At 35.9% G+C, this 62,547-nt stretch overlaps 7 protein-coding genes and 1 non-coding gene across 10 annotated transcripts in view; 5 read left to right on the top strand and 3 right to left on the bottom strand.

Annotated features, from left to right (window-relative positions):
- Positions 1-2,525: 2,525 nt before the first annotated feature.
- On the top strand, positions 2,526-4,581 carry LOC116131611 (NAC domain-containing protein 2-like). Its single transcript, XM_031417272.1, has 3 exons — positions 2,526-2,839; positions 2,932-3,206; positions 3,760-4,581. The coding sequence occupies exons 1-3, from the start codon at positions 2,680-2,682 to the stop codon at positions 4,210-4,212; spliced, it is 888 nt and encodes a 295-aa protein (XP_031273132.1). The 5' UTR covers positions 2,526-2,679; the 3' UTR covers positions 4,213-4,581.
- Positions 4,582-9,127: 4,546 nt separating this feature from the next.
- Positions 9,128-18,727, top strand: LOC116131599 (protein CELLULOSE SYNTHASE INTERACTIVE 3). Of its 2 annotated transcripts, XM_031417254.1 has the most exons (8): positions 9,128-9,236; positions 9,535-9,719; positions 10,339-10,437; positions 10,754-13,823; positions 13,978-16,522; positions 16,889-17,343; positions 17,658-17,774; positions 18,052-18,727. In XM_031417254.1, exons 3-8 carry the CDS (start codon positions 10,376-10,378, stop codon positions 18,211-18,213), a joined length of 6,411 nt encoding a protein of 2,136 aa, XP_031273114.1. In that variant the 5' UTR covers positions 9,128-9,236; positions 9,535-9,719; positions 10,339-10,375; the 3' UTR covers positions 18,214-18,727. The 2 variants fall into 2 exon arrangements, with proteins under 2 accessions (XP_031273114.1, XP_031273113.1); XM_031417253.1 differs by having other exon boundaries at positions 9,131-9,719.
- Positions 18,728-20,024: 1,297 nt separating this feature from the next.
- On the bottom strand, positions 20,025-24,075 carry LOC116131615 (replication factor C subunit 3). Its single transcript, XM_031417276.1, has 9 exons — positions 23,766-24,075; positions 23,408-23,624; positions 22,711-22,790; positions 22,450-22,609; positions 21,666-21,747; positions 20,943-21,072; positions 20,772-20,835; positions 20,624-20,692; positions 20,025-20,407 (listed from the first exon to the last, which is right to left on the bottom strand). Exons 1-9 carry the CDS (start codon positions 23,962-23,964, stop codon positions 20,308-20,310), a joined length of 1,101 nt encoding a protein of 366 aa, XP_031273136.1. The 5' UTR covers positions 23,965-24,075; the 3' UTR covers positions 20,025-20,307.
- A 2,725-nt stretch (positions 24,076-26,800) lies between these two features.
- LOC116131608 (kinesin-like protein KIN-7C, mitochondrial) lies at positions 26,801-39,785 on the top strand. The gene is made up of 26 exons (XM_031417267.1): positions 26,801-27,089; positions 27,173-27,270; positions 27,835-27,924; positions 28,137-28,189; positions 29,051-29,116; positions 29,222-29,275; positions 29,996-30,055; positions 30,593-30,671; positions 30,978-31,045; positions 31,830-31,892; positions 32,051-32,155; positions 32,452-32,556; positions 32,789-32,896; positions 32,988-33,134; positions 33,440-33,622; positions 33,815-33,985; positions 34,745-34,981; positions 35,439-35,579; positions 35,676-35,801; positions 36,116-36,166; positions 36,272-36,319; positions 36,402-36,707; positions 36,869-37,612; positions 37,859-37,948; positions 38,948-39,021; positions 39,506-39,785. Exons 1-25 carry the CDS (start codon positions 26,821-26,823, stop codon positions 38,966-38,968), a joined length of 3,483 nt encoding a protein of 1,160 aa, XP_031273127.1. The 5' UTR covers positions 26,801-26,820; the 3' UTR covers positions 38,969-39,021; positions 39,506-39,785.
- Positions 29,463-29,564, top strand: LOC116131646. The gene has a single exon (XR_004128275.1). It is a non-coding gene; the product is annotated as a U6 spliceosomal RNA (small nuclear RNA).
- Positions 39,700-43,104, bottom strand: LOC116131609 (aspartic proteinase Asp1). Of its 2 annotated transcripts, XM_031417268.1 has the most exons (9): positions 42,725-43,104; positions 41,822-41,939; positions 41,504-41,730; positions 41,001-41,234; positions 40,753-40,891; positions 40,482-40,676; positions 40,322-40,394; positions 40,124-40,211; positions 39,700-40,006 (listed from the first exon to the last, which is right to left on the bottom strand). In XM_031417268.1, exons 1-9 carry the CDS (start codon positions 42,913-42,915, stop codon positions 39,883-39,885), a joined length of 1,389 nt encoding a protein of 462 aa, XP_031273128.1. In that variant the 5' UTR covers positions 42,916-43,104; the 3' UTR covers positions 39,700-39,882. The 2 variants fall into 2 exon arrangements, with proteins under 2 accessions (XP_031273128.1, XP_031273129.1); XM_031417269.1 differs by lacking the exon at positions 39,700-40,006 and having other exon boundaries at positions 40,086-40,211; positions 42,725-43,103.
- A 3,721-nt stretch (positions 43,105-46,825) lies between these two features.
- On the bottom strand, positions 46,826-48,576 carry LOC116131637 (secreted RxLR effector protein 161-like). Its single transcript, XM_031417301.1, has 2 exons — positions 48,436-48,576; positions 46,826-47,347 (listed from the first exon to the last, which is right to left on the bottom strand). Exons 1-2 carry the CDS (start codon positions 48,574-48,576, stop codon positions 46,826-46,828), a joined length of 663 nt encoding a protein of 220 aa, XP_031273161.1.
- Positions 48,577-61,819: 13,243 nt separating this feature from the next.
- Positions 61,820-62,547, top strand: part of LOC116131636 (dnaJ homolog subfamily B member 4-like) — a 1,560-nt gene continuing 832 nt past the window's right edge. The window contains exons 1-2 of the mRNA XM_031417300.1: positions 61,820-62,101; positions 62,246-62,547. The exon at positions 62,246-62,547 is cut by the window's right edge and continues 141 nt beyond it. Of these exons, the coding sequence (XP_031273160.1) occupies positions 61,820-62,101; positions 62,246-62,547 (584 nt within the window). The remainder of the gene's footprint in view (positions 62,102-62,245) is intronic.

Below are 62,547 nucleotides of genomic sequence, written 5' to 3'. Positions count from 1 at the left end.
CCAAAAATTTTCAAAATATCACTTTTCTACACAAAGTTAATATTTCGTTATTATTCAAAGCGGATTCTGACAGCGAAAATTCTCTGCATCACCATCATTTAAACCTCTGTTATCCTCTCTACAAAATCTCTCTCTCTCTGCTACTTGATTTCTTGTTGATTGTCGATCACTACAAAGTTAGGGTTTCTTATTCTTATTTGATTCCGACAACGAATATTCAATCGGTTACCACCATTCGATCAATTGGCCTCCACTCTACAAAACCCCCCTTATTCTGACTCCTAGTAACTCATTAAACTTTGTTGATTTACTATGTGATGATTTTATTGAAAAAGATTGTCGGCCCAGAAAGTGAAATATGTTTTGGGTAATAACGGAATATAAACTTTGACTGAAAAAAGTGGTATTTTAAAACGTTTTGGGTGGAAAAGGTTATTAAGGCAAACCTTGGGTGGGAAAACGTTATTTACTCTCATGGATGACAACATCTTTTATGTAGCGCCACCAAAATCAATCCATTCAACTAGTAAGTATCATTTAATTATGTAAAAAAAAAATTTTTTAAAATTAAAAAAAATATATATATATTTTTAATGTTGAAATTTCTCAAATGCTGGAATTATTATCATTTCTCTATCATCTCTTATCTGTAATACATTTGGTCAATAATTTCTTTCGTCTACTCTAATGCTATGCTGCCTTTCACAAATATGTAGATGCTGACTGATCTCAAATTAATATTTATTGCCCAATTATGTTCAACTTTCGCACTTTTTTTTTTCTTCGATTTAATATAATTATATGAAATTTCAAAGCTGACATGCATATTCAACATGCCTCACCTAAATTATACCAATCAAAATAACGTCCCAACCAAATGAAAATTCAGTGCATTATATATGTATCTCTCACCCATACAGTCTCATTACTCAAATCATCCCCACCGCCCATGCATTGACCATTTTTATAATTAAGACCACATGGTACATTAGTTTTTCTTCTCAGAAATCCCGCAGGTCGTTGGGAACTAGGAATTTGAACGATACGAGCGATTATGAGCATTAAATAAAAATATTAAAAAATTTATAAAAAAACACTATTATTTTTCACTAATTTATAAAATTAATTAAATGCAATATTTCTTATTGAAAGTGGATCCATTTATACAAGGGAAATGGAAATTATGTGGAACACGAATTCAACGTTTGAAAGTTTACCCACATGCTAAGCGATAAGGACGACGCTTTCAGTGTACATCAATCTACTATTACCTAAACCAGCCAATCATCACACGCCATGTCATAAAAATAAAACAAAAATTCCATTCCTTAAATCGAGACTTGACTGAGTCACACTACCCTAAAATTGAAGGTCACCCCCTCCCTAATTTTCGCACGTGGGCTAAACCAAGACATGTATCCATCAAGTCAAGGCTGACGTAGATCAAGATTAACATTATGCGGTTAGAGATGGGCAGCCGACAATGACCCAACAGTAGTCTATACTACGTGGCGATATAACATTGGCGAAATTACAAATTTACTTTGACGGTAGCGGAGACATGTGTCTGGTCAGGCACCGAAAGTAAGCATTTATAATTCCACGTAAGGATGTTGTAAGTCCACGCTGAAAATGTCTTATCATGATTCATGAGTAATAATGAGATAAAAGGTGCGATGTGGATTCAGAAGAAAAGTGGGGGTGGCAATAGTGAAAATGAGTTAAGTGGCGGCTTTCGCCGAGGTTCTTCGTTGCTTCCTTTCCTTCATCTTTATCTTAATCCACGTAGAGCCATTATATGATTTGTCAAAATTTCAAACTTCAACTATAAAATTTGCATTTAAGTCACTCTCACTCTTAGCGGTTTTTTTCTATTTTAATTTAATTCCACAAAATAACAAAAAAAAGGGTGTAATTTTTGAATTTTTTTAACTCAGATGACAAATTGTAAATAAATAATAATTTAATATTAATTATAATATAAATGGAAGGACGATATGTACCGAATCCAAATCTTTATCTGCCAGATTTAATTTCTAATTACAACTCTCGAGAAACACAGCACAAGATTCCTTCTACGCTCGCTCACAGTCACAATCACAATCCATCCTACTACTGCCAAATCACACCAAGCTGACCCTCTCAACCGCACGTGTAGGATGACGTGTTCTCCTCATCCACCGTTGAACTATCGGTTCACTGACTTAAAAACAATTAAATAAAGCCGATAAAAATATATTTCAGAAAAGCCTAAAACAAACCACGCCGACCCCACACGAATCCCGAGGCTAGTTTTTCTACGAACCGACAAAGTCGTACGCACCCGTCCAAAATAATTTGCGTAAGCAATGACAAAATCACTTCCATGTGGCTCTCGACACGCACCAACACTACTTCACCTGTTGACACGTGTCCGGCTGCTTTCTTATACCTTCCTCACTAAAGCCCCAAGTAACACTATCGTCCACATTGATTCTAGAACTAACTTTCTTCCTTTCCCGCCACGTGTCCCCTTTCTTCATCTATAAATTCAGTACTCTCCCTTGCGTTCTAAGTTTCAAGCGCCGTCATAGTATTTGGAGAGTCTTAAGAGTTTCGGAGTTTATTCTACTGCTACGTAGAGATAAGGAAATAGTGGTGAACTACCACAAAAAGAGGGGTAAAATAGTCAAAATCAAAATGTCGACTGAGTTACAGCTGCCTCCTGGTTTCAGATTTCATCCGACGGATGAGGAGCTCGTGACGCACTATTTATGCCGGAAATGTTTGTCGCAGCCAATAGCCGTCCCGATTATCGCGGAAATCGATCTTTACAAATTTGATCCTTGGGACCTCCCAGGTATTATTAATTTTGTTAATTTCACAATATCATGGATCTTGTTTTAGTTATGTACTTGGATTTTAATAATTTTCGTGGTTTTTAATTTGCAGATTTGGCTTTATACGGAGAAAAGGAGTGGTACTTTTTTTCGCCGAGGGATAGGAAGTACCCGAACGGTTCAAGGCCGAACCGAGCAGCGGGAAGCGGGTACTGGAAGGCGACTGGTGCCGATAAGCCGATTGGACAGCCAAAACCCTTGGGAATTAAGAAGGCTTTGGTGTTTTACGCCGGGAAAGCTCCTAAAGGGGAGAAAACCAACTGGATTATGCATGAGTATCGGTTAGCCGACGTCGATCGCTCGGCTCGTAAGAAGAACAGCTTAAGGGTATAGCGCCGTACCATTATTTTTCTGCTACCGTCGAGAATAAAATGGAGATTTTGCAGTATGATTTTTCTGACCTTAACGTGGAGGTTGAAATGACCCTTTTGACCTTTACCTGTCAATTTTCATAATTGGCGGCTGCCAGAACGGCATGAATATCGTGAGGCTAGGTTCTATGATCTGAATCTAAAATGTTTAATCTGTTAAATCAGAAGGTAACAAATTAAACAGTAAACCGGCCCACAAAACATGACCCCACGCGCAAAATTTAAACGGTCGTGATGCAGTGGGGTCTACCAGATAGGTACATTTGAGAATTGAGAAATATCTAAGCAGACGTTAAACGTCATTCACTTGGTCACGATGACCACTTGTCGCTGTAGCCAATTGTCTCAATTATTACTTTCCACTTAAGGAAATATTCCTTCTTATCACTTCATGTGAGCTCAGGAGATAGAGATAGATAAGAGACTGATTATTATTTGGTCATGACATAACAATCAACAATCATGTGATGGATAAATCCAACGGTTCTGATTTTTTTTTTTTTTGGCAGCTGGATGACTGGGTCTTATGTCGCATATACAACAAGAAAGGAAGCGTCGAGAGGCAGCAAAATCAAGCCGCTAACCGGAAAATGAATTCACCGGTAATGGAGGAGGATAGGAAACCTGATATATTTTCAAAGGGCGTGAACAAATCAGCACTTCCTCCGAATCCGGCGGCGGCTGCGACTGGAACGGTTAATGATTACGTGTACTTCGACACGTCGGATTCGGTGCCGAAGTTGCACACGGACTCGAGCTGCTCGGAGCAAGTGGTGTCACCGGAATTCACCTCCGAGGTGCAGAGCGAGCCAAAAATACAACCTTGGGATAACAATAACCTCGGGTTTCCGTATAATTACTTAGATGCCAATATGGACTTGAGCTTCAGTTCTCAGTTTCAAAGCAGTAATCAGCTGTCGCCGTTGCAGGATATGTTCATGTACCTTCAGAAGCCATTTTAAAGTGGGACCGTATAAGTTGGGCGATGTGGGGCCAAGATTTGATAGAATTGGTATTTGGTATTGTAGAAAGCCTTGAACGGTAACACGAGACGAAAGTCCATGAGTGTGCCTGTGCAGGGTCGACTAGCTGATCGGAGGGGTAGTTATTGGAGATACAGTTGTAGTTTTTGGCCGTTGGATCGTGCTGATCGGAAAATCTGCATTATAACAATTAGCATGTGTACACTGTTCTGTACAGCATGTGTATGTAGATAAGCAAAATGTTGTTGGGTTTCTAAAAAATTCTTAATATTTTGTAATGGGTTAGGCTTTCTCTATTCTATTATATGGAAAAAGGCGTATTGCCCTTTCCTTTTTTATTCTATTTTACTCTCTTGTTAATATAGTCCCGATGATTCATTGAATATTTTTTATGAAACTTTCAGTAGAATAATACTTTGCATATGAGGGTAAAACGTTATATTAATAATACGTGATATCAATAATAATATATCAAAATCATATATTAATTATAAGATAAATGAGTGCATATCGGCAACTGGCCTATTGCAGTGTTTCATAGTACTATTACAGTTGTCATGTGAATCACATCGAATATGTGCATTTCACCAACACAAAGCATATCTTCTATTGTTGATAATATTGAACTGATGGAATGGACCGGTATTGTTGGGCTCCCAACAATACGGGCCGAGAATGTGAGATGTGAACTGATAGCAAAGGAGCAAGATAAGACATGAATGGACTCTTAATGGGCCCATCATAGCCCACAAATAATGGCAGTTCGATTGGTATTTCAAAAATCTCATTGTGTCTGTACTTAGATACTGACTATACAAAGATCAAGTAATGAATGAGAAGAATGCCTAAACTTTGATGTATATAAAGGTCATAAAAAATTATTTTAACTTTGATTCTTAACTCAGACCCTAGCAACATGTCGTCTTCCTTCACCCCATGTGCTTATAATAACAAATTCATGTAACTTATCAATATCCCAATTGATTTTTTAGGTAGCAACGTATAATTCAATTGCATTTTGACCTATACAAGCATAAGTTAACGTTAAATATTACAAATTTCATGTTATATAATATAAAATTCCTATGTTTTATTAACACATTATGTCATTTATGTGCCTAATCAATACAATTGGGTCATGATTTTAAAATTTATCAATCATACGATTGAAAAAAAGAGAAAATAATTTATATACTATATGTGTTCATTGGTTTGATGCATAGATGAAACAAATATTCTTAAGTTTCTCTCTATTGAAGAGGCAAAACTCCAATTTGCCTAGCCATGACATGTTTTCTTGGTCAAAAAAACATTGGGGTATTCATCAGTTTGAGAGGTTTTAACTTCAGTATTGTGTTTTGATTAAACCCCATTTCAATCCCTAATTATTTCACATTTCCGATTAATTAAAGATTATGTTCATGTCTCCCTTTCACTAAAAAGTGGTGTAACTTCCACTTGACAAATCAAAGGAGCGTTTGGTTGTTGGTTGTTAAACTTGCAATCGTATGATATTTCATTCATCATTTCTGCCTTTTTTTTTTTTTTTTTTTTTTTGGACTAGTTTTGGTAAAAATTGTTGGAAAATTTAAACCCTTTCTCTGTCAGTTGTTGAACAACCAACACCATTCACAAAAGCATCACATGGTTAAAGTATTATTTGCATGATTGTTTTGCTAACATTACTTTAAACGTGTTGACATTAAATTATCAAGGGATTTTGTTCATTTAATCTTAAATATTTGTAAAATGATTATGCGGAAAACCTTATTTCATAATAACAAACTTGATTTATATAATCAAGTTTTTTTTTTTTTAATTATTCGAGCTAATAATGTGATTATATAATCATAATCTCATTATTATTCAAACAAAATTCAGTTTAAGAGACGATCCAAATTCAAGCCAAGAATTTTGGTCGGTGGCCCACGACCTCTTGCAAACATTTATAAAATTTAAACATAAAATATTATTTGATCCCCTATAATTCAATTTTTTCTTTGGATTCCCTTATTTGTTAGTTTATATTATAATTCTCTATTTAAAAACCATATTAAGACAAATTACTATAGAAATTTGGAAACAACTTTTAATCATTTTCTAACTTTAAAATAGTTTTTAAGATTGTATTGAAAAATTATTTTAAAAAACAATACAACTCATTTCTACCAAACGTAATTTAATAAGATTTATTATATCATTGTTTTATTAAAATATCAAATTTAATTTTGGTATTCCTCTTCTCATTCGTTGAACATTACACTTTTACCCAAGAAATGTCATTTCTTGATTCCAACGCTAAATCAAAGTGTCAACAATTTATGAGAAAATGAGAATAAAGTGACGTGCTAAACATAACATCAACAAATTGTGGGTAAGAAAGCGTTGATAATAGTATAAAAAGTTAAAAAGGATTGTTTAAAAGTATAAAGAAGGTGGGTGTGGTACGAAGCACATGGGAGAATATAGAGATCCAAGAAACATTTTGTGGGGGTAACTGATAATGGCAGAATTTATATAATATAATCCTCACTATTTCATGCTTCCCCAAGCATCTTTCATGTTCTTCCAAATCCAACTTATTTACTGTCTACACCCAGATCTTTCCTTAATATTTCTCTATCTTCTGTTTTATCTCTCAATTTTCCGATATGCTAAGTTGTGGGAGTGATTGGTTATTCATGAAAGATTAACCTTATATCACTAAGATTCGCACCAACGAAAAGTATGTAAATTCCTTTGTGAAATCTACGCAAGGGATTGTATGGAATTCGTGATGTGATGTGAGATCAATGAATGAATTAATAAAAACACAAACAAACAATTTTTAGAGTGGTTTAGATGCTTAGGCGTAAATCCTACACCCACTATTTTTGTATTATTTTATGTATTTTTTATACGCACCAGTACGACTTACAAAAATATGAATGAATCATCCTCCAATTAGGGAAAAAAATAAGTTTATATATTGTTACAATAATAAATTTATAAATAAAATTAACCTAAAAAAGGAATGACATATGATGTGAATCCGCGTTCTGGAGGTTGACTGCACAACAAGCCTAATGGTCAAGTTCGTGATTTACTCTCATCAGATTTGATCATTGGTGGTCGTTTCAAAATTGGGTATACAAAACAATTTACAGTTTATTAATGAAATCCAACTATTTTGACTGGTCTATAACTCTAATAAGCTTACTATTTCTTTATTACCTACTTTACTTTCAAAGGCTGCAAATGGGGTTACAAAATGGTACATATATTATGCTTTCTAACCCACATTCCCATGTTTTACTTGTAAAAGTGACCATCAATTTCAGCTTTTCTTGTTTACCTTTCATTTATTTTATGTAAATCAATTTTTCCATGATTATTATAGTTTAATAATGAGGCTATACTTTGACTAAAAAACAAATCCATTAAAAGGTAGGTTGGATGTAAAATCAGTCTCAATGTCTTACTATGCATGCATACATGTGGCATGATTAATTTATTGAATTGATTTTTTTAATTATAACACTGTTGTCTTGATATTTGACCAAATTTGTGGCTAGATCTCATTTATATAATTTTTTTTTTTTTTATAATATTAAAGATTAAATCTCATACAAATCTTAGGCATAAAGAGACCATTGTCATCAAACATACTGCAGACACAATTCGTAAATCCAGGACTTTTATAACCACAATATGCTTTAAAACAATAATAAATTATAAGAGATGTGACAGTCATTTAATTTCAAATATTTATTTACTTATTATTTCTCTGATTTTTATACTATTAAAACACTGCCCATTTAATTGCATGCAACCAAATTCATCTTCCAGGTGGTACCCACATATTCAAATCCGATGGCTACCATCCAGATCTGATCATCACATCACACATATCTGGAGCATGTGTCGTGTTATGTTTTATTATCCATTCTTAAATTCAAGGATATTTTTTTTGCCTTTATTAATAGATTTTTGAAACGTTTTCACTGAATTCTGATTCCTTTACATATGCTTAAACTAAACACTAATCAGCACCTTACTTGATTTAGAGAAAACATCAAAACGTGTGATATTTGTTATAAATAACATGAAGGCTTCGTTTGGTTGGATTTTGGGAATACTACTTTTAGTATTCCCAAAAAAGTTAAACAATAAAATACCAAAAAACTCATAATATTATTCAACTTTATTCAATATTTTTTAAACCCCCTAAATTTGTTAATTCAATTAAATACCCCTAAATATTTTTAATGTTTTTGTTACGGCGACTCCGGCCACCCTCCGGCGGTGGTGGCCGGCTGTCCGTATTTGAGGGTGGATTGGGGGTGTTTTTGTTAACTTTTAATGTTTTATTATAAAGGGTGTTTTGTAAAAAAACAAACATAGGGGGTATTTTCTCAATTTGTAAATCCTACATCGTAATACCCGCCCAATTCAACTTTTTTTTAACTTTTTTCAAAAAACTTTTCTCAAAAACACAAAATTGTGAACCAAACGGAGCCGAAATCTTATCTTAAATTTATAAAATATATGAAAACTGGGCAGAATGGTAAATTTTAGGGAAAAATCTTTTATTCACACTACTTGGAAGTTAACCTGTCACTGTTGCTCAGCTGTATCTCTCTGCACTGACAGTTAAAAACAAGAAATCTGCATCAGAAAAGGAAAACAAATCGATTTCAAAATATAAAATTGGAAAAAACAAATCCCAAAAATAAACAACCAATTGGTATCAATTTCTTCACTAGGCGCATCCGTTTTAACCTCATCCAATAGTAAAATTCCACGTAAAATTACAAAAATAATAAAACCCTAAAATGGAAAAAAGTGAAAATTAGAAAACGATAAAAATAATGAACAGGAAAACAAAAAACGAAACAAAACATAAAGAAAAGAAACGAAAAGACTGAGACTCTCTCACTGTCTGTCGCTGCCTTCATTGACGACGTAGAGCTCTTCTTTGGGTTTTATTTGTTGAAGCTCACTGAATTTTCAGTTATTTGAAGGTGTTTTTGATTAAGATTTTTAATTTTGTTTATAGTTAAAGAAAAGTACATGTGTTTTGAATTGGATTCGGTGATCTGATCTCCGTACGCCTCTCTCCCATTCTCTCTAAATTTGTTTTCATGTTGACAAATAGTCACATTTTCATTATTATTTAAATTGATAGTGCAATTCAATTCTACACTGTTATTATTTTTATTGTTATTTTAATCATGATATAAGTGTATGAAGATCTAATCGTTCCGGGACAAGTTCGGTTTTTGATCTTTATTCGATTAGTTGATGGTGTTGTAATTACAGAGACGGAGTTGGATTTGTTTGATTGAGGGTTGAAAGTGAAGCGTAGATTGAGTGAGCTGGCAGTGGTGAGTGCAATTGCTTGGGATTGGCATGGTGGACGATGATTGGACGGTGATGTTTTTCGGGCCGAGAAACCGGGTTTCGGGATAGCCGGAAGGGGGGAGTTCTTGGCATTTGCATTGTCGGTAGGCTTTTTCTTTCTTTATTTTTCTCATTTATAACCCATGAGGTGTTTGATCTTCACAAGAAAATCTATCTTTCTGGTTATATATTGTTGTTTGTTTTATCTTATGAAAGAATCGTTATTTTGGTTGGTACTCCTTTGATTTTTCTTTTTTCTTTTTTTATTCTGGGCTACCTGTAGAGGTGGACTAACATATTGAAATTTTGAAGAGTAAAATTATGTTTGTTGGAGATTTGGTTTTGTAAGTGTTGCATTATAAATATTCTTGTGAACTGGTTCGTGTAATTGATTTGTATTTTTGAGTGCATAATACCTTTTTACAGATCGTGTGTGTCATTTATTTATTTTTCATCTCCTTGTAGCTGGTATGTGAGGCCAGTTTACAGGAGTGGTTATGTAATTGTGTTGTATTTTTAAGAAATTAAGTTTTTTAATTGATATGTGGTTGATGAAAGTATTGTAGTATGGAAATAGGAAAGGTTGGTTAGCTTGGTTTTTGGTTTTGTTGTACAATTGCCTGATAACATTCATTTGTGCTCTTGTGTACAAGATTATATTGTTACTTTTATCTGTCAATTGGGGTTGATTTAATAATATTGATTAGTAACTTTGGTTTTCAGGCAGCCAAGGAGACGGTGAAGTTGTGTATTGGTGCAAATGTCAAAGTCTCCCTCCCCTGAACCACGAGAGCATAGATTTCCATTTGCTTCTCAGCCTAGGTTAGTTTTTTTGTTGTTTTCTTTATTTTATTTTTATAAAATCTGGCAATGAGACCTTTTTTTTTTTTAATATTTCTACAATGAAGTGTCATAAATATATAGGAACTATTAACATATTTCAAATGAGTAAATAAAAAGCCATCTGAAAAGAAATTATCAACTACTGATTTAGAGAATTATCATCATCTTCTCTGTTGAACCAGTAACCAGAATTAATTTGTATGTTTCTTTGTTAAATTCTGATTGATGTTAGATTATCATTCATTTTGGTGCCTCAGATGCTAATTAGTACAATTAATTTGCTGGTTACATCCAGGGCGTCAAATGGAACAGAAGGAATGGATGATCCAGACAGTACGATGTCTATGGTTGCTCAATTTATTGAGCAACTACATGCCAACATGTCTTCACCGCAAGAGAAAGAACTTATTACAGCACGTGTACTTGGTATTGCAAGATCAAGGAAGGAGGCCAGAACGCTCATTGGATCTCATGCCCAAGCAATGCCATTGTTCATATCCATTCTCAGGAGTGGCACCCCTGTGGCAAAAGTGAATGTTGCTGCAACTCTTAGTGTTCTATGCAAAGATGAAGAGTTACGATTAAAGGTGCTTCTTGGTGGGTGCATTCCACCATTGCTCTCCCTTTTGAAGTCAGAATCAACTGAAGCAAGGAAGGCAGCAGCAGAGGCAATATATGAGGTCTCCTCTGGTGGACTTTCAGATGATCATATTGGTATGAAAATATTTATTACAGAGGATGTGGTTCCCTCCTTATGGGATCAGCTTGATCCAAAGAACCAGCAGGATAAAGTGGTACAGGGGTTTGTTACTGGGGCCTTGAGGAATCTTTGTGGTGACATGAATGGGTATTGGAGGGCCACACTTGAGGCTGGAGGAGTAGATATTATAGTGGGTCTTCTATCTTCTGATAGTGCTGCTGCTCAGTCCAATGCAGCTTCTCTATTGGCCCGTCTGATGTTGGCTTTCAGTGATAGTACCCCCAAAGTAATAGACTCTGGAGCTGTCAAAGCTTTGCTACGGCTTGTGGGTCAGAATAATGATACTTCTGTTCGCGCTAGTGCTGCTGATGCTTTGGAGGCACTTTCGTCAAAGTCAACCAAAGCTAAGAAAGCTGTTGTGGATGCTGCAGGTGTTCCCGTTTTGATTGGGGCTATTGTTGCTCCTTCTAAAGAGTGTATGCAAGGGGAGTGTGGCCAGGCGCTGCAGGGACATGCAACACGAGCTTTAGCTAATATCTGTGGAGGGATGTCTGCTTTTATAATGTATCTTGGAGAACTATCTCAATCTCCTCGCCTAGCTGCTCCAGTTGCTGATATAATAGGAGCACTTGCCTATGCTCTGATGGTCTTCTGTCAAAGTTCTACAGTTGATGAGGAACCTTTTGATGCAACACTGATAGAAAATATATTAGTGATGCTACTGAAGCCTCGTGATAATAAACTAGTTCAAGAGCGTGTTCTTGAGGCTATGGCCAGCTTATATGGCAACATCTACCTCTCAAGATGCCTCAGTCATGCAGAAGCGAAGAAGGTGCTTGTAGGACTCATAACAATGGCTGCGGCTGATGTGCAGGAATATCTGGTAGTTTCTTTAACCAGGTTATGCCGTGATGGAATTGGCATCTGGGAGGCTGTTGGCAAGAGAGAAGGAGTTCAGTTGCTGATGTCATTGCTGGGCTTATCAAGTGAGCAGCATCAAGAGTATGCTGTTCAGTTGTTAGCAATCTTGACTGATCAGGTTGATGACAGCAAGTGGGCTATCACTGCTGCTGGTGGGATTCCTCCACTGGTGCAGTTATTAGAGACTGGATCTCAGAAGGCGAGGGAGGTTGCGGCTTATGTTCTATGGAATTTGTGCTGTCACAGTGAAGATATCCGTGCCTGTGTTGAAAGTGCTGGAGCTGTTCCAGCATTCTTATGGCTCCTAAGAAGTGGTGGAATGAAAGGGCAAGCAGCCTCAGCTATGGCACTTACAAAGCTTGTCCGGACAGCTGATTCTGCCACCATTAATCAGTTGCTAGCTTTGCTCCTAGGAGACTCACCAAATTCGAAGGCCCATATTATTGAAGTTTTGGGTCATGTACTTACAGTGGCATCACAAAAGGATCTTTTGCAGAAGGGATCTGCAGCTAATAGAGGGCTGAGATCTCTTGTCCAGGTGCTCAATTCCTCCAATGAAGAAACCCAAGAAAATGCTGCTTCTGTACTAGCTGATTTATTCAGCACGAGACAAGATATCTGTGATAGTCTTGCAATTGATGAGATTGTGAAGCCATGTATGAAGCTTTTAACCAGCAATAGTCAAGTCATTGCCACACAGTCAGCTCGAGCATTGGCTGCTCTTTCCCGTCCAACCAAAACTAAAACGACAAACAAGATGTCTTACATTACAGAAGGGGATGTCAATCCTCTGATTAAGTTGGCTAAAACTTCTTCTATAGATGCTGCTGAAACTGCTGTTGCTGCTTTGGCCAATCTTCTCTCTGATCCCCAGGTTGCTGCAGAAGCCCTGGTCGAAGATGTTGTTTCTGCTTTGACAAGAGTACTGGCAGAAGGAACTTCAGAAGGTAAGAAGAACGCATCACGGGCTTTACATCAGTTACTCAAGCATTTTCCAGTTGGTGATGTGCTCAAAGGAAATGCACAGTGTCGTTTTGCTGTTAACACAGTTGTTGATTCTGTGAATGCAATGAATATGGATGGCACTGATGCTGCAGATGCTTTAGAAGTAATTTCACTTTTGGCCAGGACAAAGCAGGATTCAAACCTCTCATACCCGCCATGGGCTGCCCTTGTCGAAGTTCCTTCAAGCTTAGAACCTCTTGTGCGCTGTCTGGCAGAGGGGCCACCTTCATTGCAAGATAAGGCTATAGAAATTCTGTCTAGGTTTTGCGGCGATCAACCATTTGTACTAAGTGATCTGTTGGTTGCAAGATCAACATCCACTGTTGCTTTAGCTAATAGAATAATGCACTCATCCAGCCTAGAAGTTAGAGTTGGGGGGACAGCATTACTCATTTGTGCTGCAAAGGAGCACAAAGAACAGTCAATGGATGCAATTGATCTGTCAGGATATTTGAAATCCCTTATATATACTTTAGTGGATATGATGAAGCAGAATTCTAGCTGTTCCTCTTTAGAAATTGAATTCATTACTCCAAGACGTTACGTGGAAAGAGCTCCATTTCAGAAAGGTGATTATTTTGATATTCCTGATCCAGCCATTGTCTTGGGGGCTACTGTTGCCTTATGGTTGCTATCAATAATTTCTTCCTATCATACAAAAAATAAACTCACTGTAGTGGAAGCTGGTGGACTTGAGGTTCTATCTGACAAACTTGCAACTTGTGCTTCCAATCCACAGGTATAGCCTGATCTATCCTTTTAAATTGTTTGGGTTTTAACCCTTTATCTTTTTGGTTGGGCTTCTATTGTATTTATGGTATTATGCATTTTTTTGGTCTAAATTTTGTCCAATTTTGATTGGTGGCTAAAATTAAACTCCTGTTGCTTTGCAGGCTGAATTTGAAGATACAGACGGTGTATGGATAAGTGCCATGCTCCTGGCCATTTTGTTTCAAGATGCTAATGTTGCTCTATCTCCTGCAACAATGAGCATCATACCCTCACTTGCTCTTCTGCTGAGATCTGATCAAGTGATTGATAGATACTTTGCTGCCCAGGCAATGGCTAGTCTTATTTCTAGTGGAAGCAAGGGCATAAATCTTGCTATTGCAAATTCAGGTGCTGTTGCTGGCTTGATAGCTCTAATTGGCTACATAGAATCAGATATGCCAAACCTTGTAGCATTATCCGAAGAATTTTTATTGGTAAGAACTCCTGATCAAGTTGTTTTGGAACAACTTTTTGAAATTGAGGATGTAAGAGTTGGCTCTATTGCACGGAAATCGATTCCTCTGTTAGTGGATCTCTTGAGACCCATTCCCGATAGGCCAGGTGCCCCTCCAATTGCTGTTCAACTCTTGACTCGCATTGCAGATGGAAGTAATACAAATAAATTAATCATGGCTGAAGCTGGAGCTCTTGATGCTCTAACAAAATACCTATCATTGAGCCCTCAAGACTCAACAGAGGCTGCCATATGTGAATTATTGAGAATATTGTATAGCAATCCTGATCTTATCCGATATGAAGCATCCCTTAGTTCCCTGAATCAACTCATTGCCGTTCTGCGTTTGGGCTCAAGAGGTGCTAGACTTAGTGCTGCAAGGGCCCTCTGTGAACTTTTTGATGCAGAGAATGTTAGAGACTCTGAATTGGCTTGGCAGGCTGTTCAGCCATTGGTTGACATGCTTAATGCTGCATCAGAGTGTGAGCAAGAGGTTGCTCTTGTTTCTTTGATCAAGTTGACATCGGGAAATCCCTCAAAAGCAGGTTTATTGACTGATGTAGAAGGAAACCCACTTGAGAGTCTATACAAAATATTATCAACTGCTTCATCCTTGGAATTGAAGAGAAATTCTGCCGAACTTTGTTTCATTATGTTTGGTAATACAAAAATGAGAACATCTCCAATTGCTTCTGAATGCATACAGTGCCTTGTATCACTTATGCAGTCTGACACAAGTACAGCCGTGGAATCTGCTGTTTGTGCTTTTGAGAGATTATTGGACGATGAGCAACAAGTCGAGTTTGCAGCAGTTTATGATGTTGTGGATCTACTTGTTAGCTTGGTTTCTGGGGAAAACCATCGACTCATTGAGGCTAGCATATGTGCCCTCATAAAATTAGGGAAAGACCGGACTCCATGCAAATTGGAAATGGTAAAAGCTGGCGTTATTGATAACTGTCTTGAGCTACTCCCAGTTGCACGTAGTTCTTTGTGCTCCTCCATTGCGCAACTGTTCCGCATTTTAACAAATAGCAGTGCAATTGCTAGGAGTTCTGATGCTGCAAAAATAGTAGAACCCCTTTTCATGGTCTTGCTTCGTCCAGATTTCAATCTGTGGGGACAGCATAGTGCCTTGCAGGCACTTGTGAACATTTTGGAAAAACCACAAAGCCTCGCAACTTTGAAGCTGACTCCAAGCCAAGTCATTGAGCCTTTGATTTCATTTTTGGAGTCTCCTTCTCAAGCCATCCAGCAGCTCGGCACAGAACTGTTAAGTCATCTACTTGCGCAGGAACATTTCCAGCAGGACATCACCACAAAAAATGCTGTTGTTCCACTTGTGCAGCTTGCTGGAATTGGAATACTGAACCTGCAGCAAACAGCAGTAAAAGCATTAGAAAAAATCTCCACAAGCTGGCCAAAAGCAGTTGCTGATGCTGGAGGTATTTTTGAGCTTGCAAAGGTTATTATCCAAGATGATCCTCAACCTCCTCATTCATTGTGGGAATCAGCTGCTTTGGTACTCTCAAATGTTTTGCATTGCAATGCAAAGTACTATTTTAAAGTTCCGGTGGTAGTTCTGGTCAGAATGTTGCACTCAACACTGGAGAGCACCATCACTGTGGCTCTTAATGCCTTGCTTGTCCATGAAAAGACTGATGCTTCAAGCGCTGAACAGATGGCTCAAGCTGGTGCCATATATGCTTTGGTGGATTTACTTAGATCTCATCAGTGTGAAGAAGAATCAGGAAGGTTACTAGAAGCCTTGTTTAACAATGTGAGGATACGAGAGATGAAGGTTTCCAAGTATGCAATTGCACCATTATCACAGTATTTGTTAGACCCCCAAACCAGATCAGAGTCAGGCAGGCTTCTTGCAGCTTTAGCCCTTGGAGACCTCTCTCAGCATGAAGGGCTTGCTAGAGCCAGTGATTCTGTGTCTGCATGTCGTGCACTGATAAGCTTGCTTGAGGATCAAACAACAGAAGAAATGAAAATGGTGGCAATTTGTGCATTGCAGAACTTTGTAATGAACAGTAGAACTAATAGGAGAGCTGTTGCAGAAGCAGGTGGGATATTAGTTGTTCAAGAGCTACTATTGTCTCCAAATGCAGAAGTTGCTGGGCAGGCAGCATTGCTAATCAAATTTTTATTTTCCAATCACACACTCCAAGAATATGTATCGAATGAGCTTATCAGATCTTTGACAGGTAAATTAGATCATGATGGGTCACCTTGTGTCACATGTTTTGATAATTTTTACTAAAATATTGGCATCAAGTTTCTTTTGTTGTGATTTCATTCATACTATAAAGTTTCTGCAAAAAATAAAATAAAATAATGGAAAAGAACAAAATAAATTATATTTTGTATTTAAGGAAACTTCAAGGAGCAATATACAGCAAAACCGCATTGAGATAGCTTGCTGTCGGAACATGTAGTCACCTACCAATATTTTGCTGCCTTTTTGTTTTCATTTAGTATGAATATTTTCTCTCTGGCTGTGGTGATTATCAATTGTTTCTTAGCTTGTTTTTCCACTTAAACAGTGAAAGTTTTCAATGCTTCTTGTACAGCTGCACTGGAGAGAGAGTTGTGGTCTACAGCAACTATTAATGAAGAGGTGTTAAGGACATTACATGTGATATTTATGAACTTCCCTAAGCTTCATATTTCTGAAGCAGCCACCCTGTGCATCCCTCATTTGGTTGGAGCACTTAAGTCTGGAAGTGAGGCCGCTCAGGAGTCTGTATTGGACACCCTATGCTTGTTAAAACATTCTTGGTCAACCATGCCGATAGATATTGCAAAGTCTCAAGCCATGATTGCTGCTGAAGCCATTCCTATTCTGCAAATGCTGATGAAAACCTGCCCACCAAGTTTCCATGATAGAGCAGACAGCCTCCTACACTGCTTACCAGGGTGTTTGACTGTTACAATTAAGCGTGGTAACAATCTAAAGCAGACCATGGGAACCACTAATGCTTTTTGTCGATTGACAATAGGCAATGGTCCTCCACGGCAAACCAAGGTAATTTTTCTATTAAGGAATTTAATAGAATGGACAGTTCTAGACAGATCTGCCACATTATATATAATGTTCATATCATTGCATTCTAAGTTTCCAACCTTTTGGATGTCTTTGAGGCTCCATTATCTTTTTCTGCTTTTATCTGTTGACAGAAAGAACTCTACATCCGTAATTCATAATTTGCAAAATTTCATGTTCTACCATGATTTTAAAAGAGGGGACTCAGATCGAAAAAGTTTGAGGATTGTTTGCTACAGAAGTTCTGATTGTATCATCCTCCTTGTACTGACTTGTTTGTGTTTTATTATTATTAGGTGGTCAACCACAGTATTTCTCCTGAATGGAAAGAAGGGTTCACATGGGCCTTTGATGTACCTCCGAAGGGACAAAAACTCCACATCTTATGCAAAAGCAAAAATACTTTTGGGAAGGTAATTAGATATCCAAATTATGCTTTAAGCACTTTCACTGCGGTGGATAAAGCTTTTCATTTAGTGGTTGCAATCATCAATCTGGTGCTGGTTTATTTACAGCTGAGAAATTCACTCATACTGGAAATGCATAAATTGATGGTTACAGAAAAACATTTGCATATGCTTGTCTTGATATGCTATATCGTAGTCAGTCAATTGCTAGAATGATACAGTTTAAATTGCACATAAAACATATTGATTTTGGTTACTAATTTGGAAAGGTGGGCTTTTTCAGACAACTCTTGGAAAAGTGACTATCCAAATTGACAAAGTTGTGACGGAAGGAGTTTACAGCGGTTTGTTCAGTCTAAATCATGACAGCAACAAAGATGGCTCTTCCAGAACGCTTGAAATTGAGATAATCTGGTCCAACAGGTTGTCAAATGATGACATATAAGAGGGTTACTTCTGTCCATGCACAGACAGTAAAATCAAACAGGTGCAGCAAGTTACTGATGAAGCTGAACAGAGAAGAGTTGACAGTCGTTTGACTCAGATGGGTGCCCGTGATTGGTTTGCTTGTAAGTATTTATATCTTGCAGAGGTTCAGTTTTGTAGTAAGCAGGATTAAGCTGCTTAACATGTAAAGTATAAAATGTTCATTGATTTATGGAGACAAAAGGAGTCGAAAGCGTTTCCCACGTTAGTGATTATAAAAAAAAGAATGTTTAGTAGTTTGTTGTACAGATGAGTCTTTAGGAGCTAGCAACTTAAAAAAGTTACTAGAAAAAATATCGCATTAAGTTTAAGAATGATCAAATGGGCTTTTGGCACAAAGTGCTGCCTCTTTAGTGATGGAAATAGGATGTATGTGTGCTTTTATTCTGCTACCCTGACAAGGTATTTATGCAAAGAAGTTGCATATAATCAAAGATGCCGTTTGCAGATTTTGTTGCCTTAATTTGTTTTATTTCTTCAAAATTATTTGATTTCCATGACAATTTTGTAGCCAGACGTCAAAAAGAAGCCACTGCTGTTAGCCTTTTATTGTATGCATAAGAAGTTGGTGGGTGTTTAGTATTGTTTTAAAAATCGGACTGTTTCTTCACCCGGTTAAGGGGTCGGTTCCTGGGTTGACCGATCAGTCTGACTGATATAACAACAGACAGATCTATGAATAATTTTTAGTCCTTATAAGTTTAATAACCCACAAATTTACTCATAAAACTTACACATGAATCCCTAATTTCCAGTCCTTATAAGTTTAATAACCCACAAATTTACTCTTAAAACTTACACATGAATCCCTGTATATTTGAAATAACTTGCACATTAATAACTATATATTTGAAATAACACTTTTATTATTAATTATTTTTTTCTCTCTTCCCATCACTTTCATCTTTCTTTTCTTTTCTCTCTTCTCATCACTTTCATCTTTCTCATTTCTCATTTTTTCTCCTTCTCCCGGTCAATTTCTTCTTTCTTCTATCCCTTTTCCCTTTTTTCCAATAACTTTTTTCTCTTTCTTCTTCCTTCCTCTTTCTCTTCGTCTCCTCTTCTCTTTCTTCTAATCTTTCTTCCTTCCTCTATTCTTCTTCGTCTCCTCCTCTTTCTTCTAATCTTCTTCCTTCGTCTATTCTTCTTCGTCTCCTCTTCTCTTTCTTTTTCCTCTCCTCTTCTCTTTCTTCTTCTTCTTTACATGGCAGATTTTAGAGTAAGAAAATGAATGAATGAATGAATGTTTGCTGGCTCAATGAAATAAAGAATAAAACGATGCTGCAAATCTGGTTTAGAAATTAGGGATTACATTAACCCCAAACCAGTGAACCATTTTAAGCTCCAAACCGGTCGGACCGACGGTTTTTACTCTTCTGATGGTCTATTAGCGATCCAAAACGGGTTTATGTTATTTCTGGTTTTATGCTAACTTGGATCGGAGTTCAGGCCGACTCCCAGTCAGACCGACCAGTTCCGGTTTTAAAACGGAGGTTTTTAGGGGCCCAATCAGTCTCGATCAAGAAAAGTTTCATTTGCAGGATAATTATGCAATAAGGAAATATGCATTAGCAATTTAGCATCCATGCACTCTAATTTTCAAAAACAACCAATTAAAGAAACATTAAAGATTTTACACATATTAATATTCCAGATCATGCACCCTTGGGAGTAATTTAGCAGGATGAAAAAGAGTGACATGAAAATAAAAAGTAGAACATAGCTTTTCGAGCACAAATTTTTGCTAAGGGACAGTTGGGCAGAACATGCAGACAGAAAAGAGGAACTCCTAAAAATGTATTTGGACATGCACATAAATGTACAATCTGGGATCCCCTCGTGAATATGTATGGTTAGATCCAACATTTGTTAACTCTACATTCTTTTAAGTGTTCATAGCATATGTACTACGTTAGAGAACAATATGATATTTGCTAGTTGTACTCAGAAATTGACCAAAATAACGACATTGGAGCTTGTCTGCTATTGTCACCATAAGAAACCATTTTAACTCACAAGTGAAATGGAACATGTCCAAACTTGACAAAAATATCTACTTTGCAGCAGCAACAAGGGCAGATCTAGCTTTTGTAAAAGTAGAAATCAGTGATCCAAGCTGTAGCTTGTCATTGCATCCAAAACTCAATCTGTACCTGCAAATTGTATGGATCACATAATTAATGAAAAAGCCATTACATGTTCCAACTACCGTCAGATTTGAATTTAATACAAGTAGGGCATCCTATAATGTGAAATCTAACCATCTACAGAATATACTAAAGTGAAACAATGGCTACTTTCAGACTCTACTTGTGTTATTAAAAACAAGGAAGAAGGAACATCAAAAAATTGCAAGGCATAGAACTTACTCTATGTCGGCCAAATCATTAATCAGCCGAACTCGGACATCTGATGGCATCTTAATCTTAAAAACAAACCTGTCAGAATAAATGCTGTGGAGATGAGATCATTGAATCAATCCATGAATGTATATTTAAATTTACCCAGAGCGCTTACATTGACACTTCTCTTACAATATCTACCAACGCCAACCCTTTCTTTGTTTTCATTTCTGATATTCCTGAAATGTGAAAATTAAAAAATTAAAAAATTAAGAATGTAATAATTACAGCAACAGAACAGTAAACCACATCAATTGCATAGTAAATGAAAGAAGGTGATGAGTACGCTTTAAACTATCTGCAAATGATTCATTCAGAAGCCAGTAAGATATCTGCTCAATGTCATTAGGCAAAGGATTTCCAGTGCACAGGTATACAGCTTCTTCTGTAATTTGCTGAGAAGCCATATGAGTTGACTGCATACATCAAAAAACAGATTAACAAACTCAATCTTCAACCAATAATGAAGACATGAATAAACATGAGAATACCAAAAGGTTTCCACCCTATTTAAAAGTAAAGGATCTAGAAAAAACAGCATCATCTTTAGCAGTACAAGTCTTTGTTCTAAAGAGATGGTTAATTTTTGCCATGATGACAACATATACAAGAATAAGCATTTCCTCCAAATTATACTTTAATGCAATTCTAATGTTTTACTGTTTGCATGTACAGGTACAAACAAAACCAATTAAAACATAATTTTCAGCATTTTGTGCATTCTAGATCAACAATCACCATAGATCATCAAGAGAAGGTATTTCAAGTTCTTGCTATAACAATACATCACAGTTAAGATACCAAAAATATTGAGGGGTGATCTATTTCTTTCTTCTTTGTTATTTCAAAATTTGATTTTGCTAAATCAGAATCACAAAGATCCTCCTCTCCCCTCCCCAAGAATAAAAGGAAATGAAAAGCACTTGATCTTAACGTACTGGTCACTACCCTAATTCACATCTCTAGAACACTGAAGTGTGACCACACAACTCAAGTGAGAGAATTATACCTGCAAAATGTTCAAGGCCTTTCTCATATCACCATTGCATAGCCGTACAAGTGCTGCTAAGCCGCTCTCAGTGACGTCAAGCCTAGTGCGATGAAGAAAGAACGCATTAAATTATATTATTGCATAATTTTCTACTACACAGCTGAAATGACAACAGCTACAACCATATAACAATAACTGTAGAATAAGCATTTTTCTAAATAATCATAGTGCTAAAGCAAAGACAATATAAAAAACACCACCATCTAGGTGAGCTGATATGCTTCAACTTCATTGATATGATAAAGCACCTCATGAATGCTCTTTCCAAATTTACATGAAGTGGGCCCCCAAAAAAACTCTTAGTTCCCCCTCATCAAGTAATTCTTTTAAAATTTAAACCCAATTAAACATTTGATTTGTGCACCAGAAATGGCCAGCAAACTTTTGGAAGAAAAAAACCTTTCAAGCATTCTAGGAGACCAGTATTGACTTACCAACAAGCAATTCTACAATAAGACTTGCCTTTTATCCTCCCATGAAAATAAATCACAGAAACAAGGAGGATTTCCACACTTAATTACCATCAGAATTTTGCCTCTACAAAAAGCAACCAAAATGTAACACTATAAAAACAAGGCTGCTCATAAGTGGTTGATAATGCTGTGCATATTATGATTCAGATTTAGGAAATGATGAACTGTAGATGACTCCAGGATGAACAATGATGTAACAGTGATGCCTACATATGTAGCAACTTTTTTCTTAAATAACACAGTAAATGAAAAAGGCGTAGAAAAATTACCCTTCAGCCTTTACAACATGTTTGAGTCGCTCAGTGACATGACTTGGTTCAAGAGGAGCAAACCGGAATCTAGTACATCTAGACTGAAGAGCTGGAATAATCTTGTTGACATGATTACAGATAAGTGTGAACCTAGTGTTCTTTGTGTATTTCTCAATCACTACACCAAAATCATTCACAAATGAAAGAAAAGAAGGTATGAAAAACTTAACTAGGTGAAAGAAATATCAATAAATAAAGTGGATTAGAAGCAGTTCATACCTCTACGCAGGGCAAACTGAGCATCCTTTGTCATGGCATCTGCCTCATCAAGCAAGACCAACTTCACTGATGCCTTTGCACTACAAAGACAAGACTTAGTAATCAATAACTTTGTTAAAGTACTATCTGTCTAGGATCCTGTCAAGCTCAAAGCCATTTAACATGACTACTACAAAGACAACATAAATGTATTGCTTTGCAATATATCATTATCAAAATCAAAATCACTGAGAGACACAAAGCAATATCAACTTCATTAAAGTGATTCTCAGATGTACGAAAACATGACACTTGTAGAAAGAAAGAAACCTATAGCTCATTGAAATGCCAAAATAGATGAGGAGAAAAGATTTTTAAAATGTGATCTAAATCACCAATTACAGGGAGATAAATTTCCTATAACATCTCGATCATTTACTGGAAGTTAATCACTTTACCACATTTAGATAACACCAAGTTCCTATAACAGTACAATTAGGTATACGAAGAGCCCTTAAAAAATTCCACAAGACGAACAGAGACTTTCATTGTTATCTTGCTCGAGTCTAACATTACATTCAAAACATGCATAAGCAAACTGACTACACTTTCCATAAATACTTGAATCGTTAAATTTCAAACAACTAGAATCACAGCAGTCACACCTAGATATCCTAATAACATACATAGAATCTCAAGCAAATAAGTGTTACTTTACCCAAAGGAGAAGCTTTGAGTGCTGGCAAAATCTTGGATCTGTTGCCTTACGACATCAATTCCTCTATCGTCAGACGCATTGAGCTCCAGAATCATATTATGGTACTGCGCTCCGTAAAGCTTCCGTGCAACAGCGAGAATAGTAGACGTTTTGCCCGTACCAGGAGGGCCGTACAATAAGAGATGTGGCAGTCTGTTCTCGCTAGTCAATCTATCAACTATTCGACCACAACAACAGCGAATAAAAATTTTATGAACTTTCTCGAGAAACAAACGAGAAATTAGAGAAAAACAAATTAAGCAATGTAAACCCTAGAAATTAAAAAAAAAAAAAAGTAAATAAGAGAGAAAGAGAATACTGGTGTCGACAATGTCGCGATGAGCAGCCACGTCAGCGAGGGACTGAGGGCGGTACTTCTCGACCCAAGGAGTGGCTTTGGTATCAGGTGGTGCGGTTGTAACGACGACATTTTTTCCCTTGTTGTTCGATTTCAGAGTGTTGTTTAGGTTTTGGTTCTCGTCTTCGTCGATGTCCATGAGTGAAACGGTGTCCGCCATCTTGTTAGTCGGGGCACCAGTGCGGCGGTGCCTTAGGTTACTGAGTCTACGCTACTGTCAGAGCGTGTTTGGGAGAAGACGTTTTTTGTGTGAGTAGCGGAATGGCGCCAATCATGTTCAGAGGCGGGATCTGATTCGGGTATTAGGGCGGGTCAAAACAATCCGGGTATGAACTTTTTTGGCGTCCCGCTCTGTACTGTATTGAATTATTCAAATACTTATTAAATATTGTCTTTTAAAAAAGAAAAAGGAAACTACTATCTTATATTAGCCCAATTATGTTTTTTTTTTTCCTTAATTTGTGTAATTTCCAATCAGATGCAGCCATTTATATTCATCTGCCTAATTTTAAGCATCTTTTGCTACGGTGAATTCAACTCATTGACTCGTAGTTATTTACAATGTTGATTAAATAAGTACCATATGCCCCAAGTCTATGGCACCTTGCTCATTTTGACTATCATGGGTTAGTTTATAGTAATAGACCTCGAATTGTACATATGTAATACCTATATAAGCATGTTTGATTAGGTAATCTGATAATTTTATAATTTTTTGTGTGTTGTTTAGGCTGTGACACATGTTTGGAGGTGACTACATTTTAATTTTTATTAATATCTCCAAAATACTTTGTAATTCATCCATATTTATCAACATTACATATAATATGTGTATGCGAAACCACTACTGGATGATATAGCAGTCAACTAAAACTCTTTAGTGTATTACTCAATAGATCTTGAATTCGATCTATCTGGGTTATTAATAAGGGTGGTCATTGAAGAGATTTACCTGATTATCAACTTCACGTCCTGAGGGATTAGTTGAAGTACGTGTAAACTAGTCCGGATACCCCGATCACCCAAAAAAAATATGTGTACTAAAAGACATTTAATAATTTCTGTAAGATTATAACATATTAATTATCAAAAAAACTTACCCAAAGCAGCATTATAGATAAAATCTGATTTTTGAACCATCACTTTCACAAATACTATACACATATAAAATAACAATGTAAACGATATGTTTTGACAATATAATATATTTGTGTTAATGGTTTACAATAAAGAAAAACTAGGTCCCAAATTCAAAGGAATTAGATCTGGAACTGTTGGTTCTAATTCCTAAAAACTTGAAATCGGAACCTGTAACACAGGTTCTGGTTCGGTTCCGGGTACCCAAAAAAATATCAATTACACCCTATTTAAAAAAAAATGACAAATAAACCCTTATAAAATTACAATTACACCTCAAAAAATTAAGTGCAAAACATTAAATAATATATTTGTTTATATTTACTTGATGTTTGATGCTTGGTTATAAGTATTTAATTATTTGTTTTCACCGATAATAAACATTTAAAAGTTATTACTTAACGTAAATGTCTTAATGTGTATTAATCAAGTAATAAGTGAAACTTAAATATTAATAAAAATATTTTGAAAAACTCAGGCCGTGTTTGGTTCAGTATTCTATTAATTTTTTTAGTCAGATTTTTAAAATACACGTTTGGCATATTATTCAGGGAATCAAATTTTGAATTCCTGACTAATCTGATTTAGGTGGCACTACAGTTTCCTTTTTTTTTTTTTTTCCCGTCTTTTCTTCGTTTCTCTCATTCTTCTTTTATCTTTGGCTTTCACTTTTATATACCACAGCTTTTACCTTCTTCTTCAAAGATCAGAACCAGCGACCGCACACCTCTTCCACATTTCTTCTTCAAAAATTACATCAGAAACTGCCACTCTCTCCACGTTACAACCACCACACACCCTTTCACCTCATTAAAAACAGCACCAAAAACACTTCCGCGCTTAAGACTCAAGAAACACCACCATCTTTCGGTTTCCTCTGACAAACCGAGGCCTGCAGGTACGAGAACCCCCCCCCCCCCCCCCCCCCCCAAAAAAAAAAAGAATTCTATTTATAAATCATTTATAATAAAATATGCAAACAATTTTTCTACATTTATTCAACTCTAATACACTATCCTAAATATTTTATCAAAACAAATCATCTTCTTGTGAATAATAACCCAACTAAATATTCTACCAAACAATTTTTTTTCAAATATTTTTCGAAATGATAATTCAACTCAATTTTACAATAATATTTCAAAAATACATTCAAAATAACTAAACAAACGCAAAATTAATAAACTTTTGAACTAAGATAAAAAAAACCATATTTTTTTATATATTTATATGATGCAAAATTCAAAAACCCTATTCTTTAATATTATATTTTTAGTCTCAGTTTGTTCCCGTTCCTTGATTTGGAATCGAAACTAGAACTACACAGTATTGGTTACAATTTTTTAGAAGGAACCTACCCTGTTATAGCTGGTTCCAGGCGGATCGGAATCGACACCCGAATACCTTTCATGTCCGTTCTACCCTAAAATTTTGCCTACCCTAAAAAAACTATAATAGCGTGAATTGAACGAAAAATTATTTAATTCTTTACACATGTAATCTGATTAACGTTTCTATATTTTTTATAATAATTTTGACAAATTAATACGTTACATTTTAGCCCCAGTCCTACCAAAATTTGAACTGCCATTCGTTTCTTACCATTTTTTTTTTTTTTTTGCCCGGGTCCAAAACGAAGAGAACACCTGAAAGAACAAAGGCAGCAAAGGACATTCCAGGCATTTCACTCTCATTAAATACCGAAAAAGGCAGCGGACAAAAAACCACTCAGGGACAGACCAATTCAAAGAGCCAAAAGCAAATAAATTAATCAAGTTTTGGAGGGAGCGAAACTCACACAGAAACTGAGAGAGCGTCCAGAAGGCGGCACAGCTCTTGACCCTCCCTTCGCTCTCTCTCTCTCTCTCCTTCTTCGGAAATGTTCACTTCGAGTGGGCCCCGTAGGTCCTCCATCTCTCCCTTCCGTTCACGCAAGTCGCCGTCTCAACCGCCTCCCCCGGCGAAGTCCGGGGGGCGGCCACTTACTCCGTCTTCCACGACGTCGTCTCGGCCGCCTTCGAGACTCTCGGCTTCTCCCGCAACATCCGCAAGCCCAAGCCCCAGCCCGCCAACTCTCGTACTTGACCGGCCCGAAATCAGCAAGTACAAAGAAAATGTGATGGTCACGGTCCGGTTCCGTCCTCTCAGGTTCTTACTTTAGCGTTGTCGTGCTTGACTTTTTTTTTTTTTTTGGTTGACCCGAGGGAGATGAAATTTTAAATTTTGTGCAGTCCAAGGGAGATAAATAAAGGGGACGAGATAGCGTGGTATGCGGACGGGGATTATACCGTGAGAAACGAGTACAATCCTTCTATTGCTTATGGTTTTGGTTAGTCCTATTAATTACCTTTAACTAATCTTTATTAATTACTCCTTTACGGCACAAATTATGCATTATTTATAGCGTACACTGTAATAAACTTAAATTAATTTTGGGTTGCAGGAAAAGTGTACAATTAATGCCTTGAGGACTACGTTTTTAAAGCTATTTGTTTATGTGTAAACATTGTATTAAAAAATATGATACTATGAGATTTTAAATTTGTAATATTAAACTAAGATATTTAAGGATATGAGCTTTGATGAAAAATGTTGGATTTTTACATGTAATAAATTCATGTTATCATGTTCATGCCACTAGTTGGATGTTGGATATTGTATGAGTATAAATCAATAAACCAAGTTGGTTCCCTTTAAAATTTTTAAATTAAGGTCTTATAAATTTTTGGAAAGAATTATTGACCGACTTGTATAATTACGATTACAATTTTGAATTTGAAGGACATGGTTTATGATGAAATTTTGATGATAAGCTTCGTAGCCATCTGTATGGACTACCACTATTGCTTTTGATTTTTCCCAATTTTGGGTTGGTTCTTTGTCTCTGCTGCAGATAGAGTGTTTGGTCCAGCAACAACAACACGTCATGTTTATGATGTCGCTGCTCAGCATGTTGTCAGTGGAGCTATGCAAGGAATAAATGGTAAATAAAAAAATCTGGCATTTTTGCTAAGAATAGAATATTCTATCTCTGCTCCTATTATTGACGGTGATAGACCAATGCCAAATGTTACAATAAATGGTGAAATTTTACTTAAAAATTTGAAAAATAGCCATGCATTTATTTTAAATTTATTGCCATAGCATATTGCTGAACTCATTGGTTAGCTGATAATTGCCCTGTATTTTATGCAGGCACAGTTTTTGCATATGGTGTTACTAGTAGTGGGAAGACTCATACAATGCATGTAAGTCACTGAATGTAGTTCATCTGTCGTGGCTTAAAGATAAAATATTAGACTTTTGTTTCTAAAATTTGAGATTTTTGTGTCTGCCCTAGACCAGCTATTATTGTGTGCTTAGGACTTTCAAAACAATAAACACTGTTGATTGATTGTGGCTGCTGCTTACATTGAACAATGACTGCCTTAGGACTTAAATGTTGATGCACATGAAAGTTTCTTATAGTTTATTAAGGTCTTTTGTCAATTATCAGGATCATAAGCAGTGCAAAGGTGAGTCAATTTGGGTTAAAAGGAGCAAAAGGATATTTGATCATGTTGTGAAGGGATCATTTTTTTTTTTTTGTGGGATAGAGTTTGCTTTTTAGCATTATTATGAGCTTTTCATTACTAAAGAATTTGAAGGATTTTTCTTTATTCTTCATTTTGGAGAACTAGCAGGCTGTTTTTACTAAAGTTAGAAGCTGATCATGTATTGGACTGTGATAGAAGAGATGTCTGGGCGAATTCTTGTATATCTTACAGTGGAACTCAATATTTTATACCCTCTTTCTGATAGATTAAAAATATTACATTTCTTACAAAAATGTTACTTTTACAATTTTTCGAGTAGAGGCAATGGTTTTGCAGCTGCTGTTACCACTGTAAATGAGGAATAGGTCGACTTCTTGAAACAGTTGTAGCAGCTATATAGTACTTGAATACTTCAAACTTTCCTTCCGGGATTTAATATTTGTATTAACTTTTCAATTGTATTGGTTGATGAGCATTGACATGTTAGGAAGATCCTCTCACAATCTGCGTCTGGTTTGTCCTATTCTCTTTGCAAACTATTTTCATGTGAACTACTTTTATTTTGAATTTTAGGGCGAGCAAAAGTCACCTGGAATTATTCCATTGGCAGTGAAGGATGTGTTTGGAATTATACAGGAGGTACTGGAATAGTTTGCCGGTTAATTGCTTGTACTTGAAACAACTATATTTTTGTCTATCAAAAAGTTGAAATAATTATTAATTATTCTGGGTGAGACACTGCAGACACCTGCGCGGGAGTTCCTTCTTCGTGTTTCATATTTAGAAATTTACAATGAGGTCAGTTTCATTTCCCTTTTTCCTTTTTTTTTTAAACTTATGATTCTTCTGGAATCTCAAGAGGATTGTTGATATGCTTGCACCTTCAAATTAAGTGTTTTTTGGAGGTATGCAGAATGAAGAATGCATAGTTAGAAGGGAATATTTTTTTTTTTTTTTTGGTCTTCCAAGTTTCAGAATTTTATAAGTCTCTTTTGAGACATTTGATAAAAATGGAAAGAACAGAGAAGATTAGCATGAATCCTTTGCAAAAGTTATATGCACGAATGGAGAGATGGTCCCTTTTTTTTTTGTTTGTTTGTAAGGTTTCACTATGTTATACCGACTCATAGTGAAGGTAACTGAGTTTTGGTGTTGGTTGGAGAATAGATACCATGATGACTGAGAATTGTATATGACTAAAAACCAATAATTTGGGAAATATTTTAGTTAGTTGGGCTCATATTAGATTAATATTCTCTAGTGTGTCAAGGAGTATTTTTTACTTTCTCTCTTTTAGAAACTAGCATAATATTTTGATTTCCAATACATTTTCTATGATCATTTTTCTGGCATTTCAGTCGATAGTCATTTACTGATTTCTACTATGTTAGAATGCCACTTCTTTAATATATAAATTGGTTGAATTAAACCTTATTGAATATAGAGTACTAATTGAAACAAATTTTCTAATATGTCTACATAACTAGTTCATACTGTTTTATAAATCTTTTTTGTCAGGTCATCAATGACTTGCTTGATCCAACTGGACAAAATCTAAGAATACGAGAAGATGCCCAGGTGATGATAAATTTTTATAGTTTGACCTTTTATTCCTTTCACTCCTACTGCTTCCGATGTAAAGCATGATACTTGTTATAGGTTCATTTAACAATGTCTCATCTGGTTACTTGTCAAAGAAATTATTCGTAATGATATGGGAATATGGGTACAAAGAAGATGAGGGTGTGTGCGGCTGTTTTATAGTGTCTCATCTGCAACCTTTAGTGTGGTAGCTATGACTGCATGTTATTAGCAATACTCAGGGAGGCATCAATCCCTGGACCTTTTTCTTTAATGCAAGAGATATATCTAGCTAGGCTATCTCCTTGTGGATAACTAATATTCAAGAGTAGTTCTTTTGCTTGCCATCACAGCCATAATGTACTTTAATTCCACAATATGACTTGTGTTGCTGTAATCTTTAGCTTCAACTTGAAAACTGTCATAGATGTATAAGACCCATTCCCCAGTATATATTATGTTGTATGAAGTAATATTGAATGGCCAAGCATATAGATCACTAATTATTGAATGTATGGTATCTTATGTTCATAGGGAACCTATGTTGAGGGAATCAAGGAGGAAGTCATTCTGTCACCTGCACATGCTCTTTCCCTGATAGCATCTGGAGAAGGTATATATTGTAGTTATTATCTCTCCGTAAACTGGTTGGTGATTAATTTGTTTAAAATATCCATTTTTTATGCTTCCTTTGATTTTTTTGTCCCTTTGAGCATAATCTTTTGTTTTATCAACTGTGCCCATGTTTAATGCAGAAATTTGTCTTTTAAACCCTTAAAGTTCCTATATTCATCAGAAATTGAGCTCTAACCTCTGTGTGTGTGTGTGTGTTGCTGCTGTTTTCACCTCTATATATATATATGTATGTTATTTGTGCAGTTGAGCATTTCTTAACCTATCATTTACGATATTGTTGCAGAGCACAGGCACGTGGGTTCTAATAACTTTAATCTTCTTAGCAGTCGGAGCCACACTATATTCACCCTGGTATTTTACTTTGATTTTCCATTTGAATGTGTATACTTATGTCTATACCATGTTCTCTTGGAGCTTAAAGCTTAGTNCATCTGGAGAAGGTATATATTGTAGTTATTATCTCTCCGTAAACTGGTTGGTGATTAATTTGTTTAAAATATCCATTTTTTATGCTTCCTTTGATTTTTTTGTCCCTTTGAGCATAATCTTTTGTTTTATCAACTGTGCTCATGTTTAATGCAGAAATTTGTCTTTTAAACCCTTAAAGTTCCTATTTTCATCAGAAATTGAGCTCTAACCTCTGTGTGTGTGTGTGTGTTGCTGCTGTTTTCACCTCTATATATATATATGTATGTTATTTGTGCAGTTGAGCATTTCTTAACCTATCATTTACGATATTGTTGCAGAGCACAGGCACGTGGGTTCTAATAACTTTAATCTTCTTAGCAGTCGGAGCCACACTATATTCACCCTGGTATTTTACTTTGATTTTCCATTTGAATGTGTATACTTATGTCTATACCATGTTCTCTTGGAGCTTAAAGCTTAGTTGTGAATCTAGAGTAGTTGAAAATCTATTTTTATTTATTTATTTTATCTGTTATCATCACTTAAAATTAAACCCCTACTGCTTTGAAATGCATTAGTATGTAATTATTCCTATTGTCAAGCTTATGAGGTGTTATATTTTGAGTATTTTGTTAGCTTGTTACGCTATGGCGCATATGTCTACCCTTGGAGGGTATATTTTTCATAGTTTTTATTTTGTTTTAATGATAATATTACGATCTTTCAGACTATCGAGAGCAGTCCGCATGGAGAAAATCAAGGGGAAGAAGATGTGACTTTGTCCCAATTGGTAATACCTTGCTCGTAGCCTGACCTTTATTATAAGTGTTGCCAATCACCTTTTTGTGGTTACAATCAGGATGTTTATTTTGCTTTTCTTTTTTTTTTTTTTGCTTTTGGCCTTGAAATCTGGTCTTCAGTGTATGTAATTCTAAACTTTTGTTGCAGAATTTAATTGATCTGGCGGGATCTGAAAGTTCTAAAACTGAAACAACTGGATTGCGGAGAAAAGAAGGTTCATATATAAATAAAAGCTTGCTTACTCTTGGCACTGTAAGATATTTTTCTTTTATCTGTCCTCTTTCATGTTTAATGTTACTATTTGGACTTCAAATCAAAACTTGCATTGGCTATGTGCTATTACTGGTCATTTATGTGTAAATATTAAAGCTGAGCTTTATATATAACAAAGCTGTTGTGGCCCAATCATTGGTAATAGAGTTTATTAAATGCTTTTCTGTGGATCTTTTCATTTCCCAATCATTGATAATAGAGTTCTGATAGATTCTAATGGCCATTTCTGATCAGTAAAATTTTGTGTCTTACCTTATTAACTGCCTCCATTGCAGGTGATTTCTAAATTAACGGATGGAAAAGCAACTCATGTTCCCTATCGAGATTCAAAACTTACTCGTCTCTTGCAGTCATCCCTTAGTGGCCATGGACGGGTTTCTGTAAGTTAAATCTATGCGTTAGATTTTTTGTATTTATGTGATCAGCATTTACTGTTACTTTCTCTTCATTGTTATGTGAGGTAACTGTCTGTAGATTCTGAGTTATTAACCTAATAACTCTTTTACTTCTTAGTGGAAAAAGATTGTGTTTTGTTCTTGTAAGTGATATTGGGATCTAATTCTTAGCCATTTTATAAGAGATCTTTCTTTCCTCATTGAACTTTGAATGTAGCTTATTTGCACTGTGACACCTGCCTCTAGTAATACTGAAGAAACTCACAATACATTGAAGTTTGCCCATCGGAGTAAGCATGTAGAAATTAAGGCTTCTCAAAATAAGGTGATTCACTGTTATTGTAAATTTTAATATTTTTATCTCTGGGTTGACATTTCATCAAGTTTCTCATTTGATGATATGTTTTCTCTTCTAGATTATGGATGAGAAGTCTCTCATTAAAAAATATCAGAAAGAAATTTCCTGTTTAAAGCAAGAACTCCAGCAATTGAAGCTTGGAATGATTGAGAATCATTATGTGGCTGCATCCAGCCAAGAAGATCTGGTTAATTTGAAGCTTCAGGTTTGTGCTATGAAATAAAGATATTCAAATAAGTCCTGTTATGAGCTCACTACTTAAAATGTTGTTGACACTTGATATTGTTACAAGTTGAGTATAGAAAATACCAGAACTTCAGAATGATTGGAAGTTTTAATTTAATGTTAACTATAATTGTTATCCCTTTACTCCCTGTTCCTTTTTTTTTTTCTGGTTCCTATGGAAGAAATAGTTCATGCACATTACAAAATTATCAAAATAACTACTTTTTCATTGTGTGTTTTGGAATATTACTTACTTCTAATAAGTATTACTTTATGGTATCGAAGCTGGAGGCTGGCCAGGTTAAATTGCAGTCGAGATTGGAGGAGGAGGAGCAGGCTAAGTCAGCTCTGATGGGAAGAATTCAGCGATTGACCAAATTAATATTGGTTTCCACTAAAAATTCCATGGCATCAACTATTCCTGAACGGCCTACTCATCGACGGAGACATTCTTTTGGGGAAGATGAGGTCTGAACTTAGTTATTTGCTGCTTATATCTCATGACAAGAACTTTCATGGAACACTGATTAACTGCATGTAAATGTGTGGATTGTGAATTCTTATCAACTTTTATCTGGCATGCATCTTCTATTTGCCTGACAACGTGATTTAGTGGATATATCTTCCCTAAATTTATAGTTGATTCCGTTGGTGATGCAGCTAGCATATTTGCCAGAGAGAAAAAGGGATTATATGATTGACGATGATGTTGGAAGCTATGTGTCTGAGCTATCATCCGAGGCAAGAGATGATATCACTAATCTAGATGAATTGGTTAAAGATTTCAAGAGAAGTAGGAGGCGTGGAATGCTTGGCTGGTTCAAAATGAGGGTAGGCTCTTGTACTTATAGCCCTGCCCTTTTTGCTTTACCAGATGATTTAAAACTGGAGTTCATTTGTTTATTTTGGTTGTCAAAAAGTTAGAATTGCCAGATGATAGTTGATGATACTTCACACTCTCTTCCTTTTTTTAAGTCATCCTATACTATTGATGGTTGTTCAAGTTACAATTTTTTTTTTCTCCTTCATTATATGTTTCTTCAGTGTGTATAAACTATGCCATACTTTTGTAGTTAATTTTTAAGTTTGTAGTATAGTAGAAATTGCTAGATGTTGATCATAAAACCTTAACATATATTTCCACAGCATTCTTGCTGGTGTTACCAATATATAATATTCTGTCATTGTATTGTGTTACAGTGGAAGAGAGCATAGACAGTATGGATATTATTATTGAAAGTAAACTTTGGGATTGACAAGGCTGTGAAAAAAAAACTTGTACATTTGTGAAAGTGCCGCTTATCGAAAGACCTAATGTTATTTTGCTTGAGGGAAATAAATGTAAACGATTTGATATGCTGATAATTCAGATTTTTTACATTATTTTTATCTTAGCTTGCACTAAACAGTTTAAATCTCTGAACTAACAGAAATTTAGACATAATGATCATTTACAACTGTCTTTTCAATGTAAATTAACTTCCTCTTTTGCAAGATCATGACTAAAAGTTTATACTTTCGGTGGTGGCAAATTTATTCTTTTAATTGCCATTGACTTAACCCAACTCCAATTCAAATTTGCCCATGCAGAAGCCTGAGAATGTGGTTGGACTGTCACCAAGTGCTGACAGTGGAAGTTCCACTAGTGGATCTCCTGCATCTTCCTCAAAATCATCACAGAATAGAGTTATGTTCAATGACATGAAGGATGGTCGGAGAAAATCAATCAGTAAACGGGGAGATGATTCCACTGCCGATCCATTTCCAGAAAGAACCCAAGCTGGTGAATTGTTTAGTGCTACCGTTAGAGGTCGCCGTCTGCCTCCAGTGAGAAACTCTAACCCTTTTTTCATTTGCGCTTTCACATTGTTGATGTAGAATGTTTATTATTTGAATAGGCAAAGAAGTTTGGTACTTGAGTTGCCAATTCTGGCCATGTAGCCCTAAAGTAAAATGTTATACTGACATGCAAGAGAGATAAGTTAAACATATGATCAGTTGTTTGGCATGAGCTTGCAAATTTGTGATTGGAGAATTTTGAGAAGCATGAGAGATGTAGAGTTAAAGATAGAACAGGTTTTTTTTGTGATGATTGCCTGCTCCTTTTATTAAATTGCATTTGAGGTTTCTTGCCAGTTCTAGGAGGTGACTTTGCAGCTTGGTTTTGCTTTTGTTGTTCTGAAATTGTGCTTCCATTGTACTAAGCAAGTTCACTTGTTAATCTGCAAAATCAATCACTTGAGTTATTATATTAACAGGAATTGCTTATTGGTTTTTTTGACAGTCTGGGAGTACTATTGCAGATCAAATGGATCTTCTGCATGAGCAGGTGAAAATGTTAGCTGGTGAAGTGGCATTGTGTACTAGCTCTCTGAAAAGACTTTCAGAGCAAGCAACTAGCAATCCTGATGATTTGCAACTTAGGGTGAGATAGTGACACCAAATTCTTCACTTAGAAGTCATTGTTTCAGCTTGATCAGTGTTAATTGGTGAAGTTTTGTGGTCATAATGGTTGATGTAGGAACAAATGCAGAAGTTGAAGGATGAAATTAGTGAAAAGAAGCTTCAAATGCATGTCCTGGAGCAACGTATGATTGGATCAGTTCAGATGACTCCACGTTCTTCAAGTACCACTGAGATGTCACAGGTAAATTCTGTGTCATTTAAGTTTTTATATCATATCCTCAACTATTTTCCCTAAATTTAATACAAGTCATATTGGAGGCAAAACAACCAAGCCCAAATGATGTGTTTTTTGTTTTTAATCTTTGGTAATTGAAGAAATAATTAGAAATAAGGAGGCACTTTGATAACATTTATAGAAAAGGTTAAAATTTCAAAATTTCTGGGGGTGCTGTCTCCTGGATTCTAAGTGGATTCATCCCTGGGGATTCCTCTTTGTATCATTCATTCTTGGTGATGAAAATTTCTTTATAATTTGTTTGTTACTCTCTCTTGTAGGCTTTGTCCAAGCTTACTACTCAGCTTAATGAAAAAACTTTTGAACTTGAGGTTTGTTATCCTATCTTCTTTTTATCTACTTGGGTGATAGTTCTATATCAAATGCCAACTGTATCTTACGAAGTTGATATCTTTCTCATGGGATGGATATTCAAGATCAAGTCAGCGGATAATAGGATACTTCAGGAACAACTACAGATGAAGGTAGAATTTCTGAACTTGTGTGATAACTTTTCACCATACTTGCAGCTCTAAGTTTTCGATTGTATTATGTTACTGTGACTAGATATCAGAGAACATGGAAATGCAAGAAACTATTCTTCTGCTGAGGCAACAGGTCAAATCATTATCGGATAAAAGATCTTGTCGTCCACAAATAATGGCAGAAAATGAGGGTATCCCACTCCAAACTTGTTCTGAAGAGCTATCAGAAAAGAGGAACAAAGGGAAGAATGGGATTGGATCATGTGAAGAAAGTTGTGTTGATGATCAAACACCAACAAGTGTAATGAGCTTAAATAGAATATTTTCCCAGGACGACTCCAAGAATTGCAACAATGATACCTTTTTGAATTCTCAAGTTCTTATGCAGGTTATTGTTTTATCCTATGTCCTTTGTAATTTCTGCTCTTAGGTATTCGATATGCTACTTTTGTCTGTACCGTTATTCTGTTAGATATACCAATAGAAAAGAGGCTACAAATTTGGTTACTAGATGTTCCAATTGATACTGTTTGCTTATTTTGTATTTAGGCTGCCGAGATAGAGAATTTGAAGCAAGAGAAGGTGAAATTGAGTGAAGAAAAGGATGGGCTTGAAATTCAGAGTCAAAAATTGGCAGAAGAAGCTTCATATGCAAAAGAGTTGGCTGCGTCTGCAGCAGTTGAGCTTCGAAACTTGGCTGAAGAAGTAACCAGACTTTCTTATGAAAATGCAAAACTGACTGGTGAACTGGCTGCTGCAAAAGAGGCACATTGCAGATCTAACTTCTCTCAGAGGTTTGGCTCACATGAGTTCAAGCAACATCACACCAATGGAGCACGACCTGATGGAAGATGGAAACCAGATGATGGAGTTTTGGTTGAGGAGTTGCAGAAAGAACTTGGTGCTAGATACCAAAGAGAAGCTGCTCTGGAAGCCGCACTATCAGAGAGAGAAAAGATAGAAGCTGAGCTCCGAAGAAGACTCAATGAAGTTAAACAGCATGAAGAAGAATTAGAAAACGAGCTTGCAAATATGTGGGTGCAAGTTGCAAAGATGAGAAAGTCTGGCATTAATGCTGAGGATATGTCTTCTGAAGTGGTCAATGAATATAAAATTTCACAAGAAGTTAGAAATGGATTTCTGCCATCTAATGGCCGTTCATTTAAATTGTCTGAAGCAGATGAAAGTTGCGAAAATGTGGATGGGAAAATTTCTTTTGAAGAGTTAAAAGCTAGTTATCAGAAAGAAAGGAGAAGATGCAAAGAACTGGAAAGCCTTATGTTGAGATTGAAGGTATTAACTTTCTTCAGTAAATTTCATGGTTCAATGGAGGTATTATCTGGCTTTGAAGCCCAGTGTTTAATATTCTTACTTAAATATTATTAACTGCATGCTACATCCATTCAAGCACATTGTACAAAGTATGTTACCATGTGCTTAAGCATAAAGTTAGATTTAGTATTCTGGAGTTGATTATCAAATTTAGTTTCTTTGTTGGAAGTCTTTGTACGCACAAAATTGATGTAAATAACCCTTCAGGGTGAAGATATTGGTGGTCTGGATCTTGCTACTCTTGAAGAACTTCAAAATTTTCATGTTGAGGCTATAACGAAAATTTGCCACATGAAGGTGATCTTTGTCTATTTTTCTTTTCGTTCAAGCTTGCTGTCTTGTGATGATTTGCTCATGTTGGTGCAATTCTTCAATGCCTGTTTCTTCTTTACTTTGCAGGATCTTTATAAATTGTGTGTTGTGCATATATATATATATATATATAGTAGAACCTCTTTATAGTGATACTCTATATAGGAATAATTTTCATGTAGTCATAAAAAGTTCTGGTCCCAACTTGAGCTAATTATAAATAAGAATAAACTTCACATTGTAATAAGTTATAATTTTTCTAAGTCCCGTTTTAAGGAACTTGTTTTCGCATAGTAATAATTATTTGTATTAACTTTCATTTTACGCAACTTAACACAAATATTTTTGGTCAATTGAGTTTTTGTATAAACTTTGGGTGGCATGGTTGATTTGCTAGAGGAAGAAGGAAATGTATCATTTGAGTTGGTTGAAGATTGTATGGGTTGTGTTATAGTATAATGTATTTATATAATTTTCATTGAGAGAGAAACATTAAAGAGAATGCAAAATTTTAGACTTTTAATGTGACTTTGCATATTCCTAATACTACATAGATACATTTACTAGTTTTTGGATTTGACATGCTCCATTAATTTTTTTTTTTTTAATCTAGTACATATATTATCTTTATACTATTTACACTAAGGATAATTAAGTCAAAACAGTAATTTTTGTAACTACACCTTTATTAAGTTATAACTTTCTCACAGTAATAAAATTAGTTTGGTCCAACCATTATGACTATAGAGAGGTTCTACTTGTTCTGCATGTTTGATGTTACCTGGGTCCTAAAGAATAATTTGCATAAATATGTGCTATGATATCTTTTATAGCAATTTCATATCAGAAATAATAGTGAAAATTTGTAATTTCAACAGGAATATAGGAGTATTGGTGATATCTTTGCTATGACTTGCAAAAAAATTTAAACTATTGGACTTGAAAATTCCGTTGCCTAATATATTGGATGTTATTCATATGCAGTGTACTAATCATGTCTTGTAGTACGCCAAGTTTAAGACATCAAACTTACGGAGATGGAGTTTCTGACTATTGAGGTTAGTTACAATCTACATTTTTCGTTTGTTTTTGTTATTTTTTCTCAGCGGGTGGTGGGAAGGTGAATGTGCTTTACCATGATTTCTTTTAGTTTTTGGGGTATATTTTACTTCTCTTCCCGGAAGTTCCAAATTATTCGCTGACCTCATTTGCCAAGTAATATTGACATATTATACAATTAATATGGTATCAACTATCAAGCGACCATTTACTTCATTTTCTTGCTCTTGGAGATAACCGCTTCAGTGATTCCCAAAATGGAAAGACTCGTCTCTGCTTTTTGTATGCATTATGGGGTTACTGACAAATGTTACAACATAAATGAAGAAATCTATCTGTAATCTTCTAAGGATTAAGAAAAAAAAAAAAAATTTGTGGGATGGATATTAGTTGTGTTTTATTACGTGAATTAGCATTTTGAATTTTTTACCCTCGAAGACACATCTGTTGATTATTTTGCTACATCTTCCTTTGTTTATGCAGGTGTAATGAATTTGTACAGTCATGGAAATATTGACCAAACTAATTCATGTCTCAGACAGACAGCTTTCTTCAACCATTTGGTTGAAAGCATTGATCCTGAAGATGGATTTTTTATTTTTATTTTTTTTGGTTTTTTGTAATTTAATGCTCGTGCAGCTAACTTGAGGCAGAAATGTATGCAAAGATATTGAGGATATCGATATACAAGAGATTTATTGTAACAAAACCTGTCAGCTTGTTTATATTTGGAATATAGCCAGTAACATTTTCTACCGCCATACAGGACTGAAATTTTCTATCAAATCTATGACTTCACAAAATGTACCTATTCTCTATGTATAATGGCATAAGCTATAAATGTCTTTCAATTATTTGCATCAAAGTTCAGATTTTCTGCCAGTGGGCTTATTGATCTTAGAAGCAGTCGAGTAATGCTCTTCTAAGATGCCGAAATCAGCTTTATAAGGCAGCCAAAAACCGTCATTGTAATCTCGATCCACACTGTTGAAAAACAGGAGGGAAAAAAAAAAAACAAAAAATGCTGGTGAGAAACTCCCAGGTGCTATGACACTAAAGGAAGAAATCAAGAAAGTAATAGACAATAGCTCAGGTCAGGACTTGGGTAGCCTATTGCAATTTGTAGAAACCCATCCAATCTGCTGCTTCTCGTTGTTATAGATCACCATTTTGTCTTGCAAAGAGATGTCTGAACAATGAAGAAGAAAAAGAAAATTAGATCGTCGAAAGGAAGGAAATGAAAAAAAAAAAAGCAGTTTCAATTTTAATTTTCTACTACTCTGGCCTATTATCTCTTACCCCCAATAATGTTGTAATCTCCCAGCCCTACTTCAGTACCATTCAAAATTCCCAAGCACACATTTCCCTGTTTCTGAAAAGGAGAAGATCATTATGTTTTTTTTTCTCTAAAATATTTCTGATAAAAATCATATTAAAACAAGTCTCTAGAGATGCTCACTGTGACAATGAGATAAGCTTCAGGAGATAGCTCCAGCTTGACATTTTTTGCCTTTGAGAAGCTCAGTTGCAAGGGCTTGAAGTAGTCCTTGACATCACTGATAGTTTTGACAGGTTTCGGACCTTTCCAGCAGATTGGGAGGGTCCGATCATCTCTCGTGTCTTTTAGTGGCTTCCCTTTCAAATCTTTCTTCAACTGAGATATTTAAGAGTATTAGTTCTTGTCCAACTAAAAAGGATAGCGGAATGTGCTCATTAACATCACTTCTCACCATGTCAAGTGTGGTTTTGTAAGCTTGGAAATTAAAGTAGGTGTAGGAGCTGCCACTGTCAAAAATTACTTGAAGGCCCATTACACCAGTAGCCTTTCCACCATGTAGAAGTTCTGCTGGTCCCGATGAGTAGTGTTTCCTGAAATATTATATGGAAACCACATTATTACAAGTGGCCCAGTAGGGCAATATCAGTGCAAGAAATGAGACTAATGAAACAAGAATGACGGAGGCTTGCGAGTGCTTACTCCAATGAATTGTGTGACATTGGTGTCCAGACCATGCCTGAAGACGGAACAAGATCATCTCCCAGAAATAAAAACCCTCCTCCTCGGCCACTTAAACAGTGTCCTAACACATTCCGTGTTAGACCCAGGCCATTCAGTTGTGACATAATGCTTGCTTTACCGTTGCCAAGACCCAGGACCCCAGACGTGGGAGGAGGAGGGTTTGGACCAGGATTACTTTGATCATATCCACATCTGCAAAAAATAAGATCTTATAATTAACACTTATGAATGCAAATGTAATTAATCACAAGAAGCAAATTCTACAAACTAAAGATTTTGCTTCAAGCCCAAGCCATTTCAAATGTGATTAACTAGGATTTCTCTACCAAATCACAAAGTCTAGAATAAAATCTATGAGCCTAAAGACTTCAGGAGGTTATATTGAGTCAAAAATGTTGTCAACCGTCTGTAGAAAGAAAATTATAGAGGTTGGCAATAGAAAGAACAATGAAATTACCCACCCGAAAGCTAAACGAGGACCAAGCAAAGAGCCATTGGTGAGTCTTAAAGGAAAGTGGTCTGTGACCAACACACCAAGGGATGAACCATGATCAGCATACTCGACCTCGTAGTCGCATTGGTCATTTGGAGTCTCACACCGGACATTTGCTGGCAAGTGAACAGCACTGCAAAGGGGATCCTTACACAGGATAAGGTTGTTACCGGGATTGTAGAGAGAAGCACGAGGCTGTACATTAACCAACATGAAAACACGAGATGAGAGCATGATATGCTGCATGTTAAATAGCCTTACTATGGTTTTTTAATGACAAATTTACCTTAGTGCAACCTTTACAAGGTGCATCACATTGAACCCAAGTGAGGTCACTGCCAGTGTCAATATCAAGCTCATAGATCTTTGGTGGATTGCCTATTTTAAGAGACACAGAGTAGTACCTGGAGATTGAAAATAAACATATATTTGTAAGAAAGCAAAGTTGTGATAAGCAAAATTCACTGTAAAATCAAACTAAGAATGCAGAACCAAAAATTGAAAGAACAAAGAAAATATAGGATAGAAAAATAAGATTTTAAAAATTCTTATGTAAAATCAAATTTTGAATGCAAATGGCTAGCAAGAATCTCAATTATCTAATGCAGGGATTCAAGCTATAGTGGCAAAATAAAAAGAAATGAGAACCGGTTCATCTTTCTGCCAAGAAACTGCAACAGAAAATGTAACGGGAATTGGGTTAATGTTCCAAAGAACCAACTACAAACTAAAACTGTTATGGGCAATGGGTCCATACTGTTCCAAAGACCTGTTAATAAAAGCAAAACTTCAAAAGAGAGAAAAGAGAGGGAGCACACAAGTCAAGAAAAAGAAATAGCCAGGAAATCCAATCCTCAAAATTTCCCAAAACAGCCAAATCCTAAAATGAAAGGAGATTACGACAAGGAAACTACCCAAAAATAAACCAATTAAACAAATCATGAACACCCACAATATCAAAGGATCGATGAACAAACAAAAACTTGACATGCAAACTCAACAAAGCCTTAATCCCAGTGAAGATAGATGGTAACAACAAATTCTACCCACATAATGAGCTATTACAAACCAAGAAACGATCAAGATTCAAGAATATAAACACAACCCAATAAATAAAATCCAAATATCAACAATAAACTTCACGGAAACAGCATTTCAAGCAATCTTAAAAGAATATAAACAAACACACCCAAGAGGATAAACGTTCCCAGTAAGAGGAAAAACAGCAGTGGAGCCAAAACGACGAGCAGCCGTTGACTGGGTTGACATTCTCTTGATTGGAGGCTGACTTGAATCCGAGAAACACTCTTGAAAAGTAGTTGCAAACATGAACAATAAAAGCAACAGCACGAGCATCATTCTTTTGCTTTTTCTCTCCATCTTTTTCGAATCGATCTTTAAGAAATCAAAGCCTTTTCCTTTTCACTTATCTTTTCTTTACTTGGGTTCAGAGAACAGAAAGGTAAAAGGTATTTGATCAAAGAAAAGAAAAAAACAAAAAAAATCCTGAATCTTTTATTCTTTAATAAAGGCTTGAAAACTCTCGGTGTAAGAGAGAACTCGTTGGCTAGCTCTTGTCATGTATGCAGGTGACAGTCCACGTGTCCAGCGGTCGTTTTTGAGAATTGATCAATTGAAAAGGAGAAAAATACTTGTTCAGAAGGATTCGTAGAATCTTCTTAAGAGAAAACAGTAGAATAAGGGATAATAACAAAATAGTCCCTTAGTTTTGGCGAATGTAAATTTAATCTTGTATGATTTTTTACGAACGTTTTGATCCCTGCAGCAACATTTCAGACCCTGAGGTTTGCTTATAATAATAGTATAATAATAATAATACGGATTAAAATGTTACTAAAACAAATTATTGGACTCCATTAAAAACTAAACCTCAGGGACAAAATTGGTATTTTGTCAGTAAAATTATGTAATATGTTTTTGGATCTTTGGAAGTTTCACCGCGGGAACAAGAAGGAACCGTGTCAAGAAACGCGTATGAGGGTAAAAGGTCGAAATTGCCCATAGTTTTTTTAATAAATAATTACATATTGTGTCTTGGGTAGGATAGAGTTGTAAATTGGGAGGTCAGTTTTTAATTTAAAAATGTAGTAGTCAAGCAGCCAATGAGGAAAAAAAAGTGAAAAATGATTAATTAATAACGGTTGGACCTATGAACACAAAAAGTAGTGCCCAACCATCAACTCCATCAAAATTAAATGGATGTATGATTCGCTACATTAGTTCAAATTCAATTATATTTAAACACATCTTTCCATCTAAATTTGATTGGGTCAATTTTATAGGAACTAAAACCATTCATGTAGATTGAAATATTATAATGGACAAATTATATTTTCATTCAGTTGCTTGATAACATGAATAACTCTTCTGAGAAACACTCTTGAAAAATAGTTGCAAAGTTTTGCTGTTTCCTTTACTATTTTACAAACACACCCTTTCCACTTCTAAAATTATCTATCATCTGTAGACAAACAAAAGAGAGAATTTCGGAATTCACCACTCAAACGGAATTACAAATTCCATTCTCTAACAATTCGTATAATACGTTTCAAATTGAAGCGACAATATTTTTAATTTTTATATAAATACTACACTTAGATAAATTGTATAAGCCAAGTCAATAATAAAAGGTCTTGGTTTTATTAGAAAGATCAAACATCATAATCTACAATTTATTGCACTAAAGGCAGCATTTATAGAGTTAACCATTTTTTTTCCATCCAAATAATAGCTTAATGACAATTCTCATCCATAAACTTTTAAAATAATATTTTTCCACAAATAAAAAAAATACACTTTTCAATTCGATGGCAAACAGAGAGCAAACTCGGTTCATGCTACTAGAGTTTTTGAAGAGGAAAGACTGGTGAGTCTTTTGGTGATAGAAAGTTAGATTGTGGTGGTCGTGATTGATTGGAATTAGATTTGGGAGAGGTAGCTACGCAAACCCTAATCACTCAATTTTCTGTGATTAGCAAAGTCGACGGGAGTAAAGTTTGAGGTGTTTTGGTGAGTGATAATTGAGAAAAAGAATAGTGATGGTTTGAAGTCGCAACGACGTTGAAATCAGCCAAAGATTGGCGGGATAGTGGGAAAGTGTCATTAAAAGATATTACTTGAGTAATAAAATTGTATTTTAAAAGTCAATGAGTGATAAAATGTCATTAAACTATTATTTTGGTGAAAAAAAGTTCGTTTACTCTTATTTCTAAATCAATAAATATTAAGAATTTTTTATCCTTACATTACAGGAGTTTCTGTTCCGCCCCCCAAACCCGTCGCCAACCCGCTGGTGCCCCTGTCTTCGCTCAGGTTAGCAGAACGTTGGGAATCCTTTGAGTGATGACGATCCATTGAATCGCCCGACGACGTCGGAGGCTGACTTGAATTTGAATCTGAATGCGAGAGACAGTCTTGAATAGTAGTTGCAAAAATGACCAGAAAAAGCAATAGCACCAGCTTCATTGTTTTGCTGTTTCTCTCCATCATATTCTTTCTTTTTTTCTTCAGTTTTATTCTCTCGATGTGATGATGAGAATGGAACACAATATATTGTAAGCTCCACTCACCTTTGCTTCTTCACAACCACACCCTTCCTCAGTTCTAAAATTATTTGTCAGCTGTAGACAAAAGAGATCATTTCGGAATCCACAGACCACGGGAAAACTTCTTTGAACTGATAACAAAGGTAAATGTATCTTGACAAATTGGAAACAAAAGACAGCCATACGTTCTCATTATATATGTTAAGATTATATCACATTATATTATCTTTTAGAAATCAGTTAATGTATTTTTCATGGATATATGTAACTTCCGTTGGAATATTTACACAATAAAACATGCACAGACATTTATTTATTATATTTCTCTCATGAAAAGACGACGATCAGATTTTCATACCTGGATTTGGCAAATCTGAATCTGATAGAAGGTTGGCTCATTATTAAAACATTAAGGTTGGCAAATCTGATATAAGGTCGGCTTATTATTAAAACATTAAGGAAATGATCACTTACCTGATAAGTTCTTTTTTTTTTTTTTTAATTGTGGAAAAAAATAAAAAATAAAATAAAATAAACGAATGCTCTAATTAATGATTGATACCTGACTTTGGAAAAAAAAAAAAATTGATTTATACAAAGAATTTGGAGAAAAAGTTAAACAAGAGATGAAATTCTATGATATATTTGCATTGTCTTTGGACACTGTATTAATGATATCAACGTAGTACCATAAACTTTCTTTCATATTAAATACATAATAAACCACAACTAAAATGGAATTACAAAATTTCATCCGCAAACACGAACTAAAGAGATGTTACTAAGCAACCAAGGTTGATAACGAGTTAGAGTAGTCGTATTTGTGTCCTAGAAAGATTAGATAAAGAGATTGAGTTATTTTTTAAATTTTTTGTTTTTGTTCTTTAAACACATTATCAAAAACCACAAGTCAATGGTTAATTTAGCCACATCATATACTTTTAAGTTTATCAAAATTCGGTATGATTTAATATTAACTAATTAGTTTATAGATTTTTCAATGAAATTTGATGCGATTTTTCCTTGTAAATTTAATTCAGTCTAATTTAGAAGAATTAAAATCACTCTTGTAAACCGGCGTTAACCGCCACCGCCAAACACTCTTAGCCTAGTTCTACTGCCCCCCCTGCCCCTACCTCCACCCCTACCTCTCACCTGCCAGCATTGGAGAGAGAACGATCGGAATCCGGTGAGTCACTTGATGTAGGTTAACTTGAATCTGAATCTAAGAAACACTCTTGAAAAGTAGCTGTGTTTGAATGAAGAATTGTAGGTCTTTTTAATTCATTTAATTTACACTCATGATTACAGGTTTTTATAGGTAGAATACACTTTACATAATCTCCTAATTATGTTAATACAATATACCGACATAATTAGGAGATTATAAGATATCAAGTATATTATGAATATTCTAAGACTAACATAATTAAGAGATTACAATATATTCCTGAAATATTCAGTAAATCTCAACACTCCCCCTCAAGTTGGTGCATAGATGTCACACATGCCCAACTTGTCTAACACTTGTGAGAAAATACGTTTGGAGACAGCCTTGGTAAGAATATCGGCCAACTAATCCTCTGATCGAATCTTGGGTAATTCAATAATCTTTTCATCCAGTTTTCTTTGATGAAAAATCTATCTACATCAACATGCTTCGTACGATCATGTTGAACTGGATTGTGAGCAATATCACATACTGCTTTATTATCACAATATAACTAGATTGATTGATAGCCCAAATTTTGCAGGAGAAATCTTAGCCACAAAGCTTCACAAATCCCTAGTGCAATTCCTCTAAATTTTGCTTCGGCGCTTAAGCGTGCCACAACATTCTGTTTTTTGCTTCTCCAAGTGACTAGATTACCACCTACAAAAGTGAAATAACCAGAAGTAGATCGTCTGTCAGCCACTACTCTAGCCCAATCAGCATCAGTATATGCATTTACATTTTGGTAGTCCTTATTTTTAGTAAATAAGATTCCCTTTCCAGGAGCATGTTCTAAATACCTTAAGATACGCGTGACTGCATTCATATGTTGTTCTCCAGGATTGTGAATGAACTGACTAACTACACTTAATGCATAAGCAAGATTTGGCCTAGTGTGAGATAAGTACATCAATCTTCCCACAAGTCGCTGGTATCTCCCTTTGTCAACTGGTACTTGATCAACTTCGACTCCCAATTTCAAACCTTTTTCAATTGGTGTATAAGCTGGTTGACATACTGACATACTAGTTTCCTGCAGTACATCCAAAGCATAGTTTCTTTGTGATAGAAAGCTACATAAGATCGAGACACTTCGATTCCGAGAAAATATTTCAAAGAACCTAGGTCTTTCATCTCGAATTCTTCTGACAAGTACTTTTGCAAAGCCTTCCTTTCTTCTGGATCATTTCCTGTCACTACCATATCATCCACATATACAATAAGTGCAATGATCTTTCCTTGCTATTTTTTAAGGAACAATGTGTGATCTGAATTGGTCTGATGGTAGCCAAAAAACTTCATAGCCTTGGTGAACCTCCCAAACCATGCCCTCGGAGATTGTTTTAACCCATACAGTGACTTTTTTAACTTACATACCTTTTGGCTATGTTTCCCTGGTAAAATACACCCTGGTGGAGGATCCATATAGATCTCTTCAGACAATTCTCCATGTAAGAAAGCATTCTTCACATCGAACTGCTGTAACGGCCGATCTAGGTTTGCAGCCAAAGATAACAAGACAAGTACTATGTTGATTTTGGCTACGGGTGCTAATGTCTCTGTATAATCTATCCCATGAGTTTGAGTGTACCCTTTTGCTATTAGTCTTGCTTTAAATCGTTCAATCATACCATTAGCTTTATACTTCACAGTGTAAATCTATCGACATCCAACAGTCTTCTTTCCTGGTGCACGATCAACAAGTTCCCAAGTCTCATTCTTCTGTAATGATTTCATCTCTTCATTCATTGTAGCTTTCCATTTTGGATTAGATAAGGCTTCCTGCACACTGTTAAGAATAGATATAGTAGATAATTGATTCACAAATGACAGATTTAATTCTGACAGACGATGGTTAGACACATAATGGCTCATGTGGTATTTGACCTTACTAGATAGCTCAGGTTTGTATGTTGGTTTAGGAATCCCTCTAGTACTCCGTGGTGGTAACTGTTTCCTAATTGGTTTAGACTCAATTGGTTCAAACTCTAAAACAGGAACATTCTCAATGAATGATGGTTGTGACATACTAGGAGTGAGAGGCTCGGACTTAGAAGTTTCTACGGATGGGTTTGATACCACCTCCACATCTTCATCATCCACTTCATTTTCTTGTCAAACAACAGGTCTAGTTTGAGACTCATAGTCTCCCACATCTTGAACAACATAGTCAAGAGTCTGAATTTCTTCTTGACAATACTCCCCCTGAAGTTCAGGCTCAGAAGAAAAATACATCAATTCTTCATGGAAGACAACATCCATCATCATAAACGTTTGTTGAGTTGGAGGATGATAACATCGATACCCTTTTTGATGAACACCATACCCAACGAAAACACATTTTAATGCATGAGGGGACAACTTGTTATGCTAAGGTTTATGGAGGTGAACAAAGGCGATACAACCAAAAACATGAGGCAGTAAGTTTGGGACGGTTGGAGCATTCACTACGTTACTAAGAGCATGCAAAGGTCTTTGGAACCCAATGGAACTAGAGGGTACCCGATTTATTAGGTAGGCTGCAGAAGTGAGAGCTTTTCCCCAAAAAGATAACGACATGTGAGCTTCTATTAATGAGGCACGAACGACCTTCAATAAGTGCCTATTTTTTCGCTCAGCAACACCATTTTGTTGGGGTGTGTTGGGACAAATAGTCTGATGAATGATACCATGTGTTGCCAAGTATTGTTGAAGATCTGAACTTTGATATTCTCCTCCATTGTCACTTCGGAGGACCTTAATCTGTACATTATACTTAGAGGTGGAAAAGTAACCCGCCCGGCCTACGGCGGGTTACGCATTTTGGCGGGTTGGTCCTGACTTGCTCGCCAACAAAGGCAGGCCGGGTTAGGCCTTCCAATTTTAGGGGATTGGCTGGGCCAACCCAGCCCGCCAACCCTAACTCGTCGGGTTAGGCTACGGGTTGGACCGGGTTAACCCCCTTTTTTATTTTATTTTTATTTTGTTTTGTTTAAGTTTAAATGTTTAATTAACTTTTCAAATGAATAATTAACAATTTATAAATGAATAAATGTAATTGTTTTTAGTTAACTTCTTTTCAAATATCAATAATTCAATTAAATAAAAAAAAATTTGTTAACATTTCAAATATTAATTCAATTTTAATACATTAAAATTGTAATATAAGAAAAATTAAATTTATTCATTCATCAAAAAATAAAATAAGAAATTACAATAATTATTGCCTCGTTAAAAACCTCACCAAGAAAAACACAATGGGACAAAAACTTGGTAAGGAAAAAAGAGTACAATAATTGAAAATTAATTTACAAGTTACAATTTACAAAACAACTAATTTTGAGATTGACTAGGACCTCCCTCATCCATATCATCTATATTACAAAATTAAAATGATTCTATTAAAGTATCATCGAGAACCTCGTATTGATCTTGATAGCGCGACCATTCCCAATCTCGAAGACATGTGAGGACTTCAATCATTTTTTGTGAAAGTTTAGTCCTCCTTTCATTTAAAATTCTTCCAATTGCACTAAATGTTTGTTCGGATGAGACGGTTGAGACTGGAACAGCAACAACATCCAAGGCAAGTCTTGATAATACCGGAAAAATACATTTTCTGGTTTTCCAATATTCAAAGACATCAAAGTTGGCTCTTTATTGTGGATCTGTTGGTAACATTTCAGGAGTTCCCAAACATTGTTGAAGCTCGTTACTTTGTGACTGCATGGCGAATAGTAGATTCGTTGTTGCCGTTGGTGCTTCTGAAGAGGAGGTTGCGCCTGTGCTTTGGGTTTGGTTCCTCTTCGGCCTATTAAATGCACTCCAGGTGTAGAAGTCTTCATTTGTTTCTTCTGATGCAACTTTCCTGTGTATTTCGTGTCTTTGTGGGTTCCCATACCTGTTTTCATATTAGAAATATACCTCTACAAGACAATTTTTTACCTCTCCTATTTGATTGACAAATGCTAAGTTTTGTAAATTTTCAGTTAATGTCTCTAAACCTTCTTGTTTAATTCTAGGATAAAAAATGGCACATAAACAATAAAGAAAAGGAATGGGTTTAAAATATTTAAAAAAAAAAAAAATTTCCATTGCCTTTATTGGTTCTTTTAAAATTTCATTGTTTTTTGTTTTTTTTGTAAATAACTCTGAAATTTTTATAATTGTGTGTATTACCAATGGACTAGTAGGATAATACACAACAGAAAGTTATAAAGTGGATTGGTAAAAAATTTTAAGAAAAAAATGAAATACTTTAGCTATTTGCCAATCATTTTCTACCAAATAATGAGAACCTCTATTATTTGCTACAAAATAACTAATTAAATTAGCATAAGGTAAACATGAATCAAGTATTAAATAAGTACTATTCCATCTAACAGACATGTCTAATACAAAAGTTCTAGGAGACATATTTGATTTTATACAAGCATCTTGAAATTCAATATTTCTTTTATTACTACCAGTAATCCAAGCTAAACAATCTCTAATTCTATCAATATTTTCTTTAATTTTTTTCATACCACTTTTTACAATTAAATTAATAACATGACATGCACAACGTTGGTGAAAAAACTTCAAATTGTTATATAAAGGATAATTACTTTGAAAAAAATCTATAGCTCTACTATTAAAACTTGCATTATCTAAAGTTAAACTTATTACTTTAGTAACAATATCATAATCTTCTAAAACTTCAACAATTTTATTATAAATTTGTTGACCACTATGATCCACATCCATTAATTTAAATCCTAATAAAGATTTATTTAATTTATATTCATTATCAAAATAATAACTAGTCACACAAATATAATCTTGTTTAGCTCTACCACTCCAAATATCGACAGTTAGAGCCACACTAACATGACAAGTATGTATTTTATTTTTTAATTCTAATTTCATTTTATTAAACAATTTTATTAAATCATTTCTAGTTGCAATTTTAGAATAACTTTTAAATCCTGGAAAAAATGAATTTTTAATAAATCTTTCAAAATATTTATCTTCAGCCATATTAATAGGTTGATCAGTTGCAGCAATATATAAAGCTAATTGTTCCCTATATACATCAGAATTATAACGCCAAGTAGTACCCATATTAGTTATTTGAGTTTGATTGGTTTCTCTATTTCCATCTTGAGCAATATGTTTATTAGTATGCCTCTTTAAAGTACTAGTACCATTACCTGAATCAGCTTTATAAACATTTCCACAATACTTGCATCTTGCTTTCTTCACTTGAACTCCATTTTCTACCTCGTAAAACTTATTGAAATGCGTTCAAACGTCTGATGTGTGTCTGTCATCGCTTTCGACAGCAGTTGATGAACCCGCTTCAGCTTGAGATGAAGAGACGAGGACGATGATTACGAGGATGACTTCTAGAACCACCGGGAGCTGTAGGTGTAACAGCATGGGGAGGAATCGGGGGCATATTTTGAGGTGTATCGGATTCTGAGACCGAAAAAGCGGGACTATTTGAATTTCCTCTTGCATTCATGTTAGTAAATTCAGCGGGACTAGGACTAGGATAGTAGTTTCCTCATAGAAATTGATCGAAGAGAAATATCTATCCATTGTAGTTGAAAAAAAAAATTGATGTAGAAAAAATAAAAAATTAAAGAAGGAGAATTGGATATTGGAATATGGAAAATTGGAAATATGAATTGAAAATTGCCAAAACTAATAAAAATTAAAATAAGAGCAAATTGATAACAAAGAGATTAAGAGAATAATTGAGAGATTTCAATAAAGATTAGAGAGAATGAGAGAATTTGAGTTGTGAGAAAATATGAGAGTTTAGGGCCAATTTATAGAAAAAATTGGGAAAATAAAATGACGAAAAAAACCCCTCCAACCGCTATAAAATGGTTATATTTCAAGGGTAAAAGGAGAATTTACAAAAACAAAAAAAAATTAGTTTTTTTTTTTAATTTTTTTCGGCCAACCCACCGTTGCAACTCGGCGGGTTGGAAATAGCCAACCTGCGGGTCAACCCGACGGGTTGGCGATCCTTTCTTAGAAAGGACAAAAGTGCAACCCAGCCCGCCTGGGGGTTGCATGCGGGTCGGGTTCAACTTGGCGGTCTGGGTTAAACCCTCTTTAATGCGGGCTGGGTTAGGGTTGACCCGCCTAACCCGGCCCATTTGTTCCACCTCTAATTATACTGCGTATAAACTATTTTGTGAAATCTCTGAAGCAGCAAATTAACCTCGCCTTTGGATTTCATTAGACATACCTAAGTCATTCTTGTACAGTCATCAATAAAAGTAACAAACCATCGGGATCTACCTAAAGTAGTAACTTTTGAGGACCCCCAAACATCTGGATCGCCAGTGAATCACTTTACTGATTGAGCAGATGAAGCCAATGAACCTTGACGTGGAGAGACAAGCTGCTCATTAGGAGTTGCAAGCTATTTACAGCTTGCTACCGAACAATCTTAACATGGATATCTCCGACCTCCTTGGGGAGTATCAAGTTGCTCTTGCTTCCATGATATCTGCCAAAGAGCAAAAAGAACAAAAGTCAGTCTGCTTCAGAGGGGGATTAGCAAGAAACAGAAGCCCCTAAAAATCAAGCGAACGACCTAGAGGTCGGTGATTAACCAAACGACCCAAAGGTCATGGTAACTGAAGTAAGAGATTCTGGTACTTAAGGCCAGTGATTGTTCTCCCCTCTACTCACAAAGAGTCTTTTGTACTTTCTTTTTGTCTTTAATGTAGCTTCAGGTTGTCCTTTGTAAATATTTTTGCAATATATAAAAGAACTTTTTACTAATTATGATAGGACTTTTATAACTTAAGTACGTCACAAAACCAATAAGCATATATGATCATAAAACTTGTAAAACATTGTAAACAATAAGATTATTTAAAACTTGAGATTACGACACAAGTAATTCTTTGAGAAGAATTGGGATAATCTTATTCACAGCATTTACAACAAAGAAAAATTACAAGTAAAAAATTGATCGAGTAAGCCATACACGAGTTAAGAATTACTAATAATAAGGGCGAAGATGTTCAACATTTTAAACTCGCAGTACTTCAGAACCATTAAGCATTTTGAGGTGGTATGTTCCAGGTCATACCACTTTAGCGACGCGATATGGACCTTCCCAGTTAGGTCTCAATACCCCCACACTTGGTTTTCTTGTACCATGAAGGACTTCTTTTAGTATCAAGTCCTCTACCTGAAAGTCTCTTTTCCTGACTTTAGAGTCAAATAATCTTTTTACCTGCTGCTAATATGAAGTTATCCTTAACCGAGCTTTATCGCGGTGTTATTCAATTAAGTCTATACTTACACGTAGGAGTGCTTCATTGTCTGTTTCATTGTAGAATTCTCTCTAAAGTGAACCAGCTCCTATTTTCACTGGAACCATTGTCTCGCAGCCACATGCTAGCGAGAAAGGTGTTTCTGAAGTAGAGGTTCTCGGAGTCATTTTATATACCTATAGAACTTATGGGAGATCATTGACCCAATTGCCTTTGGCTGTGCCAAACTTGGCCTTCAATGTGTGTTTGATAGTTTTATTGACAGCTTCAACTTGACCATTAGCTTGCGGTCTTACCACTGAGGCAAATTTCTTATGAATCCTAATCTCTTCGCAAAACTGTTTAAATTCCTCATTATCGAACTATTTCTCGTTATTAGAGATGAGTGTATGAGGAATCCCATAGCGACATACTATATTTTTGAAGACGAAGTCTTTGCGCTTCTCCGTAGTGATCGCGGCCAAAGGTTCTGCTTCGACCCACTTAGTGAAATAATCCGCTCGACCACCGCACATTTGATGCCACCTTTACCAGTTGGCATGGGTTCGATTAGATCAATATCCCACATAGAGAATGGCCAAGGGTTGGTCATCGTTGTTAACTAGTGAGAAAGAGCTCGTCGAATGTTCGCAAATCTCTAGCATTTATCACACTTCTTTACAAAGTTGAGGGCATCTTCATGAAGTAAAGGCCAATCATATCTCTGGCGGCTAATTTTATTGGCAAGAGATCGTGCGGTAGTGTGATTACCACAGATCCCTTCATGTATCTCTCTTATTATATAATTTGTTTCATCATCTGTTACACGTTGGAGGAGGGGAGTACTAAACCCTTATTTATACAACTGATCTTTGATGAGAGTGTAATTAGCAGTTTTAGTTCGCAAGAGTCTTGCCTCACTCTTGTTGTTAGGAAGAACTTCATCTTTGAGATACTAAATAATCGGAGTCATCTAGGAAACAGATTCAGTTGTAGTTACAGTCTGCTTAGGTGAGCTGATGTTGGAAACTTCGATGTATCTGATCGGAATACTATCCAGAGCATCAGAGTCCAGCGATAAAGCTATCTTTACGAAAGCATCCGCGATAGAATTACTATCTCTCGGGATTTGTTTGATTGTATAATGCTTGAAGAGCTCAAGTGCAGCCTTGACTTTCTTCAAATAACTAATCATATTCTCTTCTTTGGCTTGATACTCTCCCAGAATCTGATAGACTACCAGCTGGGAGTCGCTATTGATGTCGATCATAACTGACCCCATATCTCTTGCTAGTTGCAGACCAGCAAATATCGCTTCATATTCGGCCTCATTATTCGTAGCTTTAAATCCAAACCTAAGAGCTCAATAAATACAAGTCCCTCCTCAAGACTAATAAGTAGAAGACAGCTTCGGCTCTTCTCCTGCTTGAAGACCCATCAACATAGAGACTCTAGGTTGACAAGTTCTGAATAATTTCTTGGACAATTTCACTAGCTGACTATTTGGATTTTCGATCTGGTTGATAAGAGAAATCCAAAATAAAATCAGTAACAGTCTGTCCTTTGATTGCTGTTTTTGGTCTATAATATAGATCGAATTGACTTAGTTCCATTGCCCACTTGAGCAACTCACCCAAAGCCTCTGGCTTCTGAAGGACCTGCCTGAGTGGGTAGTTGATTAATACATGGATGGTGTAGGCATGGAAGTAAGGTCGTAACTTTCTGGAAGCAATCAGCAAGGCATAAGCTAATTGTTCCATCTCTAGATACCGTGTTTCGGCGTCCAGTAGTCATTTGCTCGTATAATATACTGGCCATTGAATTCTGCCTTCTTCCCGAATGAGAGCTGCGTTGACCGCATACTGAGAGACGGACAGGTAGAGAAATAGGATTTCCTTGGGAAGAGGCTTGGACAAAAAATGTGGTTTTCCGAGATGCTCTTTTATGCTCTGGAAGGCTTGCTCACACTCTAGAGTCCATTCAAATCTCTTGTTAGCTCTAAGTATATTAAAGAACGGTAAACAACGATTTGTTGCTCTCGATATGAAGCAACTGAGAGCCGTTGTTCTCCCATTTAAGCTCTGAATTTGCTTTCGATTGGCGGGACTTTTCATATCTAGAAGAGCTTGAATCTTCTCGGGGTTGACTTTAATTCCCTAATGGTTAATGGTTAACCATATACCTCAGGAATTTCCCTGAGGATACTCTAAATGAACACTTAAAAGGATTAAGTTTTACTCTATATCTCCAGAGTATATCGAACATTTCTATGAGGTTAGCTATGTGATCTGAAGCGACATGCAATTTGACCAGCATGTCATCGATATAGACCTTTATTGATTTTCCGATCTACTCAGAAAACATACGGTTAACTAAATGCTGATAGGTCTCCCTAGTGTTTTTTAGACTGGAGGGCATAACTTTATAGCAGTACAATCCTCGATATGTAATAAACGAGGTATGCTCCTCGTCAGATGTGTACATCGGGATCTGATTATACCCCGAGTAGGCATCCATGAAACTTAACAACTCGTGCCTGAAAGTGGCATCAATGAGCTGATCGATTCTAGGCAAAGGAAAACTGTCATTCAGACAAGCTTATTGAGATCTGTGAAATCAACACAAGTTCGCCACTTACTGTTGGGTTTCTTCACCAAAACAGGATTGACAACCTAACTTAGGTAATGAGCCTTCCGAATGAACCAATTGAGAGAAGCTTATCTACCTCAACCTTAGGAGCAGCATAATGCTCCAAGTCCATGGCTCTTCTTTTCTGGCGAACTGGTTTGATCTCATTGTCAATGTTGAGTGCATGATATATAACATTCAGGCTGATAATGATCATGTCAGCATGAGTCCATGCAAAAATATCTATATTCTACTTGAGGAAACTCGTTAGATCAGTAGCGAGCTGAGGGTTGAGATTGCTTCCGATTCTCTCAACACACGAGTCTGCTCATTCTGGTCAACTGACCATTGTGGGAATAATCCTCCTGAACACAAGGATCAATGTTGTCTTCCATTGGATCAGGCTATGGTTCGATCTTACTGATCGCCATTGTCTGCTCGGGAACGCTTATTAGCTTCCTTTTCCCTTTGAATGTCATCTGCACTACTCTTACATAGCAGTCACAAGATTCACGCTGAGACCCCTTGACTCCCCCACATCCCGTTGGAGTGGAAAATTTTATCTTCAGATGATAAATGGAGGTGACAGCTTTAAAGTTCCGTAATAAAGGTTGTCCCAATATGCCATTAAAAGCAGACAAACAGTCTATCACCAGAAACTTTGTCATCTTAGTCACTTCGTGGGTCTCACCCAAAGTGACTAGAAGTGCAATCGTTCCCTTGGGAATCAGATGATCCCTAGTAAAGCCATAGAGAGGGATAGAGGTAGGCTTCAGATCTGTCTCTTCCAATTGCCTTTTTCTCAAATACACGTTGAAACAAGATGTTCATGACGCTCCCATTATCCACTAACATTTTGTGGACTTCGCATCGTCTTATTTCAATCACGATTACGAGTGCATCCTCATGAGGGTGATGCAATCGTACCGCGTCTTTCTCTTAGAATGTAATCTCCTCTTCTCTGTGCACCTTAGCTGGTCACGACATCGTGTTTAATACACTCACGGGCTCATAACGAGCTTTTCGAGCGTACTTCTCCTGAGCACCTCGAGAATTCCCCGCGAGGTGTAACCCTTCAAATATAATCCCCATAAAATGGAGACCCTTGTGACCACGACATTTCTTCCCATCGTCCACTTGATCCTTCTCCGGAGTGGGAGTGGGACCATCAACGTACTCATTGAATTGCTTATTTTTAATGAGGTCTTCAATAGCCTGCTTAAGAGCTCAGTATTCATCAGTATAGTGTCCATTATCCCGATGATAACGGTAATACTTCATGTTGTTTCTTATAAAAGGGGGATTTTTCATGGGCTCTGACTCTTTGAGCAGATTAGATTCTTCTGATTTATCCAAAATAGCTGATACCGAAGCATTCACTAGAGTAAACAAATTCTTGTCCCGATCGCGACGAGGGACTTAGGCATAAGATTTCTTAGGTTCAAACCATTGTTTCTTTCCCTTTCTCTGATTGTCATTAGCCCATTTGAGATCATGCCTTCTACTACTCTCTCCCCAGTTTTCCTCCCTCAGATTGGGAGCGCTGGTCGAAGGACCAGGGTCGTGGCGATTAAAATTAAACACTGAATTTTCAATTCTAAGATAATTCTCAATGAGGTTGTGGAAGCGAGTGAGGGAAATATTGTCCTCGGATTGCAGTTTCTTCCACAAGTCAATTTACAGGCGAACTCCAGCAATAATGAGAGTTCGAACTGAATCTTTGGGTGTATTAGCCACCTTATTTAGGTCCCTGTGGAACCTATCAATATAGGATTGGAGAGATTCATTCCTATCTTGCCGTATGTTGCTGAGATAGCTCAACGACATTGAGAACTTCCTATTAGCCTGGAAGTGTCTCAAGAATAACGAATTCATCGCTGCCACGAGTTGATAGATCCTGATGAAAGCGATCTAAATCATCACTTAGCATAGGCAGTTAGAGTCATTGCTAAGCAGCGACGTTTTGCCAAGTTAGAAACTTTGTGAAGTCCATGAGGTCGTTAAACTCATAGAGATTATTTTGCATATCAAAATTCTCATCGAATGCTCGCATATCGAGCATTCTAAATCTTGACGAAAAAGGAGTAGTCAAAACTGCCGGAGAAAAAGGAGATGCCTTAACGACCTGCCCTCGCTCATTTTGCTGAGCTCTAAGCTAATTCAAGGCTCGTTGTAACTTCTCAATTTGAGGAAGCGGAGCCACCTGGGGATCACTTTCTGCAATATGGGTTTGCTCCACACGATTGCAATTAAGGAAAGACTACAGATCAGACTCCTTTACTCCTTGGTCGGAGCCTTCGGCATACCTTAACACACGCTGGTTGGAGCCATGTAAAGGTACTAAATGGCTTGGGGAGTTATCTCGACCTCCGTGGTGGTTAGAACGACCCGCGGATGGTGGGTATTTTCCTCGCGGTGATGGTCAAAACCATCATTCCAGCGATAATGAGAATCTCCATGCCGAGCACTCTTGTGGGGGTGCCCTTGCAATGTGGCATGAGACAACTCATGATGTGACATATTGCCAAGTCGAAAAGCTACAGGTATTCTACATGTTTCACGACTGGTATTCACTGGCCCTTTCGAGCCTTTTGGCCCATTGTCACCCACCTGTTTTCCCTTATTCATACGTATTGTAGAGCGCATGGTATGAGCTTTCACCCATTTCCATGCTTTAGTGCGACCTACAGGCGTTTTTGGAGGTGGCTTATCAGAATTGGGTGGTACGACCTGATCCAAATGATCTAACCTTCGGTTGACCGTTTGGAGAGTGAAGAAAATAAAGAATGAAAGTATGAAAGAACACCAACTCAATTTCTTGTGTGATCTGCCTTTTTATTTAATAAAGAAGACAAAAATAAATAGGTTACAATGGTGAGACAATTCCGAAAAGGAATCTCTCTTAAAGGAAACAAATAAAAATAAATCAAGAAGATTTGACAATTAGGAATTCAATCTTCTTGTAAAAAGAAAAGAATAATTAAGAAATAAAAAACTCCTAAAATAATAAAAACTCCTAAAAAACAAGATACACTAGCTAATACATAACAAGGAAACAAAACAATTAAATAAACACAATCAATGGCTTGGCTTTCAATAGAGAGTATTGTTGAACCTTTCCAGATAATCCATCACAATCGAATCGAGCTGAGAGGTTGAGGGGATGCCTACCGCGGTACCTTAGGAACTGGAGGTACTTTGGGAGAAAGAACATCCTGTACTCAGGAGGTCTCCTCATTATTGGTCCTAGTACGCTCGGTTTTAAGAACATGAGCCATTTGTTCGTAAATAGAACTGGTTGATCAGAAATTTTGAATGAAAAGCAGATATAAAATCTGGCCCTCCTTCTAACGCCAAACTGTTGATGCATAATTTTGACACCAACGACTCGCATGTGCAAAGTGCTAAATTGTTCTTAGAAATTACATGTGATATGATTGATTCAAGAGTCAAGACAAGGTTAATCAATATTATTGAATGCAAACTTGAATAATAAATGAGAGAGATGATTTAAAGTGGTTCGGATGCTTAAAGCGAGTCCCACGTCCACTGTTTCTTTTATATATGAGAGGTTACAACAAGTCGCATATAGTAAACAGCGAGCAAAAGTACAATAACTGATTATTCAGAGAGAATATCAAGTCGGTCTCTTTCTTATAAGTTGTCTTTGCTATGAAAATAGAGATTAAAATCAGAATTAGAATCCTAAAAATAAGAGGGGGAGTCCCCTATTTATAGTAACTGAATTCAATGTAATTATTACAAATCTGCAAGTGGATAAGTATCGTGCAAGTCCTTCCTTGCCTCTTATTGGCTGATAACTTAAGAAATATCCTCAAATTATATGAGGCTTGGACAAATGTGTGGTCTTCATTCACTTATAGACAAAACCTGAATCAGCTGGGTTGATGATAACCGTATTTTTTCTCTCTTAAGGCGACGTGGCAGTTCATAGATGACACAAAGTTTTCCTGAACTCTAATTGGTGTTTACTGATGTAAGCTTATGTCAGCCCAACAATGTCCAAAAAATATGTAGATTATTAATTGAATAATTGTCCAAATTAAAAACTCTAATTTTCGTATATAAAGTAGATAGAAAAGTGAGTAGACTATGCAGATATACAACGGTAACGAGTTAGTATCTTTTATTTTAAATAAATAATTACAAATATTGTTTACTATATAACATAATTGAAGAATATCATAAACAACCTTAACCTTTTCAAACTTGCCATGTAGGCAATAACTTTTGCATTTTCTATCTAATGGATCCTCAAAGTTCAAAAATTTTATAGATATACCATTTTGCCCTAACTCTCTTATATTATCATTAAGTTTATAAAATACTTTCTTTTTTATATGAGACCAAAGTTATCATTTCACTCATCTACCACAAACAGCAACATAACGAATTTAGAACAGAGGATCAATGATATAGTTTTCAAACTATGAAGATTCATTCATAAAAGTGTAGAAATTATCGTCGCAATGATCAATTTGGGAACTTTAACGATAATATACAACGCTCTCCCATAACATAATATAATATTATATCGTCTTAGCGACGATAACCAATTAACCCTTAACAATAAATATTACTAACCCTTAACAATAAATTGTATTTGATATCTAACAAACCCTAGCCCTAAAAATTAATGAAGGGGGTACGTGGAGATATAAAAGAGAAACAAAAATATGATATGTAACATTATGATAATTGAGAAAACGCTAATAAAAGACCTGACAAAACGGTAGATTCATTTCTGGTAAACCATGCATTCTCGTGGATAAAGTGGGGTCTTTCATTCTCCTCNTATGTAGATTATTAATTGAATAATTGTCCAAATTAAAAACTCTAATTTTCGTATATAAAGTAGATAGAAAAGTGAGTAGACTATGCAGATATACAACGGTAACGAGTTAGTATCTTTTATTTTAAATAAATAATTACAAATATTGTTTACTATATAACATAATTGAAGAATATCATAAACAACCTTAACCTTTTCAAACTTGCCATGTAGGCAATAACTTTTGCATTTTCTATCTAATGGATCCTCAAAGTTCAAAAATTTTATAGATATACCATTTTGCCCTAACTCTCTTATATTATCATTAAGTTTATAAAATACTTTCTTTTTTATATGAGACCAAAGTTATCATTTCACTCATCTACCACAAACAGCAACATAACAAATTTAGAACATAGGGTATCAATGATATAGTTTTCAAACTATGAAGATTCATTAATAAGAGTGTAGAAATTATCGTCACAATGATAAATTTGGGAACTTTAACGATAATATACAACGCTCTACCATAACATAATATAATATTATATCGTCTTAGCGACGATAACCAATTAACCCTTAACAATAAATATTACTAACGCTTAACAATAAATTGTATTTGATATCTAACAAACCCTAGCCCTAAAAATTAATGAAGGGGGTACGTGGAGATATAAAAGAGAAACAAAAATATAATATGTAACATTATGATAATTGAGAAAACGCTAATAAAAGACCTGACAAAACGGTAGATTCATTTCTGGTAAACCATGCATTCTCGTGGATAAAGTGGGGTCTTTCATTCTCCTCCAAAAAAATTTTTTTTTTTTATCTATCTCTAATGGTAGATCTTCATCCCCAGATTGGCATACCAACAGGTGCCTCCTCCATACATGAATCAGAAAGGAAAGATTCTACCATCCGTCTTACGCTCCTTAAATTTTATAGATTATTATTCACACGATGGCGACAAAGGAAGAAATCCTCTTCATCTGAATCCACTCCGGATCATAAAAGGATTCAAGACGTAGACACTACAGCTGAACCGTCGGATATTCAATTACCTAGACATTCAAACGCCGTTTCAGAATTACCCAGACATTCACAGGCGGCCGCCCATAAGGTACATATGTATAATATTTATATAATTATATTTCAAAACCCTGAATTTGAATAATGTTTAACCTGTTTATGCATGCATGGCATGAAAAAGAAAGCAAAGGTTACGATGGTATTGATGATTTGAATTTAATTGAATTTGCTGGAGGTTATTGAGGAAAATTCGGATCAGGAGGAAACAATGCATGGAGTCCACAGTTATAGATATAAGGTTGATCATAATCACGACCCTCCAACGAGTCCCGGTTGTTTCTTCAGACACCGTAGCGGCGATCATAGCTTTCATTTTCCTTTATCAAGAAGCAGTAGCAGAAGGAAGGACAACTCACCAACACCATCGCTGGCATCTTCTCTATTTAGGAGCGGGAGTCGGAAGAGCGGTGTGGACGAATCAACTATTAATGGGTTCCCAGCGTCTCTCTCCCGAAATGCCAGTCGGAGGAGCACCAC

The sequence above is a fragment of the Pistacia vera genome, unplaced genomic scaffold (assembly GCF_008641045.1).
Source record: "Pistacia vera cultivar Batoury unplaced genomic scaffold, PisVer_v2 Contig235, whole genome shotgun sequence".
Taxonomy (NCBI): domain Eukaryota; kingdom Viridiplantae; phylum Streptophyta; class Magnoliopsida; order Sapindales; family Anacardiaceae; genus Pistacia; species Pistacia vera.
This window is presented reverse-complemented; position numbering and strand designations above follow the sequence as displayed.

Bases quoted from the DNA above. Each gene is read 5' to 3' on its own strand.
- LOC116131611 (XM_031417272.1), top strand. From the start codon at position 2,680: ATGTCGACTGAGTTACAGCTGCCTCCTGGTTTCAGATTTCATCCGACG. The intron at 2,840-2,931 runs GTATTATTAATT...TTTAATTTGCAG, and splicing joins TGATCCTTGGGACCTCCCAG to ATTTGGCTTTATACGGAGAA. The intron at 3,207-3,759 runs GTATAGCGCCGT...TTTTTTTGGCAG, and splicing joins GTAAGAAGAACAGCTTAAGG to CTGGATGACTGGGTCTTATG.
- LOC116131599 (XM_031417254.1), top strand. From the start codon at position 10,376: ATGTCAAAGTCTCCCTCCCCTGAACCACGAGAGCATAGATTTCCATTT. The intron at 10,438-10,753 runs GTTAGTTTTTTT...GGTTACATCCAG, and splicing joins CCATTTGCTTCTCAGCCTAG to GGCGTCAAATGGAACAGAAG. The intron at 17,775-18,051 runs GTAATTAGATAT...GGGCTTTTTCAG, and splicing joins GCAAAAATACTTTTGGGAAG to ACAACTCTTGGAAAAGTGAC.
- LOC116131615 (XM_031417276.1), bottom strand. From the start codon at position 23,964: ATGGCGGACACCGTTTCACTCATGGACATCGACGAAGACGAGAACCAA. The intron at 22,610-22,710 runs GTATGAACTGCT...ATTTTGGTGTAG, and splicing joins TCAGTTTGCCCTGCGTAGAG to TGATTGAGAAATACACAAAG. The intron at 21,748-22,449 runs GTAATTTTTCTA...TCATCGCACTAG, and splicing joins CATGTTGTAAAGGCTGAAGG to GCTTGACGTCACTGAGAGCG.
- LOC116131608 (XM_031417267.1), top strand. From the start codon at position 26,821: ATGTTCACTTCGAGTGGGCCCCGTAGGTCCTCCATCTCTCCCTTCCGT. The intron at 31,893-32,050 runs GTAATACCTTGC...CTTTTGTTGCAG, and splicing joins ATGTGACTTTGTCCCAATTG to AATTTAATTGATCTGGCGGG. The intron at 33,623-33,814 runs GTCTGAACTTAG...TTGGTGATGCAG, and splicing joins ATTCTTTTGGGGAAGATGAG to CTAGCATATTTGCCAGAGAG.
- LOC116131609 (XM_031417268.1), bottom strand. From the start codon at position 42,915: ATGGAGAGAAAAAGCAAAAGAATGATGCTCGTGCTGTTGCTTTTATTG. The intron at 41,731-41,821 runs GTAAATTTGTCA...GTTAATGTACAG, and splicing joins CTTGTAAAGGTTGCACTAAG to CCTCGTGCTTCTCTCTACAA. The intron at 41,235-41,503 runs GTGGGTAATTTC...TATTTTTTGCAG, and splicing joins GGTCCTCGTTTAGCTTTCGG to ATGTGGATATGATCAAAGTA.
- LOC116131637 (XM_031417301.1), bottom strand. From the start codon at position 48,576: ATGGATGTTGTCTTCCATGAAGAATTGATGTATTTTTCTTCTGAGCCT. The intron at 47,348-48,435 runs GTTTGACAAGAA...GATGTACTGCAG, and splicing joins AGTCTCAAACTAGACCTGTT to GAAACTAGTATGTCAGTATG.